Here is a 68,886-nt window from a genome sequence, read left to right as displayed (position 1 = left end):
TTCACTCTAAAGAAAATTCAAATTTCTATTGTTTACATTGATTTATCATTACTTTTTACCATATTTTTTTCATCTCTCACCCTTAAAGAAATAAGGAACTCCCTCCTCGGTCACAGCGACTGCATCAAACTCCATTCCTGCACAGCGGTCAAGCTGAGCATCATGGTGCAATTCATGCTTATGTCCTTCAGGTTTGTCTGAACCAAAAATAATTCATATCATGAAATATGTGTCTTGATGAAATCAGAATTTGCTGATGTATCACTTTCATTTACTACCCACTTAAGGGAAAATTGTTTACATCTGGTTATTGAGAAGACCCACCTTTTTTAGCATGAACCTCCTGATGATGCCTGAACACAAATAAACAAATACGTCTACGTTAAAATTAACCATTACAACACACTAACAACGGGCCCTTTTCATTAACCCAAATTAGGGAGCCCCTGCAAAATATCTCTAATGATAACAAAATGGTATATCTCTAAATCAGCTATTTGACCATTAGATTTATTTATAAAATTGTTTTATAAATAATTTAATCAAAAAACAAACAAATCAAGCAATTAAGGCAATTGTCTGAGATAAAAAAAATGTACTACGAAACTGTAAAACTACTGTACTAATCGACCTTATACTTGAAACTTGCCATTGTGCCATACTGCAAGAATAGTTGTCTCTTATGATAAATTGCTTGTTATGTTTCTCATTTTTGATAAAAGCTTTTGATAAATGAAGTGAATTCAAGAATTTATTGAGTTAGAGACCAAGCAATTAAAGTTGAAAAAATCTAAATGTTGGTGCACATGAACACATAAAATCCCACTTCAAACAGATAAACTTTTTTGCAAAAGTTATTTTTAATGCTAGGTTAAAGTAATAAACTTGTGATATATAGCTAATCTGAACACATTATTCAGTATTTGACTCATTTTAACATTGTACGTACTGTGTTGACATGTGTCTGTGTGTATACTCACGAGGGAGCGGCAAGGCTCAGCAACAGAGCCAGGCACAGAGTAAGCGTTTGAACGAGCTTCATGATCAGCAGGGTCCTTTGTTGAGACAGAGCTCAGCTGGAAAAGGTAAACCACAACCTGATGATGACCCCAATTTATACACTCTACCAGGGACTGCCTTGCAAGCACGCTGAAGACAACACGTACGCCCCCGTTTGCACAGAGCGTAGGAAGGGACATTCAGTAACTTACGTGCCCACACAAAACAACACGCATACAAATGCACGTTTGCACGATTCCCCTAACTCCCCCATTCACCAGCTGGTCAAGGTGCATATGATTTTTTCAAGGAATTTCTGGTGGGGTATTGGGGGTGGTACAGGTAACATGAGTTGCACAATGCAAAGATCCATCCATCGTGAATTAGACTTGGCATGAATTAGTAAATAATTAGAGACCCCCTTTGCAGGTCAGCAGTCATTGGCATGATAGTTCATAGTACATGCTTTAGCATGCATCTTTAAACTTTCCTACTTAGGAATATAAGAGTAAACTGTACTTTATGTTGTATATAGTATTTGCATGCATTTTGTTTTCTGAAAGGTTGGTCACTACACTTTTTTTTTTTTTTTTTTTTTGGGACATTTCTTCATCAAGTTAACACGTCACTAAGCAGTGCAAGCTGATTGCCAATTAATACTGATTGAGATGTTTTAACCTGTAGAAAATTAATTAATGAAAAGATAATGATAAAGATATGATAATGATAATGATAATGATAATGATAATGATAATGATAATGATAAATGATAATGATAAAGTTATTGAAATGCAATGTGTGCCTAAATGTATGTATGCTTTGTCATGTGCATGCACAGGGTCGAATTTTCTAGAAAACCCATGTGAACTGGGCCGTGTTACCTTTTTCCCGGTTAACCAGGCAAATAACATAGATAATCAATATGAAGTGCTGACCTCCGCAGTTTAGTTTGATATGGTGATCATTAACAGAGAATTTTTTTTGCGCTGTCGAAATACTCATGGAAGCATAAAAGTGTTTTGCAGAATTCATATTACTGCAGAGACTGTGATAGAGAGACTGACCTGATACATCACTATATTTTATAATATTTATTTGAGGGGTTTTCAAGCATTTTGAATGCCACCCAGACCCTCAAATATGCTGCTATTATTGTGAGGGACCCCTTTCTATAATATAAAGGCAGCTACAGTATATAACTGGCTTACAGAGATTAGCATCAGCATCCAACCTTGCATTTCTCACTATATATATAGCCTGTGAAAATAATCTAACCTTAATTGGATTAAAACAATTGAAAAGGTATGTATGTATATAAATGGAACAATGAAATAAACGTTTTTCTCTAAGATAACAGCTCTGAGTCTTCTCCTATAATGCCTGTTGAGATTGGAGACTAGAATCTCTCCAGATCCTTTAAATTCCCAAATTCATGTTGATACACTACTCTTCAGTTAGAATTCAGATCACCGGACTGGGATGGCAATGGCAGAACCTTACTTTTGTGCTCAGTGACCCATTTTTGTGTTGATTTTGATGCTTGTTTTGGATCATTCTCCTGATCCAGCAGTTTATTAATCGTACACATGTGGTATACTTTTTTTATCCCTGTGTGCACTAAACACATCTTGTGGGTTTGCTGCCAAAAACTTTTTTTAGTTTCATCTGACAATAGAACCCAGTCTCATTTGAAGTTCCAGTAGTGGGTTCCAGTTTTACCTATGTGATGCATGATTAAAGGAATTTGGCCTTTGTGTTACCTGATTTATTATTTATACTTATAGTCATGGCTGGATAATTTCATGTTACTAGTCACCCTGGTGTGCTAAAAATTATAAATATGAAAATATGAATACTTGTATATATTTTATTCATAAGGAATTCTAAGGGTACCAAATAATTGTGGCCAACGTGCAGTATAGAAAAACATTCATTTCTTAATGTGATTTTCCCCCTACTTTAGTTTTACTTAAATCATAGGCGTAATTTGCGGGTGGGACATGTCCCCACCACTTTTTGCCATGGGTTGATATTATCCCCACCACTTTTGAAACATTTCGCGGCACGGATGTACCAATACAAATAAAACATAACAGAGCATTCTAGCACTGAAATGTGTGTTTTTTTGTGTGTTTTTTTTATCAAGTGATGAAAGTGCTCATTGCCGCTGCGATCAGTGGCGCGGATACGGTGTTCTCTTGTGACTCGCGCACACGCCGCACTGTCTTCACTCGGATGCGCGCTTCAATCCGTTGCGAGACTCTCTATTCGTTCCGGTGAAATCACAAAACAAAATGCACACAAACGTGTCCCTGATTGATATACAACCACTGATAAACATAGGTCTAATCGGTTTTGATGAGAAAAAAACGAAAAAAAAAAAAAAAAAAAATGCGAGTGCGGATTAGGACCCACAACCTCTGACACACTTGGCAAAAGGTGTGCCCCTACTCTACTGCATATTAAGAGTCGGATCTATCTATTTCACGTGAAAATTCTCGGCACTGACAACATACTGGCTATTAGATCTCATTATACGACCAATTAAACCCAAATACTATTAAAAATCGATTGCTGCACAGCCCAAAAGGATAAACAATACAGATTTTCTTTTTTTTCACAGCCTTCTTTGATCATATTTACTAAGGGCCATTCTTTTTTTTACCACGACTGTATGTGTACCAACAAAACCACCTGACTATGTCACAGCATAGTTGACCTTATGCATTACTGTGACCTTGAACATGGCACGTAGCCTACATATTGCTACGTGCTTCAAAAATGGTACGCGAAAGTTTCCCGACTAGAGAAATTAATTTAAATAGGCAATGGAATCAAATATAACATTTTTATTTATCTTACACAGAAATTTTATTTTAAGGATGATGATGTGATAAGCTAAAAGTTCTCTAGCAAGGGCCAAAATCAGTTTGTAAAGGATGGGACAAGTGTGTAATATTTATTTACATTTATTATGTTTTTAAATGTTACCATAACACATTACTGCTTTAACAATCGTGGTTAGCACTTCCGGTCAGTCATTATGCCGCATTACAAACATTAGGCTACACATATTTTTCTCACTCTCCCTATTGGTAACATAGCATTAAAGCGCATTAAGCAGTTTTGGGAATCTTTTGGGTAGTTACCCACCAAAGGACCAATAACTGTTGTTAAAACAGTAAAAGTTGTGTCCAAGGAAACAATAGCAATGTTTCAACCAGCAATCAGCGAAGTGCTGCGAAAAACAATGGTTAAAAGACTGTTGCTTCCCCCTGCTGGACAAAGACAGGTTCAGCATCCTAACCAACTTTCTGCTTTGTCATGTCTTCTCCATTGCACATATATATATTACAATGAATACATGCAAATTGGGTATGCAACACCCCCTGAAATATTGATGTCAAGGCACTATTACATGCACTGGCGGAGCTAGGGGGTGACCAGTTGCCTGAGCTTGGCCACCCCTTTGGCCACCCCTTTGGCCACCCCTCTCACAACTGCTGTTTCTGTCTCTTTTTTTTATTGACAAAAATTGCGTTTTTTTAAAACGCTGAACCGTCTCTTTAAGACCACAAAAAACGTGAGACTTTTCAGACGCACACTCCAACTTAACCTCAGCGCCAGGCGCAAGTCAAACGAGTGCGGAAATGTGCAAGTGCCGAGTGAGCTTCAGCAGAACATCAGACAGTGATATGCACATATATAGAGTCAATCTTTCTCAACTGGTGGGTTGCAAGACCGTTTTGAGGAAGTCGAATAGTGTGAAGGCAACAACAAACGTAATTCTCTTTTTTTTTTCTGATGCTTTATTTTAGAAGATGTGTGTGAAAGCTTGTGACACTTCTGTCAGATGCTGAGGAAAGGGCGTTGTCCTTCTGCGTTCAGTTGGCTATCTTCGTTAAGATGAGATGTTGTCAGGAAAACTAACTAACTTTTCTGTCATACGGCTGACAGCCGTATGACAGAAACATCACGCGCAAATGCGGCGTGCTGTAGCCGTAGTAGTCGTCAATTAACTCATGTAAGAATTAAAAAGGCGATTAAAGCTGTCAAAACTGCATGCATGTATTTGTTATATATGCGTCACATGTCTCTATTAAAATATTCTGCTATGTGAGATCACAATATAAGGTACAAACTGATATGTAATGTTTTAATGTCCAAATAAATGTGAGCACTGTGCATTTAGGCCTACTAGACGATAGGCATTCATTTTGCGTTCATTTGTAAAGGACAAACAAAAATGGATAATTTTTAAATCCATAAAATAACTAATTTTACATTCTGCCAACATTACATTATGAAAAACATAACATTTTACATTATGTGCTGTTGACTTCCGCCTTGTTCACATCCTTGCACTTGGGGATTCAAACGAGAACTTTTGTTTTCCTTTTTAATTTAGGTATGATAGAACTGTTGCAATTATTTATTTTGACAACTAATATAGAAAGTTAAACTTTTATTTGACAAACTCAGAATTGGTTGAATAGTTCATTGATTATATCAAACGCATTGAAGGTTGAATAATCTTTGGACTACAGTATTTATCTGCATGTTATCTCATCCATGAAGATGCAACAATGTAGAACAAGCTATTGGAGATTTTGAGAACCAGAACCAAGCTAACTGAGCAAGTTGAACTTTAGCTATAGTGTGTGCCCTTTTATTACTATTTAATTCATTTTAATATGAGGTGGTGGATAACAATAAAAAAATATCAAATTCACTCAGCATTCCATGATTCCTAATTCACTATCTCAATTACAATTAAGTACAAATTAACTTTATTCAGTTGTGTAGGCACTAAAACAGTCCAATACATAAATAATTTTTTATGATAAAATAATTAATATTTCTGTGCCACACCCAGACTGGTTGCTGGCCCTTGCCTGGCCACCCCTATGAAAAAATCCTGGCTCCGCCACTGATTACATGTGCAAACAGTAAGAAAAGAAAATCTGATAGCTTGTTGCAAAGAATAAGTCAGTTTGCATCAAACATGAAAATATAATATTTTCATCTTAACACATTTTGTGCAGTGTGAGATTCTCAATCCAGAAAGCAAAAGGCAAGTAATGTAAAGAGCATTATGCATAGCTAATGCCCACTGCATTACTTAAGTAATATGCAGGGTCAAGGCAAACCAAAGTGGGGTTGTGAAAAGAAAAAAATTAGAGCAGAAATATTGGGACTAAATGCATCATAAAGACATGCACGATTAAAACCAACCCAAATAATTACATTAGCATTGCACTTAAGGACAGATGAGATCCTTCAAATGACCTGCATCTACTGTGATAGCTATATTCAATTACAGGATTTAAACATGCATATGCAGCAGAATCATGTGTGTTCAGCAGTAGATGTGAACAAGCTATGGCATCATCCAGCAGTATACAACAAACTAACACAAACACTGTGCCCCTAAATTTAAGATGTCAGGGCAAAAATGACCATTTGGTCTCATATTTATATCTTATGATAGTTAAGCAATATTACTCGAGTGACGAGCACAATAACCTTTCACACGAGTGCTGTTTTATAATAGCACGAGTGCAAATGTAATATTGATTTTGATTAAATATGAACTTAAAGGAGAACTCCGGTCAATTTTAACATTGAGCTCATTTTTTTGTAAATTTGGAGTGCTGTCAATACAAAGAACAACGACAAAAATCGGTGTTGCCTACACTGTTATCCTCTTTTTAAAATTTGCACCCTGTTGACTTCAATGGGGCAAGTTTTAAACCTGCTTTTAGCCTCTTAACATCCTTGATGTGTCATTACAAGTGCCATCAAGGATGTTAAGAGGCTAAAAGCAGGTTTAAAACTTGCCCCATTGAAGTCAACAGGGTGCAAATTTTAAAAAGAGGATAACATGGTGTAGGCAACACCGATTTTTGTTGTTGTTCTCTGTATTGACAGCACTCCAAATGTACAAAAAAATTAGCTCAATGTTAAAATTGACCGGAGTTCTCCTTTAATATTGTGTTATTTTAGATACGATATTGTCTGTTTATGCTCAATTTTGACAACGAATATTTGAAAGGTTAATCCAGAGCAGAACTGCGCGTCTCCTTCGAGGCCCGAACAACACAGCGGTGTTTAGTTTCTAAATGAATCAGTGAACCAATGATTCAATGGCCCATTCACAGGCATTTACTTAATTCTTGAATGAATCAGCCATTTGAGTGAATCTTATGTATTAATCAATGACTCAATGACTTACTCGTTTAGACATTTACCACCACCTACTGAAAGTTTATTTTCTTATTTAGAGTATAATTTCGTTAAAAAAATAATTTCATATTTTGGGTGGCTATAGGCCACCAATTCAGATGCAGCTTCGAAAAAAAAAAAAAAAAAAAACATGGCTGTTGTAGCCTAAAAGTTTGTCTAATAAATTAAATGTTGAATCAGATTAAAAAACAAAATCTTTCTAAAGCCACTTTTTGTAAAGCCTATTTGATACTTTTCTGATTTAACACAATAATGACTTTAAATTATCTTTTGGGGGTAATTTCTCAGCTGGATTTAATGTGAGATTAAATTGCGATTAATAAGATTAATTAACCGGCACATCATGTTAGTAAGATTTTTTAAAAATGTAACCGCTTGACAGCCCTGTCTCAACATAACAACAAAAACCCTGTCAGTTAAATTATATAACAATATCATCCCCTGCAGCCTTGTGCTCGGCTCAGCATTCAATCACAGCATCCAGAAACTGTTAATACACAATCTGATATCTGGCATGTCTGGACTTTGTCTGCTCAATGTTTACATAGCCTTGTGTTACACAGAACAGTTACAGTTTTGATCCATGAGCTGAACCATCTCTGCTCTGTTCTCTTAAGAAAATATATCTGTAGCTGTAATATTGAGCAGAGCTCCAAGCAACAAATGCAAATGCAAAGTTATAGGCTTGTGTGGGAGGGAAAATTGATTCATGTGAGAGGAATAAAAGCTGAATGCTTTACTCAGACCCAGATGCAATCATTTCAACATCTCAGATCAATTTCAATGTTTCTCTGTGTTTATAATACTCTTGTCAATTATTTAAAGTGGAATCTGATAAATGTAATAATTAATCAACGTGAAGGATCCTTATAATGTCTGAAAACTTTACATTTTTGACAGTCTGCCAACTGTGAAATGAACGAGGAAGAAATCTTTAAGCATTGGTGCAGGTGTGTTACCGTAGGCAGGAAGCTGGCTGTGAATTCACTCCAAGCATTATTCTCTGAATTCCTGGTCCTGCCTTGCAAATGCAAAAATCACACCAGAGGATTTCCAGGTCATCCCAGAAAAAGGAAAAAAGGCTATTGTTGAATCTTGAATATAAAGAATACTCTTGTGCCAGAAAGGTAAAAAAAAAAAAAAAAAAATGTAAGTAGGCTATCAGGATAAAATAACCTAATATTTTAACAACATTTTGGTGAGCATTTATGGGTTTTATTTCACCCCAAAATCTAAATAAAAATAGGACACCAAAAAATGAAGCCTATTGTGAGATTATTAGGGATCTTTTTTGCATTATGACATTTTCATGGCACTTGATGTCTGAATCTACTGTGAAAGTGACACACACACACACACACACAGTCACATATCTTTTATATATTTCTATCTTTGTTTCCATTTCCATTTGCTTATTTATATTAGGAATATTTCTTAAAGGTTTACCATTTTTAATTACAGCTGAATTAAACTGGCATCTCACACTACTTGACATACGCGCCCCCTCGTGGACTAACTCGTTCGCGTCGGAAATCGGAATAAACCAATCAAGATGCATGAAAACTTGGAGCTCTAACAGACTTCCATGGTGGGTGCAGCGCGCGATGTGCTCTATTTTTTGCAGACACATTAAGTGATTTGCATTTGTGAAAACCTACAGGAATTATCGACGGACACGACGCACAATAACATCACGCTTCATGTAACCAAACATCTACATTACACACGTCGGAGTGCGCTGCGTGGAGCGACACTGTGGACATGCGTGGATCTGTTGCAATGCTGAAATTGTACCGTTGTATCTTGAAGGATTCAGAGGCTTTGGGTTTGTGCTGTCCAAGTGTAGCGTGGTGAGCGTCAGGATGATGAAGATGCGGCACCTGCAACCTGCCGAGTCTCCGGTTCCAGTCAATTAAACGGTTGGCGATTCAGAACGCTGGAAGCGTTGAGGCAAGGGTTCTACATCTTTTTTTTTTATTTCGACCCACTGAATTCTTATGTTTACTTCCTGGATAATTTATTTTACAGAACTTAGTTGGACATGGTGTAGCGTGTTAAATGGTAACTGTCTGAAAGGTGATAGTTTCAACTAGAGACCAACTAGTGTGTAACACTGTGTGTTTATGATCAAGATTCAGTGTTTTCTGATCCTGCAGGGCTGAACTTGACGCTTTGATAAAAGCTAGCCTATATAATTATTTTACTGTAGCCTACAATGTGATGCAAGTATAAATGTTATTCCCAGTGCTGGGTAGATTACTTACAATTTGTAGTCGTTTAGCTCAGTGGTTCTCAAACTTTTTACACCAAGTACCACCTCAGAAAATATTTGGCTCTCCAAGTAGGCTACCACCATATTATGACCAATATGAAAATACAGTAGCGTAGTAAGCCTCACTATTCAGCTACAGTTATGCAAAGCTAAAAAATGTGGCCGTTTGATTTCTAATAAGAATTGTTATTATTGTCAGCCGCTTTAAACATTGTAAAAACACAGTTTGAATATTAACACTGCACTGTGCTGCTTACATAAAGGTAAATAAATAAATAAAACGTAAATAATGATTCAATTTAAATGTATTGCACCTAAAAGTGTTATTATTTAGTTATTATATACAGTTTTTATTTAACTGTACTGTACTTAAAATATTAAGTAAAAAAAAAAGTAGGCCTACTGTACTTAATAAAAAGAATTAACACAGGCTGTGTATTCATGTTAAACCGTTTTACACGTAGGGCCTACATTTAAAATATTCTGGCTGACCCCCGTTATTTAGAACTGATCACTTTATTGTTTCCATGGTGACGCGTCATTGCTTGGCACGTGACAACGCAGCCATAATACAGCGCTGAATGACTGATGATCTGCTTTTATTTCCTTTTTTATTCAAAATAATCTTATCTGACTACTTTTTGATTACTTTTGACCTAACTCGTTTATCACATTGATTTGAAAAGGATAAACGTGTACCCTATTATCGTGTACCAAAAATACAAAGAGAAAGAAAATGTATTCCCTTCTTTATCAATAACGTGAAGTAGCCTACATAACTTAATCACAGGGTTTCCCAGACTGGGGGTTTGTGAAGGAACTGCAGGGGGTTCGTGAGTTTAATGAAAAGCTTTCAATGATAGGCTCATGTCATGACTAGTGGCTGGTCTGTGTGTGCAACATTTCAATGCAGAGTATAAGAACAACACTAGACAAGCATGACCTTCATGTTGGGACATCTTGCCTAATGCCACTCTTGACCAAGAAGAAGAACATAAAAGTGACTTGAATATGCTAAAATTCATTTGGATTGACCTGTGGAGTTTTGGAAGAATGTGATATGACCAAACTGGAACTTTTTGGACCCATGGATCAGCAGTATGTCTGGTGCAAAAAGGGCAAAGTTTATGAGCAGAAGAACACCATCTCCATGGTCAAACATGGAGGTGGTCTAGTCTTGTTACGGGGGTGCTTTGCTGTTACAGGAAGTGGAAATCTTGAATGTATAAAGGACAATGAATTATTTGAAGTATTTCAAGCTATTTTGGCAAAGATGGTGATAACTTTGGTGCAGAAACTGAAGCTTGGTGATCAATGGTGGTGATCTTTCCTGCAGGACAGCCATCCCAAAGTATAGCCTACATCCAAATATACTTAAGTTTGGTTCAGGGATCAGTCATAGAATGTTCTTGACTGGCCTGTGCAGTCTTGAGATTTAAATCTCATCGAAAATATTTGGTGGAATTTGAATAAAGCTGTGGTAATGTGAAAACTAAAGATTATCAGTGATCTGGAAGCTTTTTCAAGCGAATACTGTCTAGGCCAAGATTGCAGTAGAGATGGGACAGAAGCTTCTAGGCACTTAAAGGCAGCGTTTATAAAGAATAAAAGATCCTGCACAAAATTTGACTTTTGGGGGTTGAATAATTTTGTACATGAATGTTTAGAGCCAATTTGATTTTTCATTTTTCATTAATTTTACTTTCTCAGAATCACTCAAATGTGTATTAATAAACTTTCTATAATAGTTTACTGATTGATTAGTTTACTTTTGTTCTTGGCAAAAGGGCACAACATGTCACTCACATGTGATCACAGCAATAGCAAACCACAACCATCCAATCAATTCCCAATGGACCAAATCAAGTCCCGCACTACATTTTTTTCTTTTGCAAGAAGCCGTTTCACTCGGATGCATGTCACAATATGGAAGAAAGGACTATAGCAACTTTCATTTCATACCTACTTTAAATACTTTGTGTAAGATAGTAAATTTGTGATGTGATCTATGAGTAAAATATGTTTTGTGTGAAAATGACCCGATAATTTGTCAATAAAGCCAGCAGATAAATTCAGGACAAATAATATTTTTTTCATTTTTATTATTTTGACGCCTGCGTTACATGCACATGCTGACATAATTTTTTTTTTTTTAACGCATATATTATTTACTTGTTATTCATCTGACTCCTTTATCCAAAGTAACCCACAGTACAGTAATTACAGGGAGAGCCCCCCTTGAGCAGTCTTGGGTTGGGCTCTTCCCTCGAGGGCGCAATGGTTAGAGGATTCATGGATCATCTGTAACAATTGGATTCTGCGACCTCTGGGCAGACAGCCTGCATCTTTATCCACTCCACTTCCCTACCCCCACCACATGTTGTTGATCAGTTAGTTGTTGATTTAGACATGGTGTAAAAAATACACTGTCAGCACTGTATTTGTTGTAATGAGGTTGCTGGCTGTTGAGGGTTTTGTTTTATGGATTCTAATAAATTGCAGACATGTGAGGTGTATTTAGGGCAACAATCTGGATCCTGTCCATGAGTTCTCACTCTCTTAAGAGAATGTGTATGGACAAAGGGAGAGAAACATTATATGACATCATGCATCTGTGTTTAAACTTTGACCCCAAACCCTAACTCCTCCCTTATTCTCTCTCTCCCTCTCTCTCTCTCTCTCTCTCTCTCTCTCTCTCTCTTTCTCTTTCTCTCTTGCAGTCAGCTATTTCACTTCATGCCCTGACATGTTGAGGAGCAAGAGGGGAGGAGATAAAGGACCAGAAAAACCGGTAAGCAGCTGGGAGCCGGTGAGAATATGCAAAAGGAGGAGCAGATTTCAGTCTGGCCAGCAGAACCATAAGACCTGTGAGGAAGAAGATAGGAGCAACAGAAAGACGTGAAGAGAGAGAATATATTTGAGACGAGTGAAGACTGCCACGGAGAAAACAAAAAGGAAAAACATGACCAGTGTTTATGAAAGGTGAGATTTTTATTTTTTTTGGGGTTGTTTCTCTTTCACTCTCTGTCTTTCATTCTATCTTTAATTTTATTTCTTTATTGCTTAGGACAATTTAAGTTGAGGGTTGAGTCAGCAGCTTAACTTGCTTGAATATCCAACCTCTCACTTTCATGGGAGTTTGTCAGATAGGTTCTAACCCTCTTTCTATTTCTGTTTCTCTCTCAACCTTTCCTTCTCACATGTCATGGGCGAGTTAAATGCCAAGCTTTCATTTAAAGGTGAAGGGTGTAATTTCTGTGCCGCTAGCATCACCAAACGGAATTGCAAAAATAATGACGGTTTTCAATCAGTAAAAGGATTAATGTTTTTTGAGCATAATAGGTAAAACAGCACCACCTGAATTCGGGGGCTTGGGAAGATGTTTTAGGTTGGGGGTGCTGTGTTTTTTTGTTTCGTTTTTTGAGTGGGGGGGATCACCACATTTGAATGAGAAACAATATTGAGTCTATAAAACACGTTAGACATCATGAAGCACATCAAGCGAACCGGTGAGAACACTCGTTTAAACAGCATACACTGGGACATTTGACTGCACATCACATTTCTGACATCAGAGATGCTGCTTGCAATAGTAATGCAACGGGTTAAATAAATAAAAGGTTTATTGAGCTGTTTGCACATTGTCATATACAATAAAAGATCCTGCACAACAACAGGAAATAAAAAATGAACACAAAAAACCTGCCTACCAGGTGGACTTACACTGCAACGGTCACAATATGACTTCACACTCATACAGTGAGAGCAGCTGGGAGCCGGGGATACAGTGTACGAGTGTGTGTGTTTTAAAAAACTTAATTCAACATATAAACAACACTTTTTACTAGCCCACTTAAAGTGTTTATTATAAATTCTGAAAAACAGCTGCAGCTCCCCCAGCAACCCTACTTCCCACGCCCCTGTCAGAATTGCGTGGGATATACATTACAGTATGCCAGAAGTCATTCATAAAGTGACCCAATCAAAAATGAATTTCCCTGAAAAGTTTAAACACTGTGGTATTATGAAAACATTCACAGCAACATTGGCTCAACAACCATTAGTTGGGAATGGCACAGTCTGTTTATACGACCAATGGAACAATTAGACCATTTAAGTTTAAGTCATTATTAAGAATTTTTTTTTATTATTATTTATATAATTTTAAAATACTTTCCTTTGTAAATGTTTTTTTTTTTTCTATATGTTTTTATATGCCGACTTGTTTACACTTACATAATTTTTTTTTATTATTATCATGACTTGTTTCTGCATATTAATTTGGGTTAGGAGAAAGTATTTAAACATTGACAGAATTACACCCTTCTCCTCCAGCTTTATGTTTGTTTTGTCTTACAGGGCTTCCGAGTAGCAGCATGACTTGGACCTACGGGATTGCAAAATACAAACACACCTGCAGCCAACAGTTATCTGAGGACACTCTCTCTGACTCTCCAATCCGGAAACCTTTCAATTTGCATATAGCCAAACGCAACCCTCTGCTCTTTCTGTGTTAACTCTAGTGCAAACATTGAAGGTTTGAAGAGATTCTAAGAGCACCTGCTTTGCTTGTTCTGTAAGGGACTATGGAAGAAGGTACATCCTCATGGTCCGTCCCTGTTTATCTCCAGAGGGCCAGATGAGGAGCATGTTACCCAGCTTGTTACGGGGCCGGCGGTTCTACTGCCGTGAATGGGCTCTCGAGAAGCTACAAAGATGGCTGGAGGCGCGAGATGCCGCCAAGGCTGTGGAGGGAGCGATCCATGTCTCTCCAGGGGTCCTAGTGACTGGGGGCCCGGGCACGGGTAAGACAGCCCTCTGCACAGAGCTGGTTTGGCCCCAGTCGGAAGCATGCAGGGCGGCAGGGTTTGCATCACGGTGTTTGGCCTGGCACTATTGCCAGCGAGAGGATGCGAGCAGTATTGAAGTGTGGAGATTTGTACTGGGGCTGGTTGAACAGCTGAAGGAAAGTCCTCTGCTGGGACCAAACTATATGAAAGTGATTAGCAGTGCTGCTATTGCCGCTGTCCTGGAGCCCCTCCACTGCCAAAGAGCACCTGATGACACTTTTAAAAGGTTGGTGTAGATCTATCACAATTTATACATTTATATTTTAAGTTGATTGCAAGTTTTTTTAAAGAGCATGTTTCTTCTGAACTGTATGAATGAACACACAAATTATTTAAATAATTAATAATTGCAGAAATTGTTAGAAGAACCTTAATTATTAATGCAATATCATGAGAAAAAGAATCACAATTTATATTGGTATGTCATGATAAAACAGTGACAATTTTTCTTCTTGATTAACAGTAACTTACATTTCTTCTTGAAAATCATGTTTTTAAATAATGTACAAAATGATACCATTTCAATATGGATTTTTATATCTTAAACATTCACTATTTCAGCAGTTCTAATAATCACTTTGTCTTTACTCAGAATTTCTAACAGTTTTCTGTTGGTTTTGCTCTGCAACAAATCACTCCCCGTTCAAGAACTCTTTGAACTAATTTCTTTCTGCCTTTAGTTCTCCAAGCATTTCATGTTTGCTCTCCAAGCATTACTTCTGTGAGAAATCCCAGATGTTTCACAGCTAGGCCTTTGGTGTACCTTACACACTCCCTCTGTATTTCACATTGTTTGTGGAAGGAAAGTGACGCTTCAGTGGGGCCTTTGCTAGATCAGAAACAACAAAATATCGAAGACATTTAGAGTGTCAGGCTTAGAACATTTTGTATTTCAACAATGAGTTATAAGGTAAAAAAAATAATCAATCAAACCTTAAATTCAAGATGTTTTGTGTAAAAGGTAAATCGTCATTACAGAAGTCACTAGTTTTGATTGTAATCCGCACCACTTAATCTTTTTTCTTTCTTTTTTTAATTAGTGTATTTCTGTACAATCCTAATCAGTTATGCTTAGATAATGTAAATGCCTCAAACTTTGTTCTGTTATTGAGTAAAGGTCATAAACTGTTGAAGCACAACCCAACTGACATGTAGACATGCACATTACCCCTATTGTGCTTTGAGGGGGGAAAAAGAAAAGAAACTGACAATTTCAAAATCATGCAAACACATTTTTCTTATATTTGCTGGTTATTTATAATAAGCTGATGTTTTTTTTGTGTGTGTTTGTTATGAATATAAATGCACTCAGTGCATGGCATCTTGCTTGAACAAGGTTTCTTTTATTGTTTCCTACCAAACCCTCCCACCCCCTGTATTCTCCTCCAATCGTATTTTTCGTCTGGTGCCCCTCAGAAAGACTCTGTCAAAGGCAGGAAAGGGGGCTATTGTTCTGCTTTTCTGCCACATATATTTATTTATTTATTCCTCTCATCGCAATAATGATGCCTATTCACAGTTATCACAATAGCCCAGCGTTCAGTGCAGATGGATGACGCTATTTACAACCTTCAGGGGAAAAATAGGGGTAAAGAGGATCGTGCCACTAGTTTCTGGAGTTGGTGAGGTCGCCATGCTGACAGCTTTCTCTATTCTCTCTTTTTTTTTTTTTTTTGCTTTTCAGTGTTTGCTCTTACACTAGTTCTTTCAGCTTTCCCTCACAGATCTGACGTACAGGCCCACATTTCGCATTTGCCTTACACATGCTGACAAACTGCTGTGATGTTTTTCGCTGGTCCTGGCAAGAGATTGTAAGAAGAGTTAATTTAGAGGTGAAATGCAAGTGTCAGTCCCTGCTGTATTCAACATGCTCTCTGATGTACATAAGTAACACTGTCTTCAGAGTGGAGATCACTTGTCTTATAAATAATGTTTATTTTATCTGGACATGAACTTTTGTCATAAGGAAATAATTTAGTCTTTTGTCAGTTTGAAGCTCTACATAGAGATATAGTTGGATTAAACAGAAAATGTATTTTAAGAGTATTGTATTGAAAAGTAGATTGCTAAATGTTTTGTCTAGCGAAATGGATTTTTACTTATAGCCATTGTAACACATTCTCAGTTTCATTGTAACTCCTGTAATCTTCTGGCCTGACCATGACCACAACCTTTCTATTTTGTCCTCTACTGAAGAAAAAAAAAAAAAAAAAGGTGTCACATAACTGTTCTTTTGAGCTTGATCTCTTAACCCTTCTCTGTTTGACAACTTTAACTAGCATGACCATTCTCGGGGTCAAGACAAACCCATAGCTTGTCTATGTGGACATGAGTCAGGAAGTACATTTATTAGGTTGTTCAGCTCAAGCTGTGATCTGTGAGCATGTTAAAAGGGCATTAGCTCAACAAATTATGTGAGCCCACGTGTTGGAGATAAGGAACCGATAAACACAGCATGCTTGTGATTTATAAATTTTATGGCGGGAGTAAGAGAGAGGAACTTCAATACTGATCCTTTTAACCATAATAGACAGAATGAGGTGTGTTGTTTAAAACGCTTTGCTATTAAAGAAAGCGAGTGTGGATCTTCATTATTATCAAAATATGAGCTATGATTATTCTATAGAGAAGGCAATGCTTCCAGTTTGGGATGTTTTTTTTTTTTCTTTCTTTTTTTTTTTTTTCTCAATCACAATTTAAAAAACGAGTAAAAAAAAGAGTAAAAAAATGGGCCAAGCAGTTAAGAAAGAAAGAAAAAAAAAAAAAAATATATATATATATATATATATACACACACACACACACACGCTCATTGGAAAATATTCAGATTTATTTATACACGCATAGTCTAAATGTGTAGGTAGTTCAAATTGATTAAGTCATTTGCAGTGCTTCAGTTGTAGATGGTTGCTCCTGAGCTCTTTGCCACAATTTACTAAATTTACACAAACATAATCCTCTGCTCATGCAACTGATTTAGGTATCAGGATGCTTTAGGTTGTATGAGGACGCTCGAACTGTGTTTTGGGAAATCGACCTATGGTTTGTAGTTGTCTCTGCATATTAGGCTGGGATAGATGAAAGTATTATATTACATTGAAGTGTTTGATTAACAGGGCAATCATATAGTCAGTGAAGTGAGTCAGTAATAAGAGTAAGACAGATAGGTAATTATGAGTCTGATAAAGCAGCACCTTCTCACTGTCTACTGGTATGCCCTGGAAGCAACAGGAAATCACTGAGCTTCCATAACACTGAGTCACGATGCCTCTGCAACCACACCTTAAGTCAGAAGAAGTGGCCAAAAAGAAAGAAAGGCTGAGGAATAAGAAAGCTTTAAAAAGCACATCCAAAGAACTCCCAGCATTTTAAAGGATGTTGTTGAGTTTGTTTGTTGTTTCAAAATAAATTTGTCACATGATCCCATTCTATACAAAACAATGCCACATTTCTGAACTCTTGGTTTGATGTCAGATAAGCTCTGTTTTAGTTCTGAATTGACTTTCATTCATATGTGATGACATCTCTTTCCTATTTCTTTTTTTTAATGTGCTCACTGTTGTTTAAAGAAATATACATATCCTTGCTTCTCCTTCCTCCATTCTTCTGTTTCTTCTACCAAACTATTTTTGCCCTATTCCTGGTCACATATTTTTTTATTAAATTAAGACTTTATATCAGTGTCTTGCAGGTAAGGTTGATTCAGTTTAAAAAAAGTAATATGTCTGTATGGTTTACGATGGTTTGATACTAGCAGTGGTCACTTGCTATCAGTGTTTTAGCTGAATACAATCAATTATGCAATCATGCTGGGTTATGCCTTTACTTTTGTATAATATATTTTTAACTCCTCCTTTGGTTTTTCTTTAGGGCAGTATTAGAGCCTCTCATGTCCTTGACACCACCAGCTCACAGTGTGTTTATTGTGGTGGATTCGCTGGACTCAGGGTGTTGTGGAGGTAATGGAATTGGAGAACGGTCAATAGCAGGATCTGCGGACACTCAGAGTTCCTCTATTGCAGAGCTCCTGCTCAGATACATACAGCTCCTGCCTCCCTGGATCTTGCTGGTCTGCTCTGCACGCCGACAGAACAAATCCATATGCAAGATGTTCTCAGGTACACACTTGGATGATTCATAAACCACTTCATGAGCACTGAAATGTGAGATGATTAGCTTTACTGCTTTCTGTTGTGAATTGGTCATCTGTCTTTAGAAACATTTTTAGTAACAAATGAATAATGTTCTCCACACTTGTATGACCACCCAAACATTCAGTATTGCCAAACATACAGCTTATGACTGTTTGTGCTTATATCAGTATATTATGGCCGGGTCTTATGAGATGAGGGTCCCATAGCTCTTTGTGGATGACATCTGAAGTATAGCATTAAGAGACTACAATCTTTTGTACAGTAGTTGTGTGCATAGTTCAGCCTTTATAAACAAATTTGAATGCAAGGTTCTGAACCTAGGCTTGAAAAGCCTCGAGGACCATCATGTTTTACCTCTGCCCACGAGATGAAAATACTGAAAAGAAACGACTGTTGTTGGTCAACACAATTTGCTAAAAAACAGATTACAATTATTCTGACAAATGCTGCAATTGTAGTTATGATAAACATCTCATACTGCTGCTGCTTAGATATCAAGAACAAAAGACTTTGGCTCCACTGCCAATAGTAAGAAATACTCTTTAAGGGTGTTCACACCTGTGTTCTCTTTAAAATAACTTTTATGTGCTCCTGTGATGTTGGTAATTTGTATTGTAACTTAGAGCAGCAAAAAAAAATGTTTTCACATGATGTCACACCCTTATACGATTAATAATAATGATAATTCGTTACATTTATATAGCGCTTTTCTGGGTACTCAAATAGCTTTACATAGAAGGGGGGGAATCTCCTCAACCACCAATGTGCAGTATCCACCTAGATTGCCCATCTGAAGGGCAAAACAAGGCTTTCCTCCTTTGTCCGCTAGTCATTTTTACCAGGTTTGTACTAAGTACTAATGTAGTAAGACCAATTATACGGTGTACACCTTATTGATGATGCAAAACTATGTACAGGCAAGTAGATGAATCCAGAATAAAAACGCAACGTGCGTTTCTCGTTAAGCAGTTTTCCAAAGAAGATACATACATGCTCGCCTGTATATAGTATGCATCATCAATAAGTTGTATACTAAATTTGATCTTTAAAAATCTTTTTCCCGCGTTAAGCGTTTTAGAATGTCCTGCTGTTTTTAGTAATTCAAATACTGCAACACATGCTGTATATGGATCACATTCACAAGTGTCCAAAAGGTGCATTTTGTTCACTTATTTTAGTTTTTCTTTTGAGATGGAAAATGGACAGGCCTGTAATGTTTTGCCCTCCAGGTCTCCACGCCATTCACGTGACTGAAAACTATGAATAATGAGACTAACATGCAGTTGTGATTGTATAGATAACAAACAGAACATGCTGCTGACTATATATTTCAAAATCATATATTTTTGTTGCACAAGACCATAATGATGCTTTATTCATTGTTGTATCTTATTTTGTCTCTGATTTTGCTGTGTACACTGCTCTGATTTTATCTCTTGCTTTTCTACCCTGCAGGTTTTAGGAGGTTGTGTCTGGATGACTTAAGAAAGCCTGCGACTGTACGAGATGTACAGCAATATATCCTGCGGAGGCTTGACCAGGACGGGGCTTTGAGAAGACAACTTACACCAGATACGGCTGAAATGCTTAATCTTTTGCACATCAAAAGTGGTGGATGTTTCTTGTTTCTTGAACGAGTACTAGATGGTGTTGCACATGGTCTAGTAGGACTTAGAGAAATTCGGGACATTCCTGGCACACTAAATGGCCTTTACCTATGGCTCTGTCAGCGACTCTTTCCTAGAAGTCTGTTTGTCCATATTAGGCCTTTGCTAAATATCCTTTTGGCATCCCCACAACCACTAACAGCTGATCAGCTCTACACTATTGCTAGAAGCCGTGACTCCTACCTTGGGATTGGAGACTTCCAAGCACAGATGGGTGCTCTGGCATCTCTGTTTGTAGATGGCCCTGAGGGCAGTAAACTCCTCTTTCACAGCAGCTTTGCAGAATGGTTAACTGATGTCAAATACTGCACACAGAAGTTTTTGTGTTGTGTGAAGGATGGTCAACTTTCTCTGGCCATGTCCCTCTCTTTTCGAGCCAGTAGTTTGGGTACAGAGGAGACTTGCCAGCTGGCCCACCACCTCCTCAGCAGCGGCGTCCATCAAGGGGAACCATCCCTCTTGGCCCTGTGGTTGCTATGGACTGGAGTTCCATCTCTTAATAGTGCCAGAAAAGACTGTTCCTCTAATGTGCTATCACCTCCTCATACACCTGTATTAGTTCAGCAAGATGTACTTCAGCTCTTAATGAAAAGTGGAATTTACCCTGCAAGCTGTTCCCCTGACAATAGCTCCAGTGTGGGGGTTCACTGTGTTGGGGGAGGAGGCAGGATAGTTCGACGAGCATTACAGAGGGAAGACTCTGTGAGAGCTCTTCTTGACAGTGGCATCAGTGTGAACCGTACAGACCCATCAGATGGACGGACTTTACTAGCATCTGCAGCCCATGCTGGACTTGTAGATGTAGCTGTATTGCTGTTATGCCGTGGAGCAGACCCTTCAGTGAATGACAACCAGGGGCAGACTGCACTGACGCTAGCTGCCAGACAAGGCCATGCTGGTGTACTACAGGTGTTGCTAGAGTGGGTGCAGGAGCAAGGGAGCAAGAGTCCTGCAGCACAGGCCCTGCTGGAGCATGTTGACAGTGAGGGATGGACTGCTCTTCGTTCTGCTGCATGGGGTGGCCACAAGGAAGCTGTGCGTCTACTTCTGGAAGCTGGGGCAGAGATTGATGGGTGCGATTCAGATGGCCGGACAGCCTTACGAGCAGCAGCATGGGGTGGACATGAGGAAATTCTGTTGACCCTCCTTAAACATGGTGCTGAAGTAGACCGTTCAGATCGTGAGGGACGTACTCCACTAATAGCTGCAACCTACATGGGTCACAAAGAGGCAGTGGAAATACTTTTGGATGCCGGGGCTGATTTGAATCTTGCAGATGGGGATGGACGTACTGCTCTTTCTGTTGCTGCATTGTGTGTGCCGTCAGCAGCTGGAGGACGAGGGCATGGAGAGGTTGTAAATCTTCTTTTGGAGCGAGGTGCTGATCCAGAACATAAGGATAGAGATGGAATGACCCCTTTACTACTAGCCTCTTACGAAGGGCATGAGGAAGTGGTTGAACTCCTCCTGGAAGCTGGAGCTGATGTAGATGAAAGTTCTGGAGCTCATCCCTCTGCTGTCACTCCTCTTCTTGCGGCTGCAGCTATGGGACATGCTGGCACAGTTAATCGTATGCTGTTTTGGGGGGCAGCAGTGGATGGCATCGATGGAGAAGGCCGCACCGCTCTCTGCTTGGCTGCAGCAAAGGGTAGCGTTGAAGTTGTAAGAGCACTGCTGGACAGGGGTTTGGATGAGAATCACAAAGATGATCTGGGCTGGACTCCACTGCATGCTGCAGCTTGTGAAGGTCACAAAAGTGTGTGTGCAATATTGACAGAGCGAGGTAGCATGGCACGTGTGGGTGAGCTTGATGTGGAGGGTCGGAGCCCTCTAATTCTAGCAGCACAAGAAGGGCACTGCAGTACAGTCAGGCTGCTTCTAGACCGAAAATCACCCATTGATCATCGTGCATATGATGGACACTCCGCACTCAGTGCGGCTGCTCTGCAGGGACATCGGGAGATTGTGGAGTTATTGATGCGTAGAGGGGCTGACACTGATGTCCGTGATGCTGAAGGAAGACCTCTTCTTTATTTGCTGGTCCTGGAGGGCTGTTTAGACATGGCCACCCTACTCATAGAAAAAGGTGGTGTCCCTCTGGAATCAAAAGATGCAGAAGGGCGAACTGCACTCCACGTAGCAGCTTGGCGAGGTGACTTGGAAGGTATTGAACTGTTGCTGAAATATGGAGCTGACCCAAATGCAAGAGATCTTGATGGTCGGCCTCCTTTGCACTCTGTGGCGTGGAGAGGTCATGCAGCTGCTGGCAGGCTGCTCCTTAGGGCTAAAGGTATCAATGTAGACCTGGCTTGCAAACAGCAGGGTGCCACAGCGCTTAGCATTGCTGCTCAGGAGGGGCATGCTGAAATTGTGGCCATGCTTTTAGAAAAAGGTGCAGAACCAGACAATGTGGATCGTTATGGTCGCAGCCCAGTAAAGGTAGCAGGAAAACAAGGTCATTTCATGATTGTGCGACTTCTGGAAAACTATGGTGCAAAGCCCTTTTCAGGTCTCATACCATTTTCACCCAGTGGTGCTTCCAACACCTCTTACCTTTCAGCCCTAGTCAAGGCCCGTGCGTCTCTTAGTTCAGGAGAGGTGGGTGTTGAAGGAGTTACAGCCACATCTTCTCCATCCTCGAACTCAGTTTCTGCCTCCTGTTCCCCAGCTTCGACTGCAGAGCGTTTCCACTCCATACCTGCCTCACAGACTTCCTCCTCCACCTGCCACTCCCATGCCACAGTACAGACCGTGCCTGCTGACAGCCTAAATTTCATCCAGCAGATACAACAACATTCACTTTCTCGTTCCCGCAGTCGGCCATCCACCTTGCCTCTTCCTGGCTCCAATCCTGCCAGTCTTCAGGGCAGAGCATCTAGGCATAATCAAAAGGCTGTACCCAAGAGCAGTCCCACACATGAACAGTGCACCTTCACTGAACTGCCTGACTCAGAAAGCCCCTTAAAAGGGCTTGGATCAATGGGGAATGGTAACTACCTCTTAAAACCTAAAACTCCTTACATCATAGAGGATGTGATTGAGAAGAGCCACAAACAAGCTGGAGGAGTTGATCTAAAGTGGAACTCTGTTATGGCTTCCTTAGGGGTGATGCCAAACCAAGAGGTCCCAATTAGACAGACAAAAATTAGGGAAAGCCCCCCTTTGGGGTATCCACCTTTTCTCATCCAATCCCATGGACAAACAAATGACTGGGGGGGAATTCAAAAGACATCCATGTCTCCAATCATTGACCTTTCAGCTATTTCCCCACATAGTGCCTTACCTAATGAGTCTGTGTTTAACATGACAACTACTGACCCCCAGCTGAATCTCAAACAGGCAATTAAGCTGCAGTTTGAAGGGCCGACCAGTGCAGCACTTTACAAGCGGGAAACTCCGCTCTGAGGTGAGGCATTGAGTTTCACACATACAAGAACAATACATTTGTCTTGTAATTTGTCAGTTATCTAATAAATGGGAATTTTATTAATTGATTAAGATTTTATATATGCATGTCCAAAATATGTGTTTTATCAGGCAGTTTTCAGATATGCCAGATTGAAGTAAACCACACTGTACTTTGAGCTGCAGTATTTATGATTGTAACTTGGAATGTCTGGAATTCTAATGACAACTTTGTCTGTTGTAGGCAAACCTGGGCATTTATGATTTCAAGGAGGTGAGGGTTGTGTGGGTAATCACTGCACTGTGTGGGAGATGTTAAGAGTAGAGGAGGATGGCAGATGAGAGTGTTATAACACACTGACCTCCACCTCTCTTTAACCAATTGACCCCAAGGCACAAAGAAGAGGGAAAGGCCTAGAGGAACCTGAGTTCAAAGGCTCAAGCTGTGTACATTCCAGAGCTTTTCCTCCTTATGCCGTCACAATGGAGAGCAGCTGGCAATCTCTCATACTCTGTCACACAATTACAGGAAAATATATTTACATTCAGAGGGACACTTATGGATATTTCCTCTGCTGGTGTTGTGCATTTACAAAAGTTGATATATGTACCCCAGGGATTTTTGTGCACATTATAACTCGGCATGAATGACAACTTTTCATAGGCCGAACAGCTGTTCACTCTTTTTTCTTCATACACACACTCATTGTGCTAAGAAGTGCCACCTTTATTTTATTTTGTTCAAAAGAATGTGGTCAAAACTGGAAGGTATCTACGATTAAAATATTAAATGTCTGTGCTTTTCAGTACATTTACACCCAGGCTTGGACTTGCAAAAAAGGGCTTTTCAAAGCGCCACTGTCACTTAGTGGCTTTATATGCTAGACCAGGTCATTAGCAATGTTTCTGTCCTTTAAAGATGTTTCAGGGCATAGATGTGTCACTACTTATTTACACTGAGTTTTTAATTTTCATGTACCTATCAGCAAGGCAAATTAACATTTTAAAGCTTCATTCCAATTGAATTATATCGAGAGATGGGAAAAAGAAAGTGAGAAGTTATTGTTCTAAAAGCAGACAGAGGTAGTTAGGGAAGGATATATAAGTGATCTCAAATACATGTACATGTTCATCAGAGCATGACTAGATTTGAATGGAAGGTCATAAAAGCCTTATAGGTGTGACAGGAAGAGAAAGTGATGTGAATTTAACACACTGCCATAGGTAATTTATAGTGTTTTGTATGTTAAGATTTATTGAGATGCACTAATTAAAACAATGTATATGATTTTTTTGTCTTTGTGCAAATTTGTACGGAGAAGAAACAAGCAAACCTGACACCCCTTTGGTTTGCATGTATAACCCGTACTCGCCTCACTGAGCAGGACTCGAATTGGCATCTCCAGCATGGGAGGCGATTACCATTTTTGCATTATTATGATTTCATTGGTTTTATTACAAAATCAACAAAATCATAAGAGCTTCATAGTATAGTTTACCCCAAAATATCATTCATTCACCCTCATGTCTTTGGAAAGCAGTATGGTTTTCTTTCTTACATGGAACAGAAATTTTTAGACAGAGTTTGTTTTTTTGTATTGCTCTGTAGTGTACAAAAATGTAAACACAAGAATGAATGAATTTACATTTATGCATTTATGCATTTGGCAGATGCTTTTATCCAAAGCGACTTACATTGCATTTCAAGGTACACATTTTACATTCTTATCAATTGGCGTTACAAGCGTCAACGCTCTACTGTTTGAGCTACAAGAAAGCTTGAATGAATGAGCTTTGAAAATTGTGGAAGGAACGTTTTTTAATTTATACATTTTAAGTTTTAGTCACTTACTTTAACAGAAACATTAATGTGGACAAGGACATGGACATTCATGATTAACAGAAAAAAAGATTTCAGAGGTTTTCTGTCCTTTTGAGTTGGTGTGTAGCCTATATTTCCCCTATGGTTTAAATGTGAAAATGTCACACATTCTTCAGTGAGCTTTTCCTTATTTGTACATCCTCAGTAATGGTTAACTCTTGTTTCTTCTCTCTCCCTCTGTCTCTCTCTCTCTCTCTCTCTCTCTCTCTCTCTCTCACACACACACACACACACACACACACACACACACAGACAGACACGTCTCTCCCTGTGAGGGGTATTTTTTATTGCCTCTCTAAAGTTTACTTGCTACTTCCATAAACCCCCTCAAAGCAAACAACTGTGGCTGTGTGCAACAAGCAGAATTCTGCTACTCTTTTGACAATTTGCCTGTTGGTCATACAGCCACAAATATGGACACTGCTTATACTGTAATGTACACACAATAGCCACAGGATTCAGCAAAAACTGTTACACACAAACACGCTGCAATGAAAGGTTTATTGTTGTTATTATTATTATTATATGACCAAAGGTAAATTTCATTAAGACATGCGCAACACAAAACACTGTGACAAACTCTTCCTCTCAAGTTTGTCAACTAGAGAAAAGCTCCATATTAATAATTATCCATAAGCACATTATTATAGGTTGCATGAGGATCTCAAATATCCAGCTGCATACTGAGACTAAAACTGTTACTGTTACAACAAGCTAGGACTCATAAACGCAATATCAAAAGGTTCACTAAGTCATTATCATCCATTTAAAATTCTCTTTGAAACATTTTAATTTCTCAGACTACTGAGACATTTTAAAGCATGTCATTTCCATTTTAAAAGTTATCTGTGTTCTTTCTTTTTTTTATTCCAAGACATAACTAGTCTTTACACGGCTGATGTGGTTTGGGGTTGCTAGACAAACTGCAAACTCAGGCATTCCTCTATAATGAAGGACAACTTGCACCCAGTTCTTTTATAGGTGGGATTTTTTTTTCTCCCTGTAGACACTGCAGGATACATTTTTATTTGAGACGTTTTAAGGGCCATCTAACATTCCTTTCTAAATAACATTCTTAGATGCTTTATTCATTGCAGCCATTATATGGGATCGCTCAGACAAGATGGCGGTGTAAAACATTTTTACAGTAAGTCTCAATAAAGCACACTATAATATCTTTATTAAAATGATTAAAAATCTTAAAAGAAATAATAATAAAATAAACAATGGAAATTTTACAATTAAAATATTTATTGTTAAAAAATACGTAATTTCCTACAACAATTCTTGAATTGAGCAAGTGGAACAGGTTCCACTTTCTGGGAAGTTCATCTACCCATGTTTTCTCACAAGATCACATCTTACACTGATAAAAAATAAACAGATTATCTGCAATGAAAATGTGTCTTAAACCACTGTTAAAGGTCATTCATTGCACATTAGGGGAAAAGGGATGTGTGGACTTGTGATGAGAACCTTAGTCAAATTAATTCCGGATTCAGTCTCACACAAAGTTAAAGACGACGTTCCGCTTCCTGACAAGGAGACACCACATCCTCTTAGAGTGTAAACAAGGGAGAGAAAAAAAAAATCTTTTGAATAGCAAGCCATTTTTAGGGCACAGGAAGGACATCACAAAGCATGAAACTTCTGTATGAAACGAGGAGATAAACTCTTATGTAGACTCTCTTAGAAGTAAGCAGATGTCATTTTGATTAGAGTATAACCATCCTGGTCTTTGTGAACAAGCCAAAAGAATACGTTTGGCCTAAATTCAAACTGTAAAGATATGGCAGACTGGGTGTGTTTGTTAGTCAACATGCCCTGTTGAGCTTCGAAAGGCTCTCATTAATACTGCAAGTCGTAATAGAACTGGGAATTAAAACATTCCAGTGGTGCTGGTTCACTTTTTAAGATTTCAGTCTTACCAAGAATATTTCACATTCACCAGTTAAATTCCTGTTGCTATTCCAGGTGTAAGCAGATTAATGATGAACAGAAATGCTCAAACAGGAAAGCTTTTTTAATGATATATTTTAAGAACAGTAAAAGACATTAACACATATGTAATAATATATATTTTAGAAAGCACAAAATGTATACATTTGAAAAGGAGCCTTGTTCATTATATGCATTTGTGTTATGAATGGTTTAATTTACTTTAAGCCGTTTTATTTTTAATTCCATTCTTCATTCATGAAAGATCCTTTCCAAAGCATTACAAAATGCATTAACATGTGCATGTATCATTACTGCCTCCTGCTGGTAAGGTTCTTCGGTTTCAATAGCATTTAGTATTGTCAAAAAGTAATGTATTGTGAAAGAAATTACAATCTATAAGCAATAGAAGCAACCAGGGATTCAAAACTAATGTCAAGACACACTCTATGAAAATCTACATTGCAACATGCCAAGGTCAGTCAACTGTATTCTATCTGAGTTTTCCTTTAAAAAAAAAAAAAAGTAAATAAAATGTCACACAAAAGTCACACACACCACCTTCACCCCTACAAAATATACCACAAAATATTATTCTGGTCCAAAACTGGTCACATGTGAGTATGAATACTGAATTATCAAATGGGTCATGCCGCACAGTGTGTGGTTAAATGGTATGTAGATAAGAGGGATTTCAAAAATGAACATGTAAGTAAATATAGTATTCATCTCTACTCTTATTGCTTATTGTAGGTTGTCAAGCCCTGCTATATACCATGCAGTATGATATTGCACTAGCAGCAAATAGTAAATTTGTATTGTTTGCCAAATATTCATATGTTGCCAAATACTCATCTCATACAGTGACATCTTTCTTTTGAATCTTGAGCTTTGCGGTAACTTCATTTGTACTGATACATTTTAATGCAGTGGTGCATGCTATCTGACACAACCAGGAGATCATGTGGTAAAAGTGCCAGTCCACGAGGGCTGCTCAGTCCATCAGACACAATCACTCGTCCTGCCCCTTCAGAAGGATAAAGAAGCACTCTATGTTTTTCTCCCCAGTCTGCCACCAACACAGCCCCATCCTTATCAATGCAGAGGCCCCAGGGACAGGAGAGGACAGGCCCTAAGCTGGAACACACACCCAGGATTCGTAAGGTGTCCCATCCTGGTCCTAATATCTTCACACAAGGCTCCTGCCCCGTTTCACTGCCTCGCTCAGACACTGCGACCAGACCAGAGTGCAGGCATGCTGCAACCAGATAAGGCCTGTGGAAACCGGTCACCACAGTGCGTTCCAATCTGGAACCAGTTTTAGGTTCAAGTTTCAGTGCAGTAAGAGTACCCTTTCGTATATCTGCAACTAGGAATTCATCTCTTTGGGTGACTGTCACTCCCCTTGGTGCTTCCAACTCATCTCGAGGCACTCCTGCAATGTAGGGTCCTCCTCCAAATGTTTGGAGGAGACGCCCATGCCGACTAAGGATCAGGAGAGCCCTCTCAGCTGCACAGCTCAGAGCAATCAGACCCTTGGCATTAACGGCCACATCAAAGTAATTACGGCAGCGTCGTGAGGAGCCTCCTAAGTCGTTACTTGTTGTCACTTGTTGTAGGACGTTGCCATGGGCATCAGTTACCTGGACACGAGCATTCCCACAATCCACAAGGAACAGTTGGCCTTGCGGTGTTGCATGGACACCACTGGGTAGCGTGAGATCAGCACGTCCTGAGCCTTGTTTACCAAACTGCCGGACAAGGCGCACCTCCTCTGGTGCCAATGATTCCTCATCCTCCTCTAACACTAGGAGGGCTGGCTCACTCCTCTCTCCCCGAATTCTGTTCTCATTTAGAGAATTCTGCCGTCCTGCTGTAAGGTGGTTAAGTCTTTTCTGAGATGAGTTATCGATAACAGACATAGAAAGTGAACGAGGCACTCTACTGGAGCAAGTAGCATGTGGTTGGGTGCTCTTTTGAGAGAAGTTACCATGACTGGGACAGGATTTAGTCCGTGACACCTCGCATTGTTTTTGGAAGGTGGAACTTGAGGACATTTGATTATTGGAAACAGACCATATGCTTGATTGCGGTGTTCTGGTTTCACTGAGGGGTCTGTTACAGTAGGAAAGGTCAGCAGCTGATCTGGAGAGGCGAGCAGTAGGACGCAGGGAGTTGGAGAAATCCCTGGGGGAGCTGACAATGAAAGTGTACCCAGAATCTACACTGTCTGCAGGGGATGGTGCACGGTTTTGTGGGTGGTCATCTGAGGATGCACTTAATTGGGAGCAAGACCTGCCATGAAAGAAGTGGTTGTTGCTGCCTTGACTAGAGATGATCTCTCTGGGTGGTGATGAGTGTGTGCCATATCTTGATGTTTCTCTTGAAGATCCGGTCCTTCTGGCATGATTTTTATGGTCAAACTGATTCAAGAACCAGCCACCTTGTTCTTGATGACCTTGCTCTGGAGATGGAGAGAGTTCTTTTTGCCTTTTTGCTCTCTGTGAAGCAAACTGTGTGATTGGTTCATTTTGTATACAAGCAAAATCCTCACCCTCTAACTCACCATGACTAAGGGATGGTACAGCCAAGAAGAGCTCATCTCCTTTGCATTCAGATGTAGGCGATTCACACTCATCCTCCTGTGATGAATCACGTTCACATGGGACTTGTTTAGGGGACCAGTGACGCAGTTGTGGGGACTGGCGTTTTACCTCTTCTCCTGATTCATCATCACTTCGGGCTGACAAACGGAGCTTCCGGACAACCCTCAAGTTGCTACTAGTTGATGAGTGCCTTTGATTAAGCCCAGGAGATAGGATTTGGTTCTGCCCAGGAATTGTTCCATCAGGCGTACTCTGACCTTCTCCACCGACATGAGCCCCACTGCGTATTTCAGTGGCATGGAGGGAACACATTTGCCCCAGCTGCCCACAGCCTCCTACAGGAATATGAACATTGTGATCTTGCACATTAATATCACCAAAGGTTACAGCGTTTGGTTGGGCACTTGGTTTAAAAGATACACGTTTGAGTGTAAGTGAGACTTCCCAAGGCTGGACCAGTTCTGTAACGCCCTTAAGAAGCTGGTCCCGCTTCTGATCCCCCTCTCGATTTTTACTACCATCACCACCACAACTTTTCCTTATTAGCTCTCGAAGTTTAATGACTTTATATAATCGCTGGTCTACTAATCTTTGTCCAACCCTTATGGCTGCTCCATTCTCCCTCTGCACCTGTTCCAGTCTGCGCTGTAGATCCCTGTGATCCTGTTCTACCCTTTCCAGTAGACGGTGCTCCTCCCTTTGTGCTCCAAGCAATGCACGCTCCACACCTCGAACAACTGTCTGCGCTTCAGTCACTTGTTGCTCCCGCAGACGCCTGAGGTCTGTTTCACATCTTGCCAAATCACATAGGGCCTGGGTAGCCCAACATGGTAAGGAAAACGAAGATCCTACAGGAGTAGGCTTTGAGTCCTCATGACCTTCTATGTCTGACTGTGCTGATGGGCTTAGAGGGGGCTGTGGAGATGTACTACGGGAAGTCTTGTTGCTCACTGGAGAGCCAGCAGACATCTTTGCAGAGAATTTGTAGAGGCTATTTGCAGAGGCTTGTATCAAGGCCTATTTTGGACCTGTTAAGAAAGGTACAGAAAAAGAGGGGTTAATATTGAGGCCATTAGAAAAATTAGCTTCATTGCACTAAATTGTATTTAATATTAATATTATTTAATATTAATATTATTTTTAATAATTGTATCATTCAAAAAAATATTATCATGGTAATCACATAATTTTTGAACAATTGTCTTTGTCTAATAACTTAATATAACATTCAAGCACAAAACAAACTGAGGTTATGAAATTCATCAAATGATTCTCTCTCAGGTGAAATATTTTATCTTAATTATTTGGATATTAATTTGATGCAATGTTATGCAATTAATCTTATGATCATTAACGCTGCTATTACATCAAAATATCTTATAGTTCTGGGGCCGTATTCACAAAGAATTGTAAGGCTAAAAGTAACTCCTAACTGGCGAATTTAGGAGCAACTCCTAAAAATAATGGGCGTGTCACTCGTAACTTTAGGACTCCTAATTTTTTTGACTAAGAGTAATTCACAAAGCATTTTAGCCCTAAAGGTAGCACCTAAGCCTGAGACAGCTTAAAAGAAGTCGAGAGGACTCCTAACTCACTAAGACCTATTCACAAACCGCTTTTTGTGGCATTTCACGTTGCGATGTTTTGAAATGCGTATCCTGGATTATATCCTGAGAATTTTTTTTAAATTAACAAGCTAAACAAAGAAGCAAACAAGCAAAATGCAGAAATAGGAGAAATATAATTTTTTTTTAAAGTTTTCATCTCAACCTTTTTTAATTGTATATCTAAGAAGTTTCTTGGAGACAAAAACACAACACTCAGCCCATTGTTTCAGGCTCTTGTACTGACTAAAAGTAAAAAGCTTACTCTGGGAATTTGATATGGTTTGCTGTCTTGAGGAACAGTTGCTGAATACATTTGAGAGGGCATGGTGAAACAAGACCAGAGAACAAAGGATGCCCATTTTGTTTGTCTTCTCTGACTGTCTTTATATAATCGATGGAACAGCTATATATGGAACATTTAGTTGATTATGCAACTGATTATTTCTTTGCCGTTTATTATTATTATTATTATTATTTCTATTACTTTGCCTATTTAAGAGATGCAAAGAAAATATTTCTTTCCCACTGGCTGTACTGATGAGCATGTGATAAAAACAACTTTGACCTTGACTGACAGATGGAAAGCTGAGAAACTCTGACAGAACTGAGGAACTGAGGGAACCAATGATTGACAAGAGAGACTACTGGAAAACACATGGCAGAAAAGTGAAAGACAGACAAATGCAAGCAAAGGCAAGGGAGAGACAGATAGAAGAAAGAGAGTCCGAATATTTCTAGCACTGTGGAGATCATTAGCATTTCAAATTCAGGGAGGCAGACAGTTGAATGAAAGAGGACAGCATATATGTGGGAGGCAAAAGACAGAATAAAATGAAAAAAAAAACTGAGAAGTGCACTTGCTCTCCATTGTTCACTTGTATTCTCACTCTGCAGTCTTCTTTTTCGGCACTTCAGGCCACTTCAAGCCCATTGTGACATCAGGCACAACGCTAATACTTAATTCATGATGAGGTATGAAGCAGTCGAGTCCAAAGTGTGCATGTGTAGTGGGAGGAAGAGATATTGAAAGTAAAGAAAATTAGGTTATTATATATATATATATAGTCAAGATCTTGTATACAAGTTAGTATGAGCATTTAACCAATCAGGTATTTCAATATATATTCACATTCAGGTATTTGAAATTGAACCTTCTTTGTGTAATGCTATTTTAATGGCACTTTTCCTGACTGGTTCTGTTCGAGAGACAGTGCTATAAAAGAGAGGAGGGACAAGATAGAAATATAGATGTCAGCAAGAAATGCCAAGCAGAAAAAAGACATAAGGGACTGTTCACTGTCACTCTATTTTTAAAAAGTTGTCTATACACTCATTTTTAAAAAGTTCTTTTCTTAGTCCACAGTCAAGGTGAACTTACGTCTTTTGTATGCTAATTTAGAAAACTGGAGATAACACCAATTCATTACAAATTTTAACAGTCATTTGCATTATTGTAACAGTACATGCAAAGTCATTTGATATGGTGCATGTGTTTATATGTTCTCCTGTGTCTTTTCCTCTCATATTACTTCTTACATTATCTATGAGGGCGGCGCTGCTGCAGTTGAACTCTGCGTATTGGCTTTGCACAAGAATGACAGTGAACAACAGCAAAAACAATTATTTTTAGTGCACAAATAACCATTATCAAACTAAATCTAGGCAAAATCAATAAAACTAGTCCACTAAACAAACTGCAAACTGGCAGTGCCAGATAACAATATGAATAATTTCCATCTTATTTATAACCACATAAATATAAAAAGCAATACACAATTCTATTCTTTAACTGCACTTTAAAAGCATTGTGAAACATTTAATTCCACTGTATTGCTTAAAAGACAATTCATTAAAAGAAAAGAAAAAATGTTCAACCCAAAACTAACCAGAAAAGAACTTAGTATTTGACTATTTATTATTAAGTCCCTGTTTCTTATAGTCTTCAATTATAAAATTGTATTACATTTGTAAGTCTTACCTGTGTGTCTTTCACCTGCTCCTTTGTCACTGCCCTCCTGTCTCTCAAGCAGGTTTTTTCCCTCTTGCTAGTTTTCCCACTGTTGCTAGGAAACGGTACAAAACAAATTCAATTAACTACCAGTAATCTAAGTAGACCCAAAACACCTTTTGCGAAGAATGAATTAAGCAAAATTAAAACTATATTCCAAATTTAAAGGTATTTATTTATCACAACGTGCAATTAAACTAATTTCAGGGACTTTGGAATTTGAATAGCCATCATTAGTTCTACACGTCTCCTGCACCTTATATGTTTATTTCAATACAGGAAACAATATATTTCAAATACAGCACCGGTATGAAATTCCTCGTACTTTTTCAACATGATAATTTTCTGCAGTTAATTCAATTCAAACGTATATAGATGTTTTCAGTAGCACCTCACTGCAGTACACGAGATCCAGGGGGCGGAGTTGGATCCAGATCTAAGGGGTGGAGATGGGTAGGTTTAGGGGTGGGTTTAGGGATCAGGGGGTGGAGAACTGGAGATGGGTAGGTTTAGGTATATGTAAGGTGGGAGGAGTTGGATCCAGATCCAACTCCTCCCCCTGGATTTCGTGTTCTGCAGTGAGGACCATCTCGATTTTTTAGAAAGGCCATTTATTATATATAATATTGTATTATATGTAATACAATATTATAAACTTTAATTAATCATGCATTTATTTACATAAAAATGAACAGTGAAGCACTGGTCTTCGCTAATGGAAAAACAATTTTCCGTTAACTAACTAGACTGATCTGACATGAGAAGAGAAATTTCAGCTGGATAGCCAGCTCCATGAGTCACTAATCAACAAAATGGTAATCCTGTGGGAGTTTGAGGACCTTTGGCTGTATATCAAAGTGTTCTCTTCACACTGTACATCTATGAAGAGCACTTTACTAATCAAGACTACTGATGCAGCACAGAGACTGTAAAAGTCCATAGTACAAATGGAAGATCTAGTTGCTTCTACAGGTAGTTGATGAGATAATTTTGCTTTATGCACATGTATATATCACCTCAGGAGGACAAGTTACACTTAATAACATAAATAATCATGTACTAGATTGATTGAATGTTCAACATGAAATAATGGTGAATGCAAGTCAACAAGCTCATCAGATAAAGTCTCATGTGAACAATGGCCACTTTAACTTTCGAATGTACAAGTGTTATTAATTAACATGTATAAATAAATTGGCTCAATTACAAAGCATGTGAAGAGGCCAACCTTATGTCTTTGATCACGTTTAATATAATTTAATTAAAAGGGGGCGATTGCATCTCAATGGATCGTCTATGTAAATGTTGAAGTGCAATAATCCAGCTCCATCCAATTATGTTCATTATGAAACTGCAAATGTGTTTGAGAGCAAACGTTTGATGATTCAGATGGTTTAATTCACACGTCTTTGTTAAGGAACCCATTTGAACCAGTTTATCCCTAGTGTTAATGAATACAATAACTATCATACATGTACTAAAGTGTAGCTACATAAGGTGGTAATTATTAATGCATGACTTCTTCCATGGCCATGGTAAGCATTTCAAGATATTGATTAGTTTATGCCTTCCTTTATTCAACATTACAATAGGTTGAATTGCAGGTAGTGCATTTACTTATAGTTTGAGGTAAGGTTTAACAAAAAAGTTTTGAAATAAGTCTTTTTGAAATACAGTAAAAAGTTTTCTGTTTTAATATATTTGAAAATGTAATTTATGATGGCAAATCTGAATTTCCAGCAGCCATTACTGCAGTCTTCACTGTCACACGACCCTTCAGAAATCATTCTAATATGCAAGAAACATCATGACTATCAAAGCTGAAAAACTGAGCTATGTATTTATTCGTTTAGTGAAAAATGCAATAGTCTTTTTTTATTATTGACCCCAAACTAACAAATCTAGTGGGCCAATTGGAAAGAATGTATGAAAAGTCAGACAAAAGAACATTTTTGTAAAAATGCATTGTTTTGCCATAAAAAATAACTTTATTCTCTTTATCCTGCACTTAAATCTTAAATGTACTGGCAATTTTTATTTTGTCACAGCATAAGAATTATGCAAAACAAAATAAATACCTGATAAACGCTGATTTAGCAAACTTGTAAGTATCTTTGAATATCTTTACAACAGTGATTTTGTGGCATGACCTTATGACTTATGAAAGACATGACCATGTCTTTCTTCCCTGTAGCAGCATCCTCTGTCTATGATCCAGTGAAGATGAGCAAGACTTCTATCAGAAGATGGGGAAGAGACAAAAATCTCAATAATGAGCATGGAGACTCAGAGTGAACTGGGTCATTGTTCTGACAATATGTAAGGTTTCATCAAATCTGCAGCTTAAAACCAGTCTATGCACCAACCAAAGTGAACTTACTCGAGCGTCATTTATTTTGAAACATTCATCTAAGAAAAAAATATTCTGCTGAAGTCCAAGCAACAGATCAGAGAAAGGCTAAAGTGTATATTCGGGAAATGTGATCATTCATATTTCACATACATTCTTGACCATTATGTCTAATGTATTTGCAATCAATCACATCTTATCAAACCATAAATAAAAACAAAGGATCTCATCTTTATAAACTCATGAGAAATAAAGACCAAGAAGCCAAAGGTATTGCCAGATAAAACATTTATAAATTAATAAAAACATTCCCTTTTAGTGTTTGTTTGTCTTTGAAGGTTGATTTAAATCTCCATTCAGTTCCACTTTCCTCCTCCATTTTAAATATAGAAAAATATTTTGACAACATTCATTATTTTGCATGAGTTTCCATACAGTCCAGTAGATTATTGAATAGATAAGTAAATTATTGAAGTGGGGTTCCAGATTGCAAATTTAGTTTGTTTGTCTGAAAAACTTTAACCATCTTCACTTACTCAGAAACAAAGAAACCAGTTTGCATAGATAACAAGCGACAGAAGTCCTTGTCAACACCAACGTTTCATTCAAACAAATGGACAGAATGAAAAAATAGGAAACCAATTACATAAAAAAAAATCAACTTGTGCAATGTATATTGATCAAACAAACACTTTCCAATAACAATCAATGAGCGCCTGATTTTTGTCAAAATTTCAAAATCATACACACTTGAATACATGTAGAAAAAGAAAAACATGCTATCTGCACCACATCCGGCATATAATTACATCCTCAAAACAATGGACGTTTCTTGTGCATTGGTATCTTACGACACACATTAATTGTATAGGCCTATTTGATTTCTAACTTAGAAACTGTGTTTAATTTCCACTGTCTCCATAGAGATAACTGAACACTAACATATATGTACCGTTTCATTCTTCAACCTCTTGCTCTTCATCTTCCTTTTTCATCTTTCTCACCCACACAGACAGAGCGTTTCAGGGATGTGAGCAAAAACTACTTTTTCTTGACACTAACTCTGCCTAACATTATCCTTAATTATGGAACTGACATGCTAAACATTTCAGATATCAACAAAAGCAGAGAATCATCACACTAATGTCCCACACAGACCTTCTGTGGACGGGTGAAGGGATGGGGGATAGATGCATTGACAACTCAGCAGCTAGAGGTAACCAGAAAAAAAAAGACTTTCAATAAACTGTCTGCTATCTATATAACTGATAGAAAAATATGCCTTGAATGATATTTGATTGAACCGAATCATCAAAACTAAGACAAGTGAAGCAGCAAGAATACCGCATGGAACGAAGTAGCCTAACTGAGGTAATGCGCATATGGCTTGTGCATGATAAAAGAGCTCTTGAATGGATGATTTCAGATCAGCAACACTTTTTCTAAGACACATATGGAACAAGGGGCAAAAACCATACTGTAAAAAACACACACACACACACACACACACACAGTTACTGTTAAAAACAAATGCACATGCATGTCCTTAACTTCCATTCTGAAAATTAAAGTGTCTAAAGTATTTTGGCAATAAACAAATTCAATCAAAAAGTCAAACGTCTTGTGGCGGTTTTTCCATTATGCACAATTTACGGCTGATTTCACTCATACTCCATAACACTAGCAAAATCAAGTAATGAACAGAAAGAAAGAAAAAACACTTGGTTTCAACACTAAGATGGCTTATGATTCACATAACTTGGCTCACTCCTTAAAGGGACAGGTAATTAAGCAATCTTCTCTTTGCTCATACCAGTCAAAAATTTAAGACATTAGCACCTCGTCAGACGCCAAAAGGGACGCTAACATCCAGGAGGAGATCTTTGTGGGCAGAAAAATCAGTGCCTTTCCAGAAACTGAAGATGATATGTAATGTCATGCTGGGTGAACGTACCATATGCATTTCCCAGAAACTGTCCTAGAAAATGAGCTGCTGCAACCGAGAATAAAAACTAAAACTTTAAAATGCAAACTGTCCATCAATGCTTAATTTTATTGGGACAGAGGCTAAGGAAATTAACCCTCTACCCCTTTTACAAGCTCTAACGTCACTCTAGCTGCTGGACAAAAAAAGATGTGTGCTAGAGATTGGAAGAACATGTTGGGAATTTTGTCAATTGTTGATTTTTCAGAGATGTCTCCGTAAAGAGGCAATTCCTCCTGCAATACTGAGGACATGTTGCCCAGCATGTGATTGGTAAACAGAATCTGACATCTCATCCTTTAAAAAAGACCAGATGATTATTTTCAACATATATTGGTGTGATCTTAGAGACCTATACTCTATAAAAGACTAAATAACCACCTGACATTGCTAAAATGTAAATGACACTTCTGCACCCATAAAAGTTTAAAAGAACCATGTGTAGTGAGTCTACATTAGCTAGTCTCTGAAGTGACATAGAAACGTCGGGAGTGCAAGTTTACGACCAAATTCCTCCAGCTTAAAGGATGCAAGTCTCTCTGAGTGTACAAAAATCATTATACACATAGATATTTTATATAGTCTATATACAAGATTTATATGCACAATTTCCTAAAGATTAATGGATAAATGGTCCTGTACAATTAAAAAAAAAAATTACATTATGAACATGAGATTATTAACAAGAGATGACCTCTCTTCACCTTTAAGAGCGATTGATTTTCCTGTCTCTTTGAGTGCATCATGTCCCATGAAAAAAAGACTTTTGAAAAAAGAGGTGGAAATTTGGAAACAAATTTTGGCCTGATGTTATTCCTCAGAGCCTTGACTGGGTGGGAAGGGTAGGGCTACGGCATGCTCCTGTGCAAGAGCTGCGAGCTCTTTGAGAAACTCGGAGAAAATGACAGCACAGTAGACTGCGTTTTTCACCCTTAGTGCCTCTGCCTGCTTCTCCAGGCCAGAAGCCCCACCGGCCGCGCCACCCCGAAACAAAGCACTGTGCAGGGACTGCCCTCCATCTCTCACGTGGGCCAAGGCCAACTGAGCTGCATGTCGAGCTCTCGTAGGACTGTTGGTGTGCCTCAAGATAAGATCGCCCAGAGATGGCTTTCGGCTTTTAACTGTTGGAGAGATAGATAGAAGAAATCAACAGGGTATCTACAGAGTTTAAAAATTTAATTTAAGACTTTATAACCTTTTTTTGAGACCTGCACAAATAAAATCAATATTGTATGTCCATACAGAACAAATACATACTCAAGACACGAAATATATACACGAAATACGGAAATACATACGAATTAGAGGTTGTTCAATATTGGATTTTGCTGATACAATAATAATGTGTTCAAAGAAAGATTATAGAAGGATAATTGTGCCTATATTAGTCAAATCTATATACTGTGACAGGTGGCCAGAGAGAAGCCACAAGAGTTTTCATTGCCTCTCATTCACCTACTTAAAGAGTCTGATCGACGGAGGTTGGGCACTCCCATGGGTGAGTCGGACCAGTCTAACTTTCCTCTCGCAACCAGAAAGCGGCGAGCCTTTCTTAACAGGACAGGGAAATCCTCGTGCGTTGCTGCAAATGCCTCAATGCGATTTTTTACTGATCCCAGCACCTGAGAAATAGAAAGTGAAAGTAAAACCAACATTTTGGATATTCCCTTTGATGCAATGGATTTACGTTTCAGTCAATCAAATTGGAAATGAATTGCTTACTCAAACTTCACCCCAGAACATTAAATAGATTAATATAATTTAATTCTAAAAGAAAGAAAAAAAAATGCCAGAGATAGCCAAGTCAAAATAAAACAAACAGTTTTTGAGCTGTCAAAACAAATAAAGATTTTCAGTCAACATAAAACAACAAGAATTCAAGAAAAGTGGAAAAAGTTCTGAAAAAAAATTTAAGAAGGGTTTTCTTTGGAATAATGTATTGTACACCAATAAAATGCTCCCAATAAAACCAGGATCATGAGACTAAATAAAATCTATTTTGTTTTGATCAGAAAATGTAGAAACCAATAAAAAGAGCAACTGAGAATGATTCAGTCATTGCATATTTCGTATCAAGCAGTCTGATAGAGTCATATTTGTTCTTTATGTATTACCTGTATAAGTGATTTAACGCTGGGCTGAAACACCATGTTGGTGTTGAGGAGGAAAGAGCGTAGGAGTGGCTGAGGGTAACAGGCCAGCTGGAACACAACGCCCGTCAGCAAAATGTTCACATATAGGGAGTTCTGCATCATACTCTCCAGTTTACTGAACAGGACTGTTATAAATGGACCTACACAGAGGGAGAAGCGGAACCAGTGACTTATGGTTAGCTCTTGCTGAACTTGGACAAGTAACATAAGCACTCAAATCTTTAATTTGGTCATCTCTACATCGAGAACCTGTGTACGGTTGAGCAAGAGGTTGTCCGAGGGGTCGTGCGGGGCTAAATACCCCAGTGGTAGAGCTGTCAGGCTTTGTTTCACTGGAGCGCTGCTCAGTCTCCACTGGAAGGCAGTCCTCATCTGTCAGGCTGGGAGCAGGAGCAGTGCGGGATTCCCGAGAGGACTCCTCTGAGCTGTGTGAAAGAACCCTCCTCTCTCTTACACGTTCCTCCAGCTCCCTCAGCTCCTGGTGGAAAGCCTCAATGCTGATTCCCTGGCCTTTCGAGTCACCAGACAATGGCTCTGATGGCGCCCGCTCCAGCAACTCCTCAATCAGACGCTCAACGGACTCTGGAGCCCTGCTGTCACGGGGCACTGTGGAGGTCTCTGTCAAGCCAAGAACAGGAGACAATCTTTGGCTCTCACTTTGCAGACACTCTTGTGCAGAGGAGGGCACGGAGGTTTGATGTTGCAGATGGGGCTTCAACTGCACCTGAGATGATTTCAGCGCCGATCCTACATGGAAATCTTTGAAGTCGACTGGGCCCATACCCATCGACCCATTCATTCCCGACTCAACCACACCGCTATTTACATCTGACTCCCTCTTCACTTTCTTAACCTCCATTCTCTCATCCACACTGTCTGTGAACTCCACCTGCCCCATCCCATTGTAAAGTGCTGGATGAGGTGCTGAATGAGGGTGTTGGGACACTGTTTCCACAGCACCTGTTATTTCTGTAGAGGCTGATGCAGAAGATTGTAGGGGTACAGTGCTGGGAAGAAGGCTGCGTTTCTTACTGCGGGGTGTCAGACTGATACAGTTCTTGCTGATGGTAACATCCCACTCTCCACTATCTCGATCTGAACTGCTCCACTCGGAACGAGCTGCAGCCACCACTGCTGCCCTCTGCTGAGCGGGGTCCATTACAGAGAAATGCTCTGGTACCATACTGAGGGAGGGGTTGGACGTAGGAGGGGGAGGTGGAGGAGGAACAGAGTTTGGAGAAGGATTTTCTCCATCATAAGGTGCCGACCAGTCTCGACAGCCCCAAGAGCAGAGCTCAATACCCCTCCGAGCATCACGCAGATACTCTAGGTAGCCAGTCTCTCCTTCTGAAATGTCTGGGAGTTGGTGCATGGGGCTGTCAGAAGAAAGAGGGGAAGAAACACTACCACGAGGAGAAGGGGGAGCATTCTCTGAGCCAGAAGAGTTGGCTTGGCCTCCTGAGCTTTGCTGTCGAATAAAGAGAGAAAGGCGGGAAGGAGTGCTGGGTCTGTGGTGAACTGGTGACTCTGAAGTAGGACTACCCAACACTATAGGCAAAAAACAGACAGAAAATACATGTTGTAGGTATGAACCTCAGCAATGTTTTTTTCAGAAGTCTAAAAGCACATCTATTGTGTCCGTAAATGTGCCTGACACATGCTTACTCTTACCCTTTCCCCAAAAGGCAGGTTCATCATCCCGCTCACTAGAGGGTGCTGAAGTGAATCGGCAGCATTCAGGTATGAGGGAAAGGAACTTGTCAGCTGATTTGCCATAGAGGTCTGTTTCTCTGACTGCCCTCCGCTGACTCAGCATTACATGTGTGCATGGCAACAGATACCTGGAAACACACAAGAAAAATCATAGCAGCTTTATCTTTTATACAAAATTATAATTATTTTAGTCTCTTTCCCTAAGTATGAGCAGTAGTGACACTTGCCTAATAAAACCACTAATAATGCACTATAATCCTTTCACATTTAAATCACTTATATATGATCTACAAAATCTTATTCAGTCTTGAATTCTGCAACGCTGTAGTACAGGTGGCACACCCTCATGCATCCTTATAGAGTTCTCAACGGGTCGGGTCGGCCCGACAAACCCGACGGGACCCGCGGGTTCGGGTCGAAAATATAATCAAATGACTCGGGTCGGGTCGGACCTCGGGCTTAATCTTTTCCAGTCAGTGAAAAAAACAAAACATTTATTAATCATCGCTGCTGTTCACCGTAAAGAAAGTCTGGCTGCTGCGTGCAAGCGCATCACAGAGAGGGGCGGGGGCAGACCTGACGCCGCTGCGTGCACGCCTTTAGCCTGGAGAAGAAGATGGAGTTGGTGAAAAGTAAACTTGCCTCAGGTGAATTCACCGTCGCTACTACAGCCTATTTATATATTTAAAGTTTATTGTTTCAGTTGTTTGTATTGTTAAAAGGCGTGAACATTAAAGGTTGATTTGAATTTCCGTCTGCTGGTCATGATAATACGTGTATGAGAAAAAAAAAATCCGACGCGGCGTCGGGCCGCGGGCCGGGTTCGGGCAGATAATTCATGTTGATGTGTCGGGTTACATCGGGTCCGGGCTTTAAAAGCCACGGGCCGGGTCGGGTCGGGTTGTTATTTTCAGGCCCGTTGAGAACTCTACATCCTTATGCTTACCAAGGATGCATTCAATTTGATCAGATTTTTTTACAGTATTTCAATTTGCAAGATGCAATGTCCAAGTCCATCTCTAAACACCCAAAGCTTATTTTGTAAGCTCTCTTGCTAAATGAGTCACACACCCAAGCACACAAAATACCTGAGAACAAGCTGGAGCATGAGGTCTTCACAGTTGAGACTGAGCAGTGTCTTAAACAGACTCAGAGAGACCATGCACAGCTTCAGAGAGAGAGGGAGGAAAATGTAATTTTAGTTACAATGCTCCATATTTCCATAACCAACAGCACTGACAAAACAGTGTCTTTTACATCTATACATGCACCCCATATACAGCGTGTGCTAAACTGACCCGTGAATTGCTGCTGATGCGTGTGAGTAGTGTATCAAGGATGGTGTCGTTGTCATGGCGATGCAACAGAATGAAGCGCAGGAAGGTCTTAAGGAGGGAAGTTTCTGTGATACTGCGTAAAAACAGGTCCAGATATGCCGTGCTTGCTATCATCTCATCCACCGACGACTGACAGAGGAACCATAAGAGACAGAGACAAAAGGAGAGAGAGAGGGAAACAAAATAAGAGAAAATAAATTCCATTCAAACCAATATTGTATAGTGAATGAATATGGAAACTGCCATCTATGCCAAACAGGGCCCAGTTCATTATGGTTCACCTTGTGCAGAGCGGGGCCCATGACTGGGACCAGGAAGCCGTTGTGGAGGTAGTCAAGGAGTTGGCAGCGCACAAGAGGGTGTGCCACCTGTACTACAGCGTTGCAGAATTCAAGACTGTTCATGAACAGCACTAGAGAGGAGACGCCCATCCAGTCCTCCCTCCGCAAGGCGTGCCAGTCGTCGCCCCGTACCTCAATCTTCCGTGGCAGGGATGAATATAGTGCACTCAGCCCGGTCGCTAGCACCTGGAATTTGGGGGGGAATTTGCCAACATTATTACATAAAGTTCACCAAGCAAGCTCTGCCTTTTAAACATCAGTTGGTGATGGCTTTAAAACCTGATTGGATGTGAAAACATTTGCACATCTGAAGCCATGCAGCAAATTAAGTCTGTAGATTTTGCAACAAACCTTTTTGACTAATAAACTGTACAAGTAAACTTATTAAGTTTACGGCTGCTTCACCTTGTGTAATAACAGCCCTTAACTGTGGTACAATCACTGTAACACACAGGAAGTTTTTTTATTGCTATACTACAACAAAGAGTGTGGTTCTTATTCCAAACTAGGGATGAGTCACGATTTTCGAAAATATTCAATAAGTTGATTTTATTATAGAATAATCGAATAGGTTGTGCGATTATTGTCTTTAAAAAAATGGGCTTGAAATGCCCATCCCTATTCCAAACACAGTTATTCTTTCTCAGACATCTTAACATGGAATAATGGTATGGTCAAACGTAAAAAATAAAATGGCTAAATTTCCTGTCCATTGTCAAGTGTAGCAATGATTCACTTCTCATACAGAATTCACTTACAAACCAAGAAGCTTTCTGTTTGTCAACGTGGCATATTCGCATGACCTTAAACCCTATGCAAATTTTCCGACTGCGTGGATTTCTATTGAAACGATTGGATTTCAAACATGAAAATTCGCTGAACATCAGTAAATGTGACCACACCTTAATGCTCAAATATGTTGAAGAACATCATTCATGTCAGGGCTGGTTTTATATCTGGAACTTGGCCCTGTCTTCTAGACCCACAAAACAGGCAATCAAAGAAACTGGCAGCAAGATCTAATGCATCTCTGGCATAAAAATAGCTATATGTGACATACAGTAGAAAAGAAAGTAAGAGAGAGAAATGTTAAGAGACTGAGGCACTGCAGTAGCACGGAGTCCTAGATGAGACCTCCAGTCGTATATGTGTTAAGTGGGTCACATGAAGGCTCATATATTATTCTCGTGAGGAAAGAGGACAGAGGGGAGGAAAGCAGCACATCCATCCACTGGACCAACACTGTAGTCAAACACTGTAATCACAGAGCAGAACTACAGATGACAAATGGCCTTTTTCATTCCACAGAAGCCAATAGAATGCAACCCAGAGAAAATTCTACAGGATTTTATGTCTCCACTGAAACAGCTTTAAAAGGCAAATATGAACTCAACAAGCGACATTCAAACTGCATGTCACAGACAAAAAAAAAGCACGATAACATGAACAGAATGGATATTCATAAAGACATGCTAACAGTGAGAAAAGAAAAGAACAGAAGGAATATACAAATTAAAGACTTCTCTGCCCTTTAATCATAAATAATCTAGGATACAAGCTCACTTTCAAAAACATGAACAGAAAAGATGAGGTAAGCACACACAACAACAAACACACTCATGCTTACTGGACAGAAGTAGGAGTTCTCAGCGATGTAGCGTGCAACAGCGTGGTTGCTGGCAGAGGTTGCCATGACGAGGAGTAGCGCGTCACGGGCCTGCTGCCCCAGAGAGCCGTCTCGATGGATAAATGGCACCAACAGTGAGAAGATCAGCAGGTTAGTGGGACCCTGCTGTACCGGCCCACACTTAAATAACAACTCCAAAATGGCAGTTTCTTTCACCATGGACACACATACCTGACACAAAAACAAATGATTTACAGTTATAAAACACATTAATATCTAATTATGCATGAAATTATTGTACATTACAGAATGTTTTTCCCATGCCGGTCTAATTTGGGCTCATATTTTGGCCCATTTAATTCCATCTGCTTTTGTTTCTGTGCTGATTATAGAGCTGCGTGATTCTGTTTTTTTTGTTGTTGTTTTTTTAAATAGAGATCACGATTCTGAACAGACAACTAAAAATAATGTGCGATTAACAAGAGGTTCTGACAAAATGTTAATTCCTACAGTCTATTTAAAAATGTTTGATTAATTTGAATGAATAACACAAAATAAAAAGTCGGTTTGAATTAATGATTCAATGACTCACTAAACGAATCAGCGTTTTTGAATGAATCTCTTGAATGAATGCATCAATGATTATTTAAATTTTTTTCAAAGTCAATTGTCACCTACTGGTGTAACAATGTAATTGATATAATCCTTAGTTGAAGCAGCATATGAAAAGACTGAAACGTATTTGTGATTCAAAAAGTGATGATAAAATTCAGTTTCAGGATACGACAAATAGATTTTGACAGAAGGGGTATAATTCATAAGTAGGCCTATTACAAGTGTCACAGAGAAAGTAAAGAGTTAAATCTATGGACAGAAACCAATTATTGCAAAAGAAAAAAAAGAATGCAACAATGTCCTTCAGATATCTCCAATCGTGTTTCTGTTTTGATGACTTATAGCTGAGAGGCAACACAAATTAAACATATTGTAAATTCCAATTGAAACATTATTGAAAGTGACAACACACTTAGGGCCGTCTTTCCAGAAATACCAATGGCTAGTTTTAGACATGCCCCTACTATACAAAACAAGGTAAAACATGGCTTGGTTCTTTAGTGGGTGATTTTATGTGTGGAGGGTGCAAGCATTGTCAATACATGGTAAAAACAAAAACTTTCACTGTTGTTTTTTTTCTGGAAAAGTTTATCCAATTTAATATTATGTAACTTACAGGTTGAAATGTGAATTTTTATATAGGTCAAACAAAAAGGAAATTAAGATTGAGGATCAAAGAGATACGGGTCAATTACAAGATTTAAAAAACCTGTAAATGAGGATCTATAAACTTATTTCAGTTCTTCTGTGAGAATCTACAGAAATAACAATACTGTGTGGTTGAAAAGACTGTTTGTGGTTTCATATCTATAATACAGGACAACTTCCAGTGTGTAAAAGTTTTAATAGACACAGGAGAATAGTTGTCATTTAGGAATAAGATTGTGTGTTTGAATCGAGATCGTGATCTTTTAACAATGAATCGTGCAGCTCTAGCTGATTGTAATCGCATGTCCTAATTTTGCAGAATGTTTGGTTGGTCCTTGAAAGACAAAGTTGTCAAAAAAAATGTATTGTAACCCACTCCCTACCACAGCCCAAAACTTAACAATAACCTAAATCATAAATTACATGGAATTGATAGGTTTCAGTGGTGTACAAGCCACTAACCCAGTTGTAAGCTCAACAATAAAATCTGATAGGCTGTCAAGGAATGTTGCGAAATTCTGCTAAATTAATTTCCATGTGATTCAAACAGGTGTCAGAATCTGCCTGTCAAACACCTGATTTAGCAGCAGTACGAGGCTGGACTCTAGGGCAGAAGGGCAGCCCAGCTGGGGATCCACACATGCTCCCAGCAGGCTTAGCAGCGGCTGCAGCACTGCACTGTGCAGGAGCAGTGGCTGATGTGACTGTCCGATCAGCATCTCAAACAGTTTCAACAGCTCTAGCTGGCTGTCCGGATCCAGACCATGGCGCACATGCCACTGTACCAACTCTTCCAGTATGTTCTCTGCCACCACCATCTCCAGAATAGGACCCATTGCTGCAGACATTCCACAATCTATTGTCACATAAAAAAAAAACTAATTTATATTATGGAAAACAGTAAAAATGTATGCTCCATCGAGCTCACAGGAGAGTGTTTTAACCTGGTGATTCAATGTCTCCCCCAGCTGGTCTCTCTTCAGCTAGCAGGCACAGCATCTGATCTGTGTGATTGCGAACTGCTGTGAGATCATCGGCACAACCACCCACTGAAGACTCTCTCCGTTTCAACACACCCGACACCTGACAGGGAGACAGGGAACAGTTCAATTCTATTTATGGTAAAGCCAAAGAGGAATAGGTGTCTATATTGATGTTAGGGCTGTGTTCGATACATCGATAAGACGATGTATCGTCACATACTGCTTGTTGATACAAGTATCGATACAACTGCTTCTGTATCAATTCCGTGCTTAATTTGAATACAAGAACAGCGTTTAAAACGGAGTATGAATGTGCTGAAATTAATTAATAGAATATAATTTATAGGTTAGAACAAAGTTTAATCTGGCCTACAGAGGAAAATAACTGGGGTTGCCTTGCCTGATATCATGAGATGTAATCACCCAATCAGAGCTTCACACTTGTGCAATAAGGAAATATCTACTGAGTGTTATTTTTCTCAACCTGGCAACCATGTGGATAAAAAAAAAAAAACTGCCTTTCTGAAAACACTGGTAAGCTAACAGTATTGCCATCTCCAGTTTGATATTCTATTCACATAAAAGTGTGATACATCAAGTCTTTGCACAATCTGTCTCATATTATAAAAAAAAAAATTCTGACTATTATGTCATATGTCAGGTTTTACAGGGTTAAATTAGTATTTAAAAGAAAAGATACAGGAAAAGTCAAGTCCCAAGATGTCCTGTTTTTTGATTATACATGTTGTTGAGTCCATAATGCTAAACAGAGCAAGACATACGTATGGTTTTGCAAACAAAGAAGCTAACTTTAAAAGGATCCCTCATTTGCATTTCTTAAAAAAAAAAAAAAAAGGTTTACGATGTATTAACCATACCAATAATTCTTAAACAATAATTTTTAACACCTCACTAAAATGTAAAATGTAAAAGGCATCCACTTATATGAATGGTGCAAAAATGTACATTTATATGACTGCAGTTGTACTAAGGATATTATTTGCACGATCAGTATGAGGGAAATTAAGCCTATGTGGTGTCTCACCTGTCTCCAGTGGTTCTCAAACACCATAAGGCAGGTCTCGGGGTCGGCAGTGCATGGGCTGGACGGGGCTGCATGTCGACCGGTCCGAGTGCCTGGACCCCTTGGATTTAAACGACTTAGCCAACTCATCTTAACTCACAGGCTGATCCAAATTCGATCAAGAGGTCAACAGGGAAAGAATAAAGGAGGAGCAAGGGAGAACCACAGAGAGGGAGAGAAAAGGGAAAAGGGGGAGGGGGGGGGGGGGTAAGGCGACTCACAAAAGGTGTCCAAAAACCAAGAAATGAAGAGTCCTGCTTGATGAAGTAAGAGGTAAAAGCATAGAGAGGACGGAATCCTGCTGATGTCTGCAGCAACAGTCACTGTACACCAGTGATCAGTGTGGCTTGTCTGCACTCCCTGTCATCCAGTTTGCAATCGGCACTATACTCCATACCGATACATAGACTCCTCCGCACACACCTGCAGGGACGGAGAGAGAGAGAGAGAGAGAGAGAGGTCAATGATGACACATTAACACCTGCAGGTAAAACACAAACAGTGCAGTCAGTCAGTGTAAAGGTCAGTTTCTGTGGGAGATCGAAAGGACAAGACGGAAGGGCACAGCACATACAAAACTCCAAACTGTAACTATTTTGATGATCAAATAACATGCATGTAAATATTATTAATATATACATTACTGTTCAAAACTTGGGTCTGTAAGAAGGATTTTTTTTTTTTTTTTGATAAATACATTTTTCAGCAAGGACACATTAAATTGATCAAGTAACAGAGACTGGAGTAAATGGATGCTGAAAATTCAGCTCTGCCCTCAGGAATAAACTACATTTTATACATCCTGTCTGCATGTACGTCTAAAGCAAAATTATGGTACAGTGTGGGAATATTAATTGAGTTATGCAGATGTTGCTTGGTAAAGTTCCTGGAGCAGCCAGTCAAGTAATTTAATACATATTCATGATTCAAGCATTCACCATAATAGGATTCATCATCTGATTAATGCACATGTAACGTCTGCCTTAAGTTAACAAGTTTGGCCTACTGGGTAAATTAAATATTCATGAAAAAAAGCATCACCTTAATAGGAATTACATATAAAAAAAATTATAAAAAAAAAATCAATCACCAATAAAGGACAAGTGAGCTTCAGAGTGATCCTACCAAAACATGTTAGCATAGCACCCAGAGTTAAAGAATTCATTCTTTAAAGGGACTATGTGTAGCTTTTTAGGTATTTTATTATCTAAAATCAATATTTTTATTAATAAATATGCCCTCAATGGTGTACAAACACCTATGCCAATGATCAGACTAATCCTCGTAAACGAAGAATTTATTATCTTTATATACATGGGACGGGTAGGTCCACGGAGGCTTCCATGTAGTTCCGCCATCTTGAAAAACTATAATAGCAGAGAGGGACAAAAAGTACTAGGCCAACGCGTTTCCACAACGCGTTTTCGTTCAGAACCAGCGTCACGTGACTGAAGCCAGCAGACGCGGAGGAGCAGAGCAGTGAGAGGCGCTTGTCACTGCCGCGGCAAGTTTAAAAGGATGCACTGCACGGTTATTTATACACCATTCATTCATACATATGCTGAGTCACAGGATGAGTCCTTGTCGTCGAAAAAGTCCAAAATAGACCGTAAAAGGAAACGTGACCGGAGATTACAAAAACAAGGGTTAATGTCGGGATAGCTAATGCAGGAGAAAGCTTTCAAAAGAGACCCTGAAGTTGCCTGCTTTCTTCTCGACCGGTAAGTCGATGTTACGGTCTTAATTACAAGCTTTTTTTTCATTGCTTGGTTGTGTACTATTATATAGACAGTAGGGCTGTTGGAACGAATTCCGAAATTCGAATATAATTCGAATATTAAAAAAATCAATACTATTCGAATGCTGAAGTTCCTATTCGAATATTGCTTTTTTATGTATAGATTTTTTTTAATGCAATCTTGCCTTTCTCGCCGCCTTGGCACACACATGTGAAAATTAAATGCTTTTGTTTCGTCTGATAAACAATAAAGTTTTTGAATCGTAACACAATTGTGCACGTTATCCACGCTGTATCATCATAACAACTGTCAAAAGTCGCGGAGAGGAATGTCTCCACGGTAACGGAGATCAACAATTTGATTCTCAGTCTACATTACAACGTGAAAACGGCGTCTTCAAATATATCCACTTTGGAGTGCGTTTTCATTAATAAAAACGCCGTGACATTGTGGACGGAAGGCCAAAACGGAGAGGAAAATATATGTTATTTTTTTTATGACAACTTACAACCTGACAAGCTAGGCGATCTGTCCGAGGAACCGCCGCTAAAACAGGCAAGAATTACTTATGTTCTGCCTCTCTCTCTCTCTCATCACGGGGCTCAACTGCTACAGCTGTCCGCCAAAAGGCAATAACAGACAAACTGACGGTTTATCTGTGAAGATATGAGACCGATCAACATCACGCATTGGCGATCCATAAGACTGTGTAATGTCGTAAATATTAATAATAGGATGAATTTGAGCATTTAATATTCGAATATTATTCGAATATTAAATAAAATAAGGAATGGAATTCGAATAGTATTATAGAGGAAGATTGACAGCCCTAATAGACAGTAGAACATTTATAGTTAAAAGTTAAACAGGCTCTTTGATGAATAGCAGCTATTGAGTAAAGTAACTTTAGAGAAGGCTCTGATGATGATGATATCTAACAATGCACGTACTTAAAAAAATATAACGAGTAAAGAAGGCATTACTACTAATTACCATAGTTAATGTTTTTCACAGTCAGTAATTCATACTGTAACATTCTTTTTTTCGTTGTTTCAAGTTTCAGTTTGTTTTAAATAACAAACCTGTTCACCCGAAGAAAACTCGAAGTGCTATTATAAGACATCCTGTCATAGCTTTTTAATACGTAACGGCTACCGTAGATGCAACGCGCATTTGAAAAAGTGAGGCGCTGGAGAGCATTATTCGTTTGAATGCAAAATACAGTTTCACCACTAGATGGGAGAAATTCCTACACACAGTCCCTTTAAAGTAGAAAGTGAAAGTTTCAGTCATAAATAAATGATTCAGTACACTAGCATCTCACCATTTCAGATTCTCAGTCTAATCATTATAGTGTCTTGTAAAACAACTTGACCCATAACACAACAGGCAGAGGCACTAAAACACTAAAATACTGCCAGTGTTAGCCTATGTTCATCTATCTATTTAGTTGGTTCTCTAGCATTTCTGAAAACTTACCTGCAGACAAAATCTATATCAGTAGGCTTCCTGTGATGTTACACACTCCCACAACTCTTTCTGTGGTCTTAACTAATGCAACAACACTTCCTGTGTTGTTATCAGTACCAGTGACACTTCATATTGACTTAGCATTCTTTTGAGATTACTTTAATTTCAGTACAAACAAGGTCAGCACAGGGGAGGGCAAATAAAACAGAAGCAGAATAAAACCCGGATCAAAGAGATACGGGTCAAACAATTTCAACACAAAATTCAAAAGCCCATTTTTAAGGAAGCTTGCTTTGCACTGAACACACACACTCCACCCTACCATTCATTAAAAACTTCCTTGACCGTGACAAGAAGTAAGGCTTCCTTCCCTGCGAGAAATCCCTCAACCCAAGAAAGACAGTTCACAATTCCAATAATATAATGCTATAGAGGCTGTCTCTTGAGGAAGGGCCACTGTACAAGGGAGGAACCAAGTGTCACAAACTCAGGGGGATACAAAGGCTTCTTGGTACTAGATTGGATACTATGAGTCACAGGCAATTTCAACTACAGCAGCGTCACATGTTCCAGACCAAGTCCAACAACATCTACTTACCACCAGTGCACAGTTTCTAGCCAGCAAAGAGGCGGTACGATAGCTTGGCAAAGATTTTCCTTTAATTAGTTTAGTGCACACAGTCCAGCTGACCACTTCCTATGATACTCTATCTCTCTCCCTCGTAGTTATTGCTCGAGATGGTCACTCGCTAGTAACGTCACAGCCAAATCATACTGTGCAGCAGCTGCAATGAATGTGTTATCGTCAACACGCATAATGACTGAATTGCTCCTCTGTAGGCATATGCAAAAGACAGTACCATGACATTTATTGTCTATAAAACATTGTCCAGTTTAGGATAAAGAGTTCCCTAGTAGTAGTAGGTTCTATAGTGTCTATCACGAAGCAGTTTCACAATCAGACATTTGAGGCTTCAGATACCATGTTAATAGCCTAAGATCAATATTAGCTGCCACACCAATGCAAAGACTAATTTGTGCACTTCATCCTGGTCTTAGTTTAGTGACATTGTCTTTTATCTGCTTCACAAATCCCAAGAATTTTTGGCAACACAAGAAGACTATCAGAAAACAAGTTCATCTGCAAGTTTCCACTATAAGATAAATCATTCTGTAATGTTTTTACAAATGCTATGCTGGCTACAACATTCCAGCATAACTCAACTAGTGGTGCTAATTCATAATAGGACTAGGGATGTCCACGAGTACTCGGACATGACAGCGAAGATCGATCATAAAAACGATGATGATGATGATGATGTACCTGATGTCTGATTGGTTAGCGTTAGGACAGAATGTAAATTCTTTGTGCTTTAGATGCCTGTGTTTCAGCTAGGGTTGTGCCGATAGACGATAGTATCGTGTATCGACGATAGTCAGAGATATCGCTGCTGGCAGATGCCTTTGACGATATCAATACGATAATTAGCTAGTTTTCCCATTAATGTTTTAAATCATTATTATTATTATGAAGCTAGTATTGTTATTAAATTAATTAAGAACTACAATTAATTTGCCTTGCCTAAATTCATAACGACATCACCACATAACCACAACTGCGACATCATCACCGACGCGCGTATGAGATCCATTCACAAATTGTCAAGAGTGCTTGTTTTAACAGACGCATTCTTATACAGAGCCAAGTCTGACCTTTATGGTCAAAAAATGATCACGATAAACCTTTTCATATCAGTCGATATCGATAATTATCACGATAAATGTCAAATCTTTCTTTCTTTCTTTCATGTTTAAAGGTAGATTTTTGCTCCTAAGGGAAAGTTGTAGAAAACAGACCTTTATTTGTGGTTTTAAACTACCCTTTATTGACAGAACATGATAAACACTTCACATTTTGAATTCTTTACACTTTTCCAGTCATTTTCCCTTAAAATAAATATCTTAACAGAAAAAATAATTTCTCGGTTTCTGCATGTTCAAACAGGTGATATTGTTTCAAATCATGAAACAGGTTTGTGTTGCCTGACTTTGATGACGCGTATCTTCAGCACAGTTTGTAGTGCGGGCTGCAATATTAATAATATTAGGTGTTTTGTCTCTTAGAAATGCACATTTGACAGTAGCTTGAGTTGGGATGCCGATGTAAATTTATGTTCATCAACAAAAACTAACATATGTAAGAATTGTAGCCTCATTTTTATATGGTAAAATTTAAATATTCTGACTGTTTGAGTTTTATTCAAATTAACCATTGGTCTTCCATAGTAGCACACATTTAGATCATGATAAAACCACACATCACATCACTACCATGGTAAAATGTTACTATATGGTTTGTGGTATTTGTATGAAAAACAGTAGCCTAATTACATTTAGTATAAATGCACAAACGCTACAGGTTAGCTTAAATCAACAAAACTACTTTTTTACTCCTTTAATACGTTTAATAGAGGTCTACATTAATAATATAATGAAATTCGATAAGAATATCCCACATTTCTGCCACAATACCATGTTAGTGTCACGTACAGTAAATCCATGGTAAATGATGGGCATTTGTAGATTGAAAAGCCTTAGTTCTGACTGTATCATTGCGCACAGTGTTTTTCCTGTTTGTCAGTTCTCCACTGAATTCACGCTTCTCACTGGATCTCACAGCGCTGTTTAGTGGTCATATAACCGAAGACGATCAGCAAGTAAATGCATCTGCTATAGTAAGCTTGCACTGCGCTGCCGTTTGAACTTTGAGTCGAGCAGATAATTGGTCCATGTTGCGCTGTTCAAATGAGTATCGCGGTTTCGTTACACTGTTGCCTAGGGGTGTGACGAGACGCTTACTCCACGAGACGAGACGAGACACGAGATTGGGTTCACGAGAACGGGTTCACGAGAACGAGACAAGACGAGATTTTTACACAATTTAAGAAATCCTCAATGATGAAATGTATGAATGGAAAATAGTCTTTTATTCAACTGTAAATCATAAAATGCAAAACAATTTAGGTGCATTTTGAAATCAACTTGTAATAAATGTTATTTTACTTCTATTTTAATTAATTCTATGCAGTAAAGGACATGCAAACACTGCAAAATGTTTTGCTATAAACTCTTGAAACTGGCTTCTCCCCTGTACGATTTCACATGAGAAATCAAACTCCTTTCCACAAATCTAACATAAAAAAATATATAACAGTATAAATAAAATAAATATATAAATAACAGAAATAACACTTTAAATGCAAACAGTAGCCTAAGTGTATTCATAATCAAAGTAGGCCTACTGCTCTCTCAAAACTACAAGTTCAAACAGAAACAATTTTTTTCTTCAAGCATGAAAAAGAGATAAATTAACTACACAGAATAGCCTAAGATATGGTGATGGTCATGTTCTTTTTCAAGATTATAAGCATGTCGACAATTTCTGGCAGCAGTTGAGACCTTTGGGCAGTAACTAGGGCTGCACGATATGTGGAAAAGCTGCGATGTGCCATAACATTGTTTATAGGCTAATATTGCGATGTCGATATGACTTGCGATAAATATTCAAATGTGAATGTTAGCTATACTGTTTCCATGTCTTAGTGCTTTAATAGGATCTTTGCGTGATAGGTCAAATGCTTATTAAGGACAACGGGCGTCGGGACGCAAGATTCGATCGTTTCATTTCGTATAGTGTCATAGTGGGCGACAACCTACGCGTCTGCGATGCTTCAGGACATCATGACAGAAAGACTAGCAGCATGTTTATTTTTTACGACGGGTTGAGTATGTGAGCGCGAGTGAGTGAGAGTGCGAGCAACAGTGTGTGTGTGAGTGAGTGTGTGTGTGTGTGCGCGCGCGCGCGCCAGTGAGCGAGTGTGTGTGTTCGTCTTGTCTGTCACTCTTTCGCCGTTTATTATTTCCGCAGGAAAACCAAAATGTTGCCACACAAATGATTTAAAAGTGGCAGGGGCATCTTCAATACTAATTTCACCCTCACGCTCCATCACGCTGACATCATTCACAACAACTCACGAGACAACTTTTCACCTCGACGAGAAATCTCGTCGCGTGGTCACACCCTTACTGTTGCCGCATAAACATTATATCGAACATTTATCGAACTCTTGTTATCGTTTTATAGAGGAATATTTGATCACGATAATTATCGCTATCGTTTAATCACCCAGCCCTACTTTTAAATTGTATATATCGGATTAATCTCATTTAGGTAGAGGTGTGCGATACTGACAAAAAAATCTCTATATTTTCTAGGATTTTCTCGATAACGATTATTAGACAATATTTTGCTGAGTGTGTTTATTGTGTTGGTACTTTGGCCGGTTTAGGACTGTCATGGACAGCCAACTCCTAAATATTTTGATATTCTTCATACTCTGTGTGGTGGTCAGTTCACAGCAGTGACAGAAATGATTTTTTGATTTTTACCTAATATGGCCATTTTTACCTTTATAAAGCCTTTTAAACCTAATTTTATGCATGCATCATCTTTAGTGTTAATTTCATAAATTGAATCAAATTCAATTATAAAAAATAAGACACAATAGAGCTGTTACAAATGAAATCAGTATATAAAAAAAATCATCTTTGCAATATTGAATATTGATATTTAAAATTATTTAAAACCAGAAAAGATACTTTAAATGTGAAATTGAAACCACCAGTAGGTGGCAGCAGGTCACTGTTGTTGAGTGAATTATTGAGATTCAACCGATTCATTCACGGGAAAAAAAGTATTTGACTATCTGAATCTATCCTAGTCAACTGATTCGTTTAAAAAGCTGATTCACTCAGTAAGGAAACACCGTCCTTTGTGTGGCTTTGTTTTGAACTATTTTCGTTGGCGAAATAGAGCAAAAACAGGCAATATGGTGTCTAAAATGTTAAGTCACTTAATATTAACTTGTTTATTAAACTTGTATAAAATCAATATCACATTTGTTATCATGCTGATATTTGGAAAAAAAAACTGCACTTGTGATATTTATTACTAAATGATATAAGACTAAATCATGCAGTGAAAGCATGCACTCTAAATGCGCACCCGCACTAGTCTAATCTACAAGACTACATCAAGTAGAGTATGCATGCACTCTCTGGGTGTGTGTGAGGGATAGGCTATACTCAATGTCAAATCGCACATCGTTAAAACAACAATTACGATATTATCGCAGACGATATATTTCGCACACACATATAGGATGCGATTTGTTGAGTTTATTACCAGCTAGCCAAGCGCTTCAGTTTATTGATGTTCATTAACTCTTCAGCATTAGCTCAAATGGCAATGCCCAACATTATTGTTATGATTGTATACTCATCTGTATAGTTTACATGCGAGTCAGAGGCATCTTTTTTCGGTTTTATGTCATCAGATTGGGATTGGCTTGTGAGATCGGCCAAATTTAGTGACTACCGATCGAGTCATAGAATGTGATTGTTGGGATGTGATTGCTGTTCAGCGGCCGATCGGAGCATCCCTAGTGTTCAATTTGATCTCTGCACATTTTTTCAACAGTACGCCTATGTTTTCATTAAAATTGTTTCTCGACGTGAAAAATGCACAGGGATGTCTAGAATCACTTAAAGTAGATGAAAACACAGTTAAGTGCAAGATACTGTACATAACATTATAATGAGAATATTTAGTTGCCCATGTTTCAGCATGTTGTTCTGGGAAGAGCGCATCCACAACAGGAATAGCACTTGCTGGCCAGCATGTAACTTAGTTCAAGTTAACTTGCATTTGCATCCTTTTGTGCAGATAAGTTGTAGGCTAATGTATGTTATGTTAATGCTGTGTATCAAGAATATCTGATTAATCTCATATGAGATGTGTCATACAGAAGTCAAAAATGCCCATCCCTAAATGGGACTAAACAGTGGAGATTATCTGAGCAGTCAAGAGAGTCAGTCAGCTCTGCTTGCTTACTGACTGCTTAATGCCCCAGGGAGAACAGTCAGCTCCTTGTGTTTCACTGTGATTTCTTTATCGACCCTGCAACCACAAACACCAAAGATTCACACTACTGGCGTATCAAGAATCAGATCTATGTCTTAAAACATTAACAAACAGCTGTGACTCACCAACAGTCGCAAAGTTTTGGGAAAATGCTTTTTAGAAGTAACTGTAAGAATCAATACATAATTGGTGAGGACAACTGTGCTGAACCTCAAACATTAAGGACACGTAGAAGAGACACCTGAATCATGTGCTTAAACATGATTCATAAGTCATTAATGCAAATGTACTGCTTACTCTTACTCAAACCAGGTAATAAAAAAAAAATAAAAAAAAAAATCTAAATTTCCCAAAGATAAAAATTTATTTGAAGTGAAATTGCGGCTTGCAAAATCCAAATGTGCACATGTTTTGAAGTTAATTACATTAAATACATTGCTTTGGAATAAAAGTTGCAGCATGTTTCAGATGATAAAGAACACAACTTATATTACAGAAAATACAGTATTTGTCTACACGATGCATGTTTAGGGATGCAAATTTGGTAGTAAATTATATTTTCATATAAAACACATTACAACACAACTCTGCCAAATTAACTGGAAAATAATTGGTATAGCAATGACTTTGCATGTTGACCTATATTGCTGTGCAAGACAAGGCTGTTTGAGAATTTGACAGCAGGAAAAAAAGGGGTGGAGAGAAAGAGAGAGAGAGATAGAGAATAAAATGAAAAGGGCTCTCTCTCTCTCTCTCTCTTTCTTATTTGCCCTGAGGTCAATGAATCACTAGCCAGGTGTCTGTCTCAACGGCTCACAGGTAAAGTCTTAATGGTAGGTTAGCAGATCAGGAGAAGGTAAAAGAGTGTAATGACTAGAATCACATAAGTGCACTCTTTTAGCTGAAGAGGTCATGTAACCTAATGGTTTAGATCTGTGCTGCTAACCACTAAATAAAAATAAAAGGGGTTAATAACATCACAGATCTTAAATCAAATGCAAGTTAACCTTGCACAAAAGGCACTGCCCCTAAATATCCTGTAATCCATCTCTGCTTAATATTAAACAAGGCTGTATTTTCCAAGATTAACATTACTCTCTAAAAGTAAGGCTATTCAAAAGAAAGGACATTTGAAACATTTCTTCACCACCAAATGTTTGTAGTTCCTTATGATTTAATTTTTAGGCCACACATTTACTTCTCTGTTGGCATGTTTCATATTTATGCCAATGGAGGTACCAAAATCTAATAAAAAGGAAAAAGTGAATTATTAAAAACTATAAAATGACTAACTGCATGGGAATCCATCTAGAGAAAGAACAAGAGCAAGTTTGTTTGCACTGCAGGTCACATTCATTCCTTGGGTTTTAATCATCAAGAGTTCAAAGTTCAGTCATTCTGACACATAAATGAGTTTAGGACTACTCTGGCATTTACTGAAGGGGAATGAACCTGAACACAATGGGTCAAAATGACTCCAGCAAGTGTATGTTTATGTATGTATCCGTGCATAAAAAAGACAGAGGAAGAAAATCTGAAGTACAACTTCACCAGAGCACAAAAAGTTGGTATGGATTTATGGCACAGAAATGTTGCTTTGGCAGCTAGCCTATATGGCATGCTATTGACTTTATGGAGCAAAAATATGATTAAATCAGAGATACTGTAATTAACTAAAACTAAAACCAATAAAATGAAATAAAACATTTTCACTACTTGACATAAAATAGACTGAAATCTGCAGCCCCTTCAAAATCTCAACTTCCACTCATAACCCTTTCATTATCTCCCATTACAAATGTAGAGCATATATTCAACCCATGAACCCTCAAAAAGCAAGTCTCATCAAAAAGCCAAGGACATATGTGCTGTCTACTTTTATATTTGATAAACACAGCAACATCATGCACTACAGCTCAACAGGCTTTTATATGAATGACACATGCCAAACAAACAAACAAACAAACAAACAAACAAACAAACAAAAAAAGACTCAAATGAGCAGCTTATATTGCTGCCACCCAATGCTGTTGCCATAATCATATTCATAAGAGATTGTTTTCAACCATACATCACATCTGTATTGCATACTACCATAAGCAGACTTTGACCACATGATTATAAATGTTTTTTGGACTGAAATTATGCACCAAAATACCTACTAGCTCCAACAGCCACGTTTTGAGTATTCACGTTACAGAACAACATAACAGTCATTTTAAAAGTCTGGGTTCATCACTTATTATGACAACATAAGCATTTGACCGGTTACACTGTAACTGTGCAGGTGAAAAGCCACTTACAGCACAGCAAACAACACCACAAAAGAATCGTTTTACTGGCTCATTCCAAGAAGATGACCTACAAATACCAAACCAGCTGTCAATTACATATTCAAGTTAATTTCAATGCAGCTCCCTCTTTCATACTTTCAAATATGAGTATGTCACATTCACAATACACATTCCCACGCAGTGATGTGTCATTTTAAACACACACACACACACACACACACACACACACAGGGCACTGAACGGTTAAGAACCGTTATACTATGTGATTAATGTCAAGAGGGATAACACAAAACATGCCTAATTTTCTCGCTTCCAAAATGATCGTGATTTATAGGGTGTATGCATATTTTCTTTCACTGGCAGTTCTAATTCTAGGCTCATCTGTAAGGAGTTTCACCGTTAACCGCACGGAGCTCGCAACGGGTCAGATTTGATTTGACGCCGTCCGTTGAGCTCGCGAGCGGGGCGGGAAACGAAAGGTGACGAGGCCACACAGTGCGATTCGACCAATAAAAAACGAGGGAAAAAAACTTACGCGAGCGAGTGCTGTTTTCCGCTTCGTCCTCCGCCGTAGCCTGGCTATCCTCAAACAGCGATTCTGAGATTTGTCAACCTCTCCCTTCGTCCCGCAGCCATCTTTCTCCTCAGATTCCACGGACACACCCACGCGCACGGGACGCCGTGACGTTACATCGGAGGGAGGCGGCCATGGCGAGAAGTGTGTTGTTTTGCTCGGAGCGCCACCGCAGGCGAAAATGGTGAACTGATTAAGTGGATTATGAATATTAATTATATCACATCGCGTTGCGTTGGTTTGAACCATACTGTCTACTTTGAACCCCTTTTTGGTAACCTTCATGTAGCGGCCAAACACGGCACGTGACGTAATTAATATTGATGCGTTGTGCCATGATAAAATTCATCCGACCACTACTGTGCTGAAAAACACAACTTTGATATAAATGCTGCCATCAGGTGGTAATAGATAGATACTTGAAAATTTATTTTGGAAGTAGCCTATTAAAGTTCCCCTTTCATCTGTTACCCTATTTCTCCCCCAAGACAATTGTAACTGCGAAATGGCAACACTAGCCAAATAAAATGAAATCTATGTGTGTCTGTGAAATTGAGACACTAAAAGTTTAGTTCTAAAGTTATTCCAAATGTGCAGATATAATTTTGTATAATTAGTCATTATAAAAAATGTTAGTCATTATTTTAAGTCCAAGATAGATACTTGATATATTATTTTGAAAGTAGCCTATATTTTCCATTCAGTTACATTCTGTTCCTCTCCATAGAGTTTTTTTTTTTTTTTTTTTTTTGAAATCTGATTGGTTCAGGCAGATTGCGGAGCCAGGAGGAAACTGCTTACCTGGTTCCTCTGGAGAAATGTTGTCATGGCAATGAGCATCACATAGTACCTGTGTTATATGGGTGGGGTTGCTTGTTGTTGTGACAGCTATGTGTTCAAACAATGGTTGTTATAAACTCACTTACCTTCATATTCTTTTGTAAATACTAAACATGAACACAAATCGCTGGACAAGGCTTTTTGCATGGCAACGCAAGATCAAGAATGCTGATGAGGAAGAGAATAAGGCAAAAGAATCAAATAAGAGGAAGAAAGAGGAGACTCCAAAAATAAAGTGAGTTTTAGTTCAAATATTTTTTGGTGACATTTGTTACTATATTAATGTAAAAGCATTATGAAGTTTAAGTCTGACACCAAACTACTCCAACCTCCAATAGACACAAATGAAATGAATAATTACAGTTCTTTGTTATTTTATGCTATAAAGACTAACACAAAATGTTCTATATGCTGTCAGCTGGAAGGAATGGATAATCGATCCATCTGAAGAGTTTTACTATACATGGTTGCAAATTATGATACTCCCTATCTGCTACAACTGGGTCATCATAATATGCAGGTAGGAAAACATTAAGTGAGGTTTGACTACTGTACGCTTTAATAACTTTTATTTCATTTTTACATTAAGATGAGAATAATATATTGAATCAAAATTGTAACTGAAATGGCAACATTAACTGTGAGTGTCTGTGAAATGAAGACACTAAAAGTTTAGTTCTAAAGTTAGGGTTAGATATCATTTGGATTTCAAGTCTTAACAGTTGTTAATTTACTAAGAAATCATTATGCTTGTGTACGGAGAGAACTGAAGTTAAATGGTCTTTGTTGTTAAAAGGACATGTTTCTATACAATTGAAGAGACATATTTGGCAACATGGCTAACCTTGGATTATATCTGTGACTTGGTCTTTGTGCTTGACACAGTTATTGGTTTTCGCACAGGTAAGTGTGCATCTTATCTCTTTTTTTATTTGTTTGTTTGTGTATTATCTTTGCATACTTATTTACCTTTGAACTTAATTTTTACAGATTGACTTCACTATGGATTAATATAGGCTAAATACATTTTTATTTTTTTAAACATCAAATTGCTTTTCTTCTTCTTCTTCTTTGTTGTCACTGTACTAATGTTCCCCCACCCACATTGGCCGTCTGGAAAACCTAGACAACATTTTGAAAAAAGGCTTTCTCTTTAAAGGTTTTCTGGAGCAGGGTATCCTGGTGCGAGACTTGTCCCGTTTGAAAACGCGTTATCTACGCTCCTCTCGATTCAAATGGGACATTGCCTCTCTGTTTCCCACTGATCTGCTCTATCTGAAACTGGGGATCCACGCACCTCTAGTCCGGGTCAACCGTTTCCTGCGCACGGGCCGTTTGAACGAGGCCTTGGACCGCATGGAAACGCGCACAGCCTATCCGAACACCTTCCGCGTCGCCAAACTCATGCTGTATATCTTCGTGCTCATCCACTGGAACGCCTGCATCTACTTCTCCCTGTCTAATTACATAGGCTTTGGTGCGGATCCCTGGGTCTATCCCAACATCTCCGACCCGGAGTTTGCTTCCACGAGACGCCAGTACTTCTACTGCTTCTGGTTTTCCACTCTGATCCTCACCACAGTGGGTGACACTCCGACACCCGAACGCGAAGAAGAGTTTCTGTTTCTGATCGCTGACATGTTGATCGCAGTGCTGGTGTTTGCATCCGTCGTGGGGAGCATGGGGGACGTGATATCAAGCTTGCGTGATCGTGACAACGTGTTTTTCCCCAACCACGAGCTGGTGAAGGGTTACCTGCGCAGCCGGCGCATCAGCAAAGAACTGCAGAATCGCGTCAACGACTGGTACCAGCATCTGCACATCAACAAGTGGGTCTTCCTATTACAGTCTGTGAGCCCACAAAGCAATATTTAAAGACACCAAATCCACATCTACACTACTGTTTAAAAGTTTGGGGTCAACAGGGCCGGATTTAGGCACGTGCATGCTCATAAAATTATTTCCCTCACTGTAACACTGTAAGACAGTTCCTATGAATACAATTTAGTTTAGTATGTAGATACCGTAAATTAAATATAATGCATCATTATACATCCGACAATTTTACATTAGGCCGATTTAGCAGTTTTGTTTGCTGTTTTGGGGTGGTAATATCATAGGTCTTTAATGATAGTAAAAAAAAAAACTATAATATTAATGTTAATTTAATGACAACAACCATCATTTTATTCAGCTTTTATTCAGCCATCACAGGAATTAAATACATTTAAAAATAAATTAGAAAATGGTTATTTTTAAATTGTAATAATATCTTACAATATTTCTGTTTTACTGTATTTCTTTATCAAATAAATGCACCCTTGGTGAGCATTAGAGACTTCTATCAAAAACATTACAACATTTTATCGAACCCAGATTTCTGAGTGATAGTGTAAATGTAAAAAAAAAAAAAGAAATTGCTAAATTGCAAAAGAAAACAAAATATTCCAAGTGACATCTGCAAAAAAGAAATTCTGAGATTTTCTCAGAACTAAATCTTAGCCATTTTGTTTAGTCATACTTTTGACCAATTGTTCCCAAGTTGATTAAAAACTATTTTTAATGTTTGTTTACACCCAAATTATGTGTCTGGAACAGAAAGATCACACGGGAAAATGAGATTCTTCGACATCTTCCAATCACACTTCAAACAGCAACTGCCGTGAGTGTGCATCTGCCCACTCTGTCTAAAGTCACCATCTTTCAGAACTGTGAGAAAAGTCTGTTGGAGCAGCTGGTACTTAAACTCATCCCACAGGTTAGAAAACAGATGGCACACCTGGGGCCTGCTCTTCATACGTGGACTACTCACTTATCTGGATTTTACTGTTAACGATTTGACATTATCCAGGATTGTTAGGTCTCTTATGCTCATCCCGGAGTTGCTGTCATAGCAACAGGTCCATACGCTCAAACCTGCTCGGGAGCAGGCTTATTTCATGTAAACTTAGATTGCATCTTTTTAAGCTTGGAGGTGATGCTTAAAGTCTGTCACAGCCACTGCTACTTTCTTACAAGACTGAACCAGGAACAATAGGCTAATCGTTTAAAAACTAATTTGAAAATAATATTAGAATGTTGTGTAGTCTATCATAATATAGACACAGCTAGTTTTACTCTTTGAAGAGTACACTTTGCTGTTTCCTTATAAAGAAATTCAAGTTTTCCATCAGGTGTGTCATGTTGTCTTTTAATATGCTAAAAAATCTTGCTGCCAGCAAATTGCTGCATTGCTGATCATGGGTTTGAGTATCGATACATCTGCCCTTTCCAATGAACACAAGGGCTGTTTCCGAAATCACATACTCTTTTAAGTAGGTTCTTATTTTGAATAAGTAATTACTTGACTACAGCTAAAAAGTATGTTCTATGTAGTATGTGTGTAGTATGAATGTAATCTGTATGTACTACATTCGTCATGTTGTCATTATCATGTTATCTACTAGCGTCAGTTGCCTTGCTTCACTGCCATTCGCAAATTCTCTCCCGTAGCCTCATGGGATAGTAAAGTATCTATCGCATGCACACTTCAGAATCTCGCCGAAAGAAGTTGGTTATTCGCATACTTTTTGCCTACTCTTTTATGAGTATACTGTAAATTCAGACATACTTTGTTTTTCGCTTACTATAAGGAAGTATGTGATTTTGGATGCAGCCAAGAACGCGCAGTAATCCAGATATTTTATTCAAATCAGCAAGTTTAAGAGTCAGTTAAATCTAGTCTTGCATGTTGTTCTTGACCTCAGCAATATATTATTATTTTTTATGTTTGCTGTTGTCATTATTATACTTTTTATGTATACTTTATAGTAAATCTTACAGTATTATAACAGAATCTCTTCTATCATCTTTAGGTGTATAGCCCGGGAGAGTACGTATGCAAGAAGGGTGATGTAGGTCATGAGATGTACATCATTAAAGAGGGGAAGCTGGCAGTGGTGGCTGATGATGGAGTCACTCAGTTTGCTGTTCTGGGGGATGGAAACTTCTTTGGAGAAATCAGTATCCTGAATATCAAGGGTATGAAATGCTAAAGACCAGTACAGTATTCAGTACACTGTAAAAAATAAGTTGCTTTTTTTAAAATTTTAAGTACAATCAACTTGTACTTGTTATAAATTGCTTAACTTATTTTTATGAATTAAAGCAATGTAAAAAACATATGTTGTCATAACTTATTGATCATATCATTTTCAGCATAATCATATTCCTTATAATTAGTATTCACTACAATAACAACATATGCATCATGATTCAATTTCTATTCTACAAATAGCTTTTTATTGTTTTGGAAATATAAAAAGTGTTCTCACATTCCTTTGATGGCTTAGAACTAATAAAGTAATTCCCTTCTGATAGTTGACCTGAGATAACACATTCTCCACAATGTTTAAGTGGAATAATTGGCCTAATGTTTTTAAATATATTTTTACTCATCCCCCATGTGGTTGCACTCTTGTTATTTTCTGTCTTCCATGAAACACAAAAGGGGAGCAGAATGTCAAAGCTTCTATTTTTCATACAAGAAATGTGGATAGTAATTTACAACAAGAACAACAACAACAACAAAAAATCCATATGACTCATACACTATGGCCCGGTTTCACAGACAGGGCTTAGACTAAGCCAGGATTAGACCATAGATCAATTAGGACATTTAAGTAATTTTTATAAACATGCTTAGAAAAAAACATTACCGATGTGCATTTTAAAACTAAAAAGGCACTGATATATTTTTAAGATCAGTCAGTGCAAGTTTATTTCAGTGGAAACAGCTCAGACTTACATTTTAGTCTAGGACTAGTCTTAAGCCCTGTCTGTGAAACCAGGGGTATATTTTACAATATATAGTTGAATCCATACAATAACAATGAAATTTGTTTAAAGGGGTCATATAATGGTACATGCACTTTTACAAGTTGATTGTACTGAAATGTGTGTTGGCAGTGCCTGTACACAACCATCATAAAATGATAAAAATCCATCCAGTGTTTTTTTTTAAATCTTCTTATATGTTTTCCCCCGTCTCAAATCAAGCCGTTCGATTTTGTGACTTCACAAAATCGACGCCCCTCCCACGATTGTTGATTGACAGCAGCGTTTCAACACAGACCCACCCTCGCTCGTGAGCGAGCGAGCTGTCAATCATAGTCCGCGCGGACCGGCGCGGTCATTGTTGATACGCTGGAGCACTGTCTATGAGCAGAATGGCGTCTAAGCGATTGTGGTGTTCTGTTCTTGGGTGTAATAAGGAACGCAGCAGTCATTTTGATGTTCCTAAATCCGAACCGCTGAAGACGCAGTGCCTGAGTTTGTTTTCGAAGGGAATATTCCCCACGATCAACATCAATGCTTTCATGTTTGCGCGAATCATTTCACACACCAGACTGCTTTACAAACGAGGCTCAGTAATGTTATAAAGCTGGTTTTGCTAAGAAGCTGCTCCTGAAAAAAGGATCGGTACCAACTATTCGTGTTCCTGCTGCACCTCCAGAATAACTGAAGTGAGTGTAACGTTTTATTAACCTTTATATTAATATTTATATTAATCTTTGCAAATCGCTTGCTGCACGCTTCACAATGAATGCGGCTGTTTACACTCAGGGTACATTACGGCATGTTTTCTATGTACGACGTTCTCAATATAATTCATAATCCCACGTTTATAATGAACAACGCGTTATGGTTATTGTGTTATTAAAACTGTGTAGGCAGTATGCACAGAAGAGAGGGGCGGGGTGAGCAAAGCTCATTATCATTTAAAGACACATGCACTTAAACGGTGTGCTGAAAACAGGGCTGTTTTTGACCAGGTAAAATTAGTGTTTTCTTACAATACTAATGAGAATTTTTATTTAAAGTATATTACAGACTTTTAATTTAGACCCTAAAGAATCATATTAGCTTGTACAAAAATGGCATTATATGACCCCTTTAACACTGAAAACCTTTCCCTCGTGTGTGGTTGTGTTACGCTACCTATATTGCTTCAGAAGACTACATTTATGGAGCTTTAGTGTGTTTTTTGGTGCTTTTGTTGTATGAAAAAAAAAGCTTGAGAATCTAATTTGGTGTTTCACGAATGAAAGAATATAAAATGGGATTCGAGCAGCATAATAGTGAGTAAATTATTAAAAAGTATATTTTTTGAGTACACTATTCCTTTAACTTAATCTACAAAAGAAAAGCAAATTTAGCGGTATTAAAACATAATGAATCACTATAAATAACACAAATTCATCACAACTCTCATTATTGCACAGGGAACAAATCAGGAAACAGACGAACCGCCAACATTCGCAGCATTGGTTACTCAGATCTGTTCAGCCTATCGAAAGAGGACCTGACTGAAACACTTCATGAGTACCCTGCTGCCAAGCGCCTGTTGGAGGAGAAGGGTCGTCAGATCCTGACAAAGATGGGGATGTTGGAAGAGACAGATGTCGAGGTAGAGGTAGAGAAAACGGAGGACATGGTGAACCGTTTAGAGGCCAACCTTGAGACGCTGCAGACCAAACTGGCTCGGCTGATAGCTGAACTGGAGTCTAGTGCCCGCAAAATGATGCGAAGAGTGGAACAATTGGAACTGCAGACAGACGAATGGGAAGGCATCGTGGCTGAGGGTGCACAGGCAGAAACAGAAGAGCAGGAAAAAGTAATAGGGAGGGAGATTGGGGATGGGGAAGGGGAAGGAGAAGGAGAGAAGGAAGATGAAGAGGAGCCAGTGGTTGAAGGAGAGAGAGGAGAGGGTGATGGAGGAGAGGAGAGCCTGGGAGAAAAGAAGAATGTTGGAGGAAATGAGATCAGTGAAAATGAGAAAGAAGAGGCAGTGCTAATAAAAACAGAAACGCATCAGGATAAGAAAGGAGATGAAAAGTAGGTAGAAAATATATGTAAAATATACACTACCGTTCAAAAGTGCAGGGTCAGTAAAGAATATAAAAATAAAAAAAAATCAGCAAGGATGCAAGTGATAACAAAGACATTTATAATGTTACAAAAGATTTCTACTTCAAATAAATGCTGTTCTTTTGAACTTCATCAAAGAATCCTATGTTACAGTTTTTAACAAAAAAATATTATGCAGCACAGCTGTTTTTAACATTGATAATGGAAATGTTTCTTGAGCAGCAAATCATCATATTAGAATGATTTCTTATCAAGTGACAATGAAGACTGGAGAAATGATGCTGAAAATTCAGCTTTGCCATCACAGGAGTAAATTACATTTTAAAATATATTAAAATAGAAAACGGTCATTTTAAATCGTAATAATATTACAGAAAATTACTATTTTTATACATTAAAAAGCATTTTTAAAAAAATTACCCCAAACCTTCAAACAGTAGTGAATAATATCTTTGTACCATAATATGCATCTAAAAAAAAATCGGGAATGTAGAAAAAATAAATCTGTACCCTGTTAAGTTTTATGTGATACATTAAAGGAAAGTTTATTACAATTTGAGAGCACTGTTATTTTATTTTTATTTAACAAAGATAAAAAAATATTTTTG

The 68,886-nt window shown here is 38.5% G+C and overlaps 4 protein-coding genes across 5 annotated transcripts in view; 2 read left to right on the top strand and 2 right to left on the bottom strand.

Annotated features, from left to right (window-relative positions):
- Positions 1-1,231, bottom strand: part of hpxa (hemopexin a) — a 4,610-nt gene extending 3,379 nt beyond the window's left edge. The window contains exons 1-3 of the mRNA XM_084421311.1: positions 981-1,231; positions 325-353; positions 81-197 (exon numbers count right to left, since the gene is read on the bottom strand). Coding sequence (XP_084277437.1) covers positions 81-197; positions 325-353; positions 981-1,042 — 208 coding nt within the window. The 5' untranslated portion in view covers positions 1,043-1,231. The remainder of the gene's footprint in view (positions 1-80; positions 198-324; positions 354-980) is intronic.
- A 7,823-nt stretch (positions 1,232-9,054) lies between these two features.
- On the top strand, positions 9,055-24,881 carry ankrd50l (ankyrin repeat domain 50-like). The gene is made up of 6 exons (XM_084420865.1): positions 9,055-9,195; positions 12,238-12,499; positions 13,877-14,593; positions 18,238-18,485; positions 19,977-23,594; positions 23,838-24,881. The coding sequence occupies exons 3-5, from the start codon at positions 14,124-14,126 to the stop codon at positions 23,591-23,593; spliced, it is 4,335 nt and encodes a 1,444-aa protein (XP_084276991.1). The 5' UTR covers positions 9,055-9,195; positions 12,238-12,499; positions 13,877-14,123; the 3' UTR covers position 23,594; positions 23,838-24,881.
- Positions 24,882-36,255: 11,374 nt separating this feature from the next.
- On the bottom strand, positions 36,256-60,616 carry fhip1b (FHF complex subunit HOOK interacting protein 1B). Of its 2 annotated transcripts, none has more exons than XM_084421457.1 (13): positions 60,491-60,616; positions 48,431-48,892; positions 47,347-47,485; positions 46,978-47,258; positions 45,140-45,370; positions 43,453-43,698; positions 43,133-43,300; positions 42,923-43,002; positions 41,793-41,962; positions 40,371-41,669; positions 40,083-40,261; positions 39,428-39,590; positions 36,256-39,089 (listed from the first exon to the last, which is right to left on the bottom strand). In XM_084421457.1, the coding sequence occupies exons 2-13, from the start codon at positions 48,557-48,559 to the stop codon at positions 38,779-38,781; spliced, it is 3,396 nt and encodes a 1,131-aa protein (XP_084277583.1). In that variant the 5' UTR covers positions 48,560-48,892; positions 60,491-60,616; the 3' UTR covers positions 36,256-38,778. The 2 variants fall into 2 exon arrangements, with proteins under 2 accessions (XP_084277583.1, XP_084277584.1); XM_084421458.1 differs by having other exon boundaries at positions 46,978-47,240; positions 60,491-60,614.
- Positions 60,617-61,482: 866 nt separating this feature from the next.
- On the top strand, positions 61,483-68,612 carry cnga4 (cyclic nucleotide gated channel subunit alpha 4; the record flags this gene model as incomplete). Its single annotated transcript, XM_084422236.1, has 7 exons — positions 61,483-61,604; positions 61,788-61,889; positions 62,166-62,272; positions 62,529-63,198; positions 63,968-64,127; positions 65,224-65,389; positions 67,633-68,612. The coding sequence occupies 7 exons, from the start codon at positions 61,483-61,485 to the stop codon at positions 68,247-68,249; spliced, it is 1,944 nt and encodes a 647-aa protein (XP_084278362.1). The 3' UTR covers positions 68,250-68,612.
- Between the last annotated feature and the right edge of the window lie 274 nt (positions 68,613-68,886).

This window comes from Rutilus rutilus (assembly GCF_951802725.1).
Source record: "Rutilus rutilus genome assembly, chromosome: 10".
NCBI classification, from domain to species: domain Eukaryota; kingdom Metazoa; phylum Chordata; class Actinopteri; order Cypriniformes; family Leuciscidae; genus Rutilus; species Rutilus rutilus.
Note: the sequence above shows the minus strand (reverse complement) of the source record. Positions and strands in the feature narration are given on the sequence as shown.

Bases quoted from the DNA above. Each gene is read 5' to 3' on its own strand.
- ankrd50l (XM_084420865.1), top strand. From the start codon at position 14,124: ATGGTCCGTCCCTGTTTATCTCCAGAGGGCCAGATGAGGAGCATGTTA. The intron at 14,594-18,237 runs GTTGGTGTAGAT...GTTTTTCTTTAG, and splicing joins CCTGATGACACTTTTAAAAG to GGCAGTATTAGAGCCTCTCA. The intron at 18,486-19,976 runs GTACACACTTGG...TCTACCCTGCAG, and splicing joins CATATGCAAGATGTTCTCAG to GTTTTAGGAGGTTGTGTCTG.
- fhip1b (XM_084421457.1), bottom strand. From the start codon at position 48,559: ATGAGTTGGCTAAGTCGTTTAAATCCAAGGGGTCCAGGCACTCGGACC. The intron at 41,670-41,792 runs GTAAGAGTAAGC...TTTTGCCTATAG, and splicing joins ACCTGCCTTTTGGGGAAAGG to TGTTGGGTAGTCCTACTTCA. The intron at 40,262-40,370 runs GTTCTCGATGTA...CCCTCTGTGTAG, and splicing joins TCTTGCTCAACCGTACACAG to GTCCATTTATAACAGTCCTG.